Genomic DNA, 72089 nt, shown 5'->3' on the forward strand with positions numbered 1-72089 from the left:
TTTTAAGTGAGTCACGATTACCATTATACTGAGAAGTAGAGAGATATGTATGTTTAGATAGTGAAATTTTATTCTGCAGAGGATATTGCTACCATACGTCAAATTTCTCGTTGCTTGGTGATTCTTTCTGGATAATAACTTTTCTTCTTTAGGCATCTAGATGTCTCTCAACATTTCAAAGATGGGTACTTTCTGTTTGGTGGTATGGGAGACCAGCCCAGACCTAAATTATTTCGTATGAGAGTGGAGGTGTGGGAATGAAAACACAATTCACACAACTATATTAGAAGGGAATTTTCAGTGATCCTTCAAGAAATCATGAATTCACATTCTTAAAATCACCCACATATATTCTGCAAACAGCTTTTATATCAAAACATAAACTGAGGGGGAAGTTCATTAGCATTCTGTTTCCTAGGTAGTGGGGGGAATGACTTAGGTCATGTCTTCCTATCTATACTTGCTCTGTCATGTAGACTGAAAAACATCTCTTTCCCAAGCGACCTCCTAAATTACAGCAGAAGGAGCAGCACAACATTAGCATATCCTGACCATTTGCTTTGGATGGTGTCAGGTTGTCTCACTATCAAAGGCTAGGTAACCACCTTCTGTGTGGAAGGTGCAAATCGTGCCTTACTAGGTCGCTCAGAATTTTGACTGCCATACCATGTAGGAATATGGCCTGTATAATCCTGCCTCTACAATCCACTCTCTCTTATTAATTTTAATAAAAACCTGTGCTTCTGCAACAGGACAGATGATCTCATCTGTCTTGGGCAAAGACTCCTTCACTTACCAAGACTAACCTGTCAAGGGAAACAGGCATTCTTATCGTATGAGTTCCTGTCTTAGGCACCTGGGGAGAAGAAGCTTCAAACCCATCTCTGACTGTCAACCTCTGTGAACAAAAAAGATCAGGGGAGAGAGATACCTGTGGGCTCGGTGTCTCGGAACCATACTTTCTAGTCAGGAGAGATCATAATGTTTTATGAATAATCGTGCTCCTAAAGACTGTAGTCTCCTAGATAAAGGAGAGGAGGATCACCTGAGTTGAAAATGTTTCTTCAGCTGGTCTAGAGCACCTCTTAATAATTTTATACTGTATCAAAATCTAGCATTCTTAACACATACATTAAATCCAAATATGTACAGGGTTTGTCAAACTTTTCTCAACATCTTATAAACAGTTATAAACAGTACCTATTCAATTCCATAATTCTAGACTGGGAATTAACAATAAAGCTACAATTTAACGTATCACAATTTTCTTAAATCCTTATTAATCAAAAGATAAGAAAAGCTTTTCCGAAGGGTGAGAGTCCAATGACATTGCTGCTATCAGATACCAGTTCCAGTCTCTGCACAGCAGTCAAACCCTCAGGCTGCCCCCTCTTAAGTGAAGAGGGGTTTCTGTCATTCCTTACTGAGTCTTTCTTTCCCTGAAGGGAAAGCTTAGGTCTTAGTTCTCAGGTCCAATATTTTAATCAAAATGAGTTCTATGTCCCAAAGGTTTAAACAATCAAATGTTCAGTCTACACTTCAGCTCCAAGACAAACAGGATTCAGACTGCAAGCAGGTTGTTGTCATCATGGTCATCACAGCAGGGCCTCTGTGACTGTGTGTGTGTGTGTGTGTGTGTGTGTGTGTGTGTGCGCGCGCGCGCGCGCGCGCGTGTGTGTGCTGAGTGTCTGGAAGCAGCTCAGTATCCCACAGATCAGGCATTCCTCTCTGGGGGGGCAGGGAAGGCTGGCCATGGACTCTCTCCAACCCTTTATACTTCAAATCCTCTACGGGGGCATTATCATCTGCAGTGTCATCGTGACTGCCACTCCTTTTCTGTGCATGCAGTCATCTCATCCAGCTTTATTTCTTTCTGTTAAAAAAGCACAAACACATCTTTGACCCCCAAATTATTATATGGCTGGGCTCTTCCTATAACTCATTGCAAGGGCTTTTTCACCTTGCTTTTGTGTCACCATGACAGATCTGTCTGCATCTCTTATCCTTTAAAGTCATTTTTCAAGAAGCCATGGCACACTCCACAATTCCTTTTTATTATTAACCATATATGCAGTTCTTCCCTTGGAAGAGCCATTTGTAAAATTTAGCATAACATCCTTTAAGGAATCTCTAGCTATAACATTAGCAAAATATAGTTGTGCGAATAGCAGCAATGATCATCTGGGAAAAGATTATTACTCTGACCTTTAAATTGAGCAAACACAACTGTTCAAGAATCACTGTCTTAAAATTATTAATCTGTTGCTTTAAGGAACATTGACCATAGTCACTTCTCTGCTAAATCATCTCCTAGGTTCATCCTGCTCCTCTGTATTTGACAAGCTACTGCTTCAAATTAAGAGTTTAATATCTTAACTGGAAAAATGGGAAGGTGCAGTCATAAAAAGTGGACTGTTTTTCCATAAAACTGCTGTAGAATAAGTTTTGTAAGCAATATACATACAGTATACGGCTGAATCAAAATTAATATAATATACTTGCTGATTATTGTATAGCATACTCTACCTTTTTGAGTACCTGTTTGGCAGCTTCTGTAAGCTGTCTACTGGAAATTGGCTTATTGCTCCCTTAAAGAATTTTACTCAGTGACTCAAGATCTCCCAATAAGAATATTATAATTAAGGCTTTAATCATTGTTAATTAAAAGTTTGTAAACTATCTTCCTTTTAAGTTGCAAGTCTGCCTAGCTGATAGGAAAATGGAAAAAAGAAAGCATATTCAAGAAATGATGCTAATGCCTCCAGAAGTTCTTTTACCCAGTAGCACAGACAATAAGAGAAACAATGAAAAAATGGGATCTACTGAAACTGAGAAGCTTCTGTAAAGCAAAGGACACTGTCAGTAAGACAAAAAGGCTGCCTTCTGACTGGGAGAAGATCTTCACCGACCCCTCATCAGACAAAGGTCTGATCTCCAAAATATACAAAGAACTCAAGAAACTAGACACTAAAACTCTAATTAACCCAATTAAAAAATGGGGTACTGAACTGAACAGAGAATTCACAACAGATGAACTTCGAATGGTCAGAAGACACTTAAGGTCATGCTCAACCTCCTTAGCGATCAGGGAAATGCAAATCAAAACCACTTTGAGATACCATCTTACACCTGTCAGAATAGCTAAAGTCAAAAACACCAACAATAGCCTATGCTGGAGAGGATGTGGAGTGAGGGGAAAACTCATCCATTGTTGGTGGGAATGCAAACTTGTGCAGCCACTGTGGAAATCAGTGTGGCGGTTTCTCAGGAAACTGGGAGTCAACCTCCCTCAAACCCAGCAGTTCCACTCTTGGGAATATACCCTAGAGATTCCCTAACGTACTACAAAAGCATTTGTTCTATTATGTTCATAGCAGTACTATTTTTAATAGCCAGAACCTGGAAACAGCCTAGGTGCCCCTCAATAGAAGAATGGTTAAAAAAGGTGTGGAACATATACACATTAGAGTTTTACTCAGCAGTAAAAAACAATGACATCTTGAATTTTGCATGCAAATGAATGGAAATAGAAAACGCTTTACTGAGTGAGGTAAGCCAGACCCAAAAAGAGGAACACGGTATGTATTCACTCATAAGTGGATTCTAACCATAATTAAAGGTCTTTGAGCCTATTATTCGTGATCCTAGAGAAGCTAAATAAGAAGATGAGCCTGATGAAGATTATTTAGCTATCCGCCAGGAGGTAGGAAATAGACAAGAGTCCCAGGTAACCTCGGGTGCATGGGGGGGGGCTTGTTTGGAAGGGGAGAGGGTTAGAGAGAAGGGAGTAGGGGAGGAATGGGGAAAGCTCAGTGGCCTGGGATGGGGAGGAGGGAGGAAGGATGAATATGGGATCAGGGAAGACTATATTTCAACTAAAGGAGACATTTTAGGGTTTACAGGAGACTTGAGTATATATGGGATTCCAGGTTCAAGGAGAGATCCCCAGATTGTTCTCTGGACAGAGGAGAGGGTGCCTGAACCGGCCTTGGCCCATAACCATACTGATGAATATTTTGCTTATCACCATAGATCCTTCATTTGGCGAAGGACGGCGATACAGACGGAGAACCACATTGGAGCACCGGACTGAGCCCCCCAAGGTCCAAATGAGGAGCAGAAGGAAAGAGAACGTGAGCAAGGAAGGCAAGATCAGAGGGAACTTTCATCCAACGATGGATGGCGATACAGACGGAGAACCACACTGGAGCACCGGACTGAGACCCCCAATGTCCAAATGAGGAGCAGAAGGAGGAAGAACATGAAAAAGGAAATCAGGACTGCGAGGGATGCTATCACCCACTGATACAAGGGGACGGATCTAATGAGAGTTTACCAAAGCCAGTTGGACTGGGACTGAACGAGGACGTGATCTAACAAGATTCTCGGAATTTGGCCGGATTCTCTGAATGTGGCTGGCCCGAAGTCTTTCTGAAAAGCCATTGACTATGACACTGGGACTTGTTTCCTCTGCATATACTGGATTTTGGGGATCCAGTCTGTTTGGATACTCACCTTCAGGGACCTGGAGGGAGGGGGGAGGAACTTGAACTTCCCACAGGGCAGGAAACCCTGACTGCCCTAAGGGACGAAGAGGGAGGAGGAGAGGGAGTGGGGGGAGTGGGAGGGTGTTGGGAAGAGGGGCGGAAATGGAAACTTTTATAATTTAATAAAATTACTTTCAAAAAAAAAGAAATGATGCCAGCATAACTTGATACCAACATGTAGAAGAATGAAAATAGATCCATATTTATTTCTAAGCATAAAACTCAAGTCAAAATGGATCAAAGGCCTCAACCTAAAACCAACCATACTGAACCTTACAGAAGCAAAAGTTAGAAGCACACTTGAATGTATTAGCACATCTCCAATACAGCCTCAGTGGCACAGATATTGAGAGAAACAATTAACAAATGAGGTCTCCTGAAACTGAGAAGCTTCTATAAAGCAAAGGACACACATAGCCAAAAAAAAAAAAAAAAAATCAGCCTACAGAATGAAAAAAGATCTTTACTAATCTCCAAAACATACAAACTCAAGAAATTGGTCATCAAAAGAACAAACAATCCAATAAAAGTATGTGATACAGACCTAAACTGAAAACTCTCAACAGATGAATCTAAAATGATTAAAAAATACTTTTAAAATGCTCAACATCCTTAGCCGTCAGAAAGATGCAAATCAAAAGAACTCTGAGATTCCATCTTATCCCTGTAAAAATGATCAAGATTAAAAACACTGCTGATAACTTATTCTGAAGAGAATGTGAGGTAAAGAAAAAATTCCTCCATAGCCTGGTGGGAGTACAAACTGGCACAGCCACTTTGGATTCTAGTATGGCATTTCTCAGAAAATTAGGCAGTAATTAAGACCTTAAGACCCAGCAATACCACTTTTGGGCCTATACACAAAGGATGTTCAACCATACGATAAGAACACGTGCTCATCTATGTTCATAGTAGAATTATCTGTTATAGCCAGAATCGGAAAACAGCCTAAATGCACTTCTTTTACACAAATGATAAATGAGAGGCATCATCCTTTACAATAGCCACAAACACTATAAAATGTCTTGGAGTAATTCTAACTAAACAAGTAGGAAAACCTGTATGACAAGAACTTTAAATCTTTGAAGAAAGAAATTGAAACATCAGAAAATGGAAAGATCTCCTATTCTCTTGTGAAGGCAGAACCAACATAGCAAAAATGTCAATCTTACTAAAAGCAATCTACAGATTCAATGCAAATGCCAATTAAAATTACAGCAAAATTCTTCATAGACCTCAGAAGAACAATCCCCAACTTCATAAGGAAAACAAAAACTCAGAAGAGCCTAAATAATCTTAAACAATCCTGTACAATAAAGGAACTTCAAATGCATCACAATCTCTGACTTCAAACTTCACTATAGAGCCACAGTACTGAAAACAGCTTGATATTGGCATAAAAACAGATATGTGGACCAAAAGGAACCAATATCAATCCACACACCTATGAACAGCAGATTTTTGACAAAGAAGCAAAAAAAATGTGAAATGTAGAAAATAAGCATATTTAACCTGCTTATTTATTTTTACAGACCTTTAACTGTCCTGAAACTGTAGTTCTCTCAGTTTACCTTTTTGCAAACTTACCTGTCAGCTTGTAACTGGACAATGAGACCCATTTGCTCCTGGAAGCACCACCAGTCTCCTTAAAGAGGATGATGGGCATTGAAGAGGCTCCTTATGGAGGCAATGAAGAAAACACAAACCGAGAACCGGCTGGATATGGAAAACCTAGGTAAACGAACGGAGACTACAGAATCAAGCATAACCAATAGAATACAAGAGATAGAAGAACGAATCACAGCTTCTGAAGATACCATAGAGAAAATAAATGCTCTGGTCAAAGAAAACGGCAAATCCAACAAATTCTTTTCACAAAACATTCAGGAAATCTGGGACACAATAAAAAAACCAAATTGAGGAATAATAGGGATTGAAGAAGGAGAACTGCAGATCAAAGGCCCAGAAAATATATTCAACAAAATTATAGAAGAAAATTTTCCCAATCTAAAGAACGATATTCTTATGAAGGTTCAAGAAGCATACAGAACACCGAATAGACTGGATCAAAAAAAAAAACATCCCCTCGCCATATAATAATCAAAACACAAAACATACAGATTAAAGAAAGAATATTAAGAGCTGCAAAGGAAAAAGGTCAAGTAACTTATAAACGTAAGCCTATCAGGCTTACACCAGACTTCTCTATGGAAATCATGAAAGCCAGAAGATCCTGGATAGAGGTACTGCAGAAACTAAGAGACCATGGATGCAAACCAAGACTACTATACCCAGCCAAGCTATCGTTCACTATCAACGGAGAAAACAAAATATTCCAGGAACAAAATAAATTTAAACAATTCATAGCCACAAATCCAGCCTTACAGAAAGTAATAGGAAGAAGATCGCAACCCAAGGAATCCAACATTGCCATCACTGCCTACAATAACCCAGACATCTAGCGACCCTTCACAACCACAACTCAAAGAAGAGAAACACACAAACTCTACTAGACACACACAAAAAAAATAATAACCGGAATCAACAACCACTGGTCATTAATATCACTTAATATTAATGGACTCAACTCACCTATAAAAAGGCACAGACTAAGAGATTGGATACGAAAACAGGATCCAACATTCTGCTGTTTACAAGAAACACACCTCAACCACAAAGATAGACATCTACTCAGAGTAAAGGGTTGGGAAAAAAGGTTTTCCAAGCAAACGGACCTAAGAAACAAGCAGGCGTGGCCATTCTCATATCTAACAAAATTGACTTCAAACTAAAATATATCAGAAGAGATGGAGATGGACATTTTATACTCATAACAGGAACAATTAATCAGGAGGAAGTCTCAATCCTGAATATCTATACCCCTAATATAAAGCCTCCTACTTATGTAAAAGAAACACTTCTAGAACTCAAGGCAGTCATCAAACCACAGACACTAATAGTAGGAGACTTCAACACTCCTCTCTCACCAATGGACAGGTCAATCAGACAGAAACCTAACAGAGAAATAAGATAATTATTGGAGGTATTGAATCAAATGGACTTAACAGACATCTATAGAACATTCCACCCAAAAAGGAAAGAATATACCATCTTCTCTGCAGCTCATGGAACCTTCTCAAAAATTGACCACATACTCGGTAACAAAGCAAACTTCCACAGATACAAAAAAAATTAGTAACCACCTGTGTCTTGTCGGATCACCACGGAATAAAGTTAGAATTCAATAACAATTCGAACACCAGAAAGCCTACAAACACGTGGAAGTTGAACAGTCAACTACTGAATCATCCCTGAGTCAAGGAAGAAATAAAGAAAGAAGTTAAAGTTCCTTGAATTTAATGAAAATAAAGACACAACATACTCAAACCTATGGGACACAATGAAAGAAGTGCTAAGGGGAAAGTTCATAGCACTAAGTGCCCAATTAAAGAAAGCAGAGAAAGCATATATTGGAGACTTAACAGCACACCTGAAAGCTCTGGAAAAAAAAAGAAGCAGACTCTCCCAGGAGGTCTAGAAGACTGGAAATAATCAAACTGAGGGCTGAAATCAACAAAATAGAAACACAGAAAACAATCCAAAAAATCAACGAAACAAAAAGTTGGTTCTTGGAGAAAATCAACAAGATTGACAAACCCCTAGCCAAACTAATCAAACGGCAGAGAGAGAACACTCAAATTAATAAGATCAGAAATGAAAAGGGGGACATAACAACAGACACAGAGGAAATTCAGAGAATCATTAGATCTTACTAGGAAAGTTTATATGCCACAAAGTTGGAAAATGTACAAGAAATGGATTGGTTTTTAGATAAATACCATTTACCAAAGTTAAATCAAGACCAGGTGAACAATCTAAATAGACCTGTTAGTCGCAAAGAATTAGAAGCGGTTATCAAAAACCTCCTGACCAAAAAAAGCCCAGGGTCAGATGGTTTCAATGCAGAATTCTACCAGAACTTCCAAGAAGGGCTGATACCTATACTCCTTAAGGTATTTCACAATATAGAAACAGAAGAGTCATTGCCAAACTCTTTTTATGAAGCTACAGTTACCCTGATACCAAAACCACATAAAGACACAACCAAGAAAGAGAATTACAGGCCAATCTCACTCATGAACATCGACACAAAAATTCTCAACAACATCCTGGCAAACCGATTCCAAGAACACATTAGAAAAATTATCCATTATGATCAAGTAGGCTTCATTCCAGAGATGCAGGGCTGGTTAAACATACGCAAATCCATCAATGTAATCCATCATATAAGTAAACTGAAAGAAGAAAACCATATGATCATCTCATTAGATGCTGAAAAAGCATTTGACAAAATCCAACACCCATTTATGATAAAGGTGTTGGAGAGATTGGGAATACAAGGGTCATACCTAAATATAAAAAAAGCTATTTACAGCAAGCCGACAGCTAACATCAAACTGAACGGAGAGAAACTCAAAGCCATTCCATTGAAATCAGGAACAAGACAAGGCTGTCCACTCTCCCCATACCTCTTCAATATAGTGCTAGAAGTTCTAGCAATAGCAATACGACGACATAAGGGGATCAAGGGGATTCGAATTGGAAAGGATGAAGTTAAACTTTCGTTATTTGCTGACGATATGATAGTACACATGACCGATGCCAAAAACTATACCAAAGAACTCCTACAGCTGATAAACACCTTTAGTAATGTGGCAGGATACAAGATCAACTCCAAAAAATCAGTTGCCCTCCTATACACAAAGGATAAAGAAGCAGGGCGGGAAATCAGAGAAACATCACCTTTCACGATAGCCACAAATAGCATAAAATATCTTGGGATAACTCTGACCAAGGAAGTGAAAGACCTATTTGACAAGAACTTTAAGTCTTTGAAGAGAGAAATTGAGGAGGATACCAGAAAATGGAAAGATCTCCCTTGCTCTTGGATTGGGAGGATCAACATAGTAAAAATGGCAATTCTAACAAAAGCAATCTATAGATTCAATGCAATCCCCATCAAACTTCTTCACAGACCTTGAGAGAATAATAATTAATTTTATATGGAAAAACAAAAAAACCCAGGATAGCCAAAACAATCTTATATAATAAAGGAACGTCTGGAGGTATAACCATCCCTGACTTCAAACTCTATTACACAGCGACAGTATTGAAAACAGCTTGGTACTGGCATAAGAACAGAGAAGTCGACCTATGGAATCGAATAGAAGACCCAGATATTAACCCACAAACCTATGAACACTTGATTTTCGACAAGGGGGTTAAAGGTGTGCAATGGAAGAAGGAAAGCATCTTTAACAAATGGTGCTGGCATAACTGGATGTCAACCTGTAGAAGAATGAAAGTAGATCCATATCTATCACCATGAACAAAACTCAGGTCCAAATGGATTAAAGACCTCAACATTAATCTGACCACTTTGAACCAGATAGAAGAGAAAGTAGGAAGTAGTCTACAAGACATAGGAACAGGAGACCACTTCCTAGGTAGAACCCCAGTAGCACAGACAATAAGAGAATCAATGAATAAATGGGACCTCCTGAAACTGAGAAGCTTCTGTAAATCAAAGGACACCATCAGTAAGACAAAAAGGCTACCTTCTGACTGGGAGAAGATCTACACCAACCCCTCATTAGACAAAGGTCTGATCTCCAAAATATACAAAGAACTCAAGAAACTAGACACTAAAACTCTAATTAACCCAATTAAAAAATGGGGTGCTGATCTGAACAGAGAATTCTCAACAGAAGAACTCCGAATGGCCAAAAGACACTTAAGGTCATGCTCAACATCCTTAGCGATCAGGGAAATGCAAATCAAAACAACTATGAGATACTATCTTACACCTGTCAGAATAGCTAAACTTAAAAACACCAATGATAGCCTATGCTGGAGAGGACGTGGAGTGAGGGGAAAACTCATCCATTGTTGGTGGGAATGCAAACTCGTGCAGCCACTGTGGAAATCAGTGTGGCGGTTTCTCAGGAAACTGGGAGTCAACCTCCCTCAGGACCCAGCAGTTCCACTCTTGGGAATATACCCTAGAGATTTCCTAACATACTACAAAAGCATTTGTTCTACTATGTTCATAGCAGCACTATTTGTAATAGCCAGAACCTGGAAACAGCCTAGGTGCCCCTCAATAGAAGAATGGTTAAAAAAGGTGTTGAACATATATACACTAGAGTTTTACTCAGCGGTAAAAAACAATGACATCTTGAATTTTGCATGCAAATGGATGGAAATAGAAAGCGCTTTACTGAGTGAGGTAAGCCAGACCCAAAAAGAGGAACACGGTATGTACTCACTCATAAGTGGATTCTAACCATAATTAAAGGTCTTTGAGCCTATTATTCGTGATCCTAGAGAAGCTAAATAAGAAGATGAACCTGATGAAGATTATTTAGCTATCCGCCAGGAGGTAGGAAATAGACAAGAGTCCCAGGTAACCTCGGGTGCATGGGGGGGGGTGGGAGGGTTGATGGAAGGGGAGAGGGTTAGAGAGAAGGGAGTAGGGGAGGAATGGGGAAAGCTCGGTGGCCTGGGATGGGGGGGGGAGGAAGGATGAATATGGGATCAGGGAAGACTATATTTCAACTAAGGGAGTCATTTTAGGGTTTACAGGAGACTTGATTATATATGGGATCCCAGGTCCAAGGAGAGATCCCCCAGATTGTTCTCTGGACAGAGGAGAGGGTGCCTGAACCGGCCGTGGCCCATAACCATACTGATGAATATTTTGCTTATCACCATAGATCCTTCATCTGGCGAAGGAAGGCGATACAGACGGAGAACCACATTGGAGCACCGGACTGAGCCCCTCAAGGTCCAAACGAGGAGCAGAAGGAGGAAGAACATGAAAAAGGAAATCAGGACTGCGAGGGATGCTATCACCCACTGATACAAGGGAACGGATCTAATGAGAGTTTACCAAGGCCAGTTGGACTGGGACTGAACGAGGACGTGATCTAACAAGATTCTCGGAATTTGGCTGGATTCTCTGAATGTGGCTGGCCCGAAGTCTTTCTGAAAAGCCATTGACTATGACACTGGGACTTGTTTCCTCTGCATATACTGGATTTTGGGGATCCAGTCTGTTTGGATACTCACCTTCCTGGACCTGGAGGGAGGGGGGAGGAACTTGAACTTCCCACAGGGCAGGAAACCCTGACTGCCCTAAGGGATGAAGAGGGAGGAGGAGAGGAAGTGGGGGGAGTGGGAGGGTGTTGGGAAGAAGGGCGGAAATGGAAACTTTTATAATTTAATAAAATTTATTTTCAAAAAAAAAACAACTATGAGATACCATTTTACACCGGTCAGATTAGCTAAAGTCAAAAACACCAATGATAGCCTATGCTGGAGAGGATTTGGAGAGAGGGGAACTCTCCATTGTTGGTGGGAATGCAAACTTGTGCAGCCACTGTGGAAATCAGTGTGGCGGTTTCTCAGGAAACTGGGAGTCAACCTCCCTCAAAACCCAGCAGTTTCACTCTTGGGAATATACCCAAGAGATGCCCTATCATACCACAAAAGCATTTGTTCAACTATGTTCATAGCAGCACTATTTTTAATAGCCAGAACGTGGAAACAACCTAGGTGCCCCTCAATAGAAGAATGGTTAAAAAAGGTGTTGAACATATATACACTAGAGTTTTACTCAGCGGTAAAAAACAATGACATCTTGAATTTTGCATGCAAATGGATGGACATAGAAAACACTTTACTGAGTGAGGTAAGCCAGACCCAAAAAGAGGAATATGGTATGTATTTACTCATAAGTGGATTCTAGCCATAATTAAAGGTCTTTGAGCCTATTATTCGAGATCCTAGAGAAGCTAAATAAGAAGGTGAACCTGAAGAAAATCATATACTTATCGTCCTGGAGATTGGAAATAGACAAGAGTCCCAGGTAACCTTGGGTGCATGGGAGGTGGGAGGGTTGTTGGAAGGGGAGAGGGTTAGAGAGAAGGGAGTAGGGGAGGAACGGGGGAAACTCGGGGGACTGGGATGGGGGGAGGGAGGAAGGATAGATATGGGACAGGGAAGAATATATCTCAACTAAGGGAGTCATTTTAGGGTTTACATGAGACTTGATTATAAATGGGATCCCAGGTCCAAGGAGAGATCCCTAGATTGTTCTCTGGACAGAGGAGAGGGTGCCTGAAACGACCTTGGCCTATAACCATACTGATGAATATTTTGCTTATCACCATAGAACCTTCATCTGGCGATGGATGGAGATAGAGACAGAGACCCACATTGGAACACTGGACTTAACCACATCTTGATTTCCATTCTGAGGTCAATATACTGGCTGATTTAATTCAGAAATTTTTTTCTATTATCAAATGTCTCTCTGAAGCCATTGTTCCTTTCTCATTAGCGTTAAGAAAATTCAAGGTTAATAAAGTATTACACAATCTATTTCTGGGGGGTCGATATCATCCCTTTCTGTTTGTTTGACATATCCTTTATAGTTCAGTTTGATTTTTCTATAACTGCCTGACCTGTAGGATTGTGTGATATACCTCTAACATACTTTATACTATAATAAGCAAACAACTGTTTCATTTTGTTAAAAACATGCTGGATCATTGTCTGTTTTTATTTGTGCAGGTATACCCATGATAGTCATAACTTCTAGTAAAGTGTGATTACTGAATCAACCTTTTCTAAACTCAAAGCAGTTTCCCATTGAAAATTGGAATAGGTATCAATGATGTAGTGTACATATTTTAGTTTTCCATATCCTACAAAATGGAGCATATCCATCTGTCAGATTTCAGTTCCTTGAGTACCCTTTGGGTTACTTCCTACAGATAGTAGTGCTTGATTGTAAAAAGAAAAAAGTAGGCATCTCCTTATAATTTCCTTGGCTTGTTGCCATGTAATGAAAGTCTTTTTAAACATTTGCTATTGATTTCATGCTTTTTATGAAATTCTGAGACCTTTAGCACATCAATAATTAATCAATTTCTGCATTATCTTGTACTAGAGGACCTGGCAGACCCGTATGGGATCAGATGTGTATTATGTGTATAGAATGAAGCCTATTCCTGATTATATCTTGAACCTGAGTAAACAATAAAGTCAATTGTGTATCATCTGGTATAAATTCAGTGGTTTCAATATGTGAAACAGCTTTTTATATATTGTGAATCAGTAACTATGTTGAGAGGTTCTTTAAAATCCCTTAATATCATGAGAATAGCATATAATTCTGACTCTTGGACAGAATTATAATGGCTTTGTTACACTTTACTTAAATTTTCTAATTTGTAACCTTCCCTTCATAATTTATTTGCCTCAGTATAGACTGTATGTACTTCAGTTATTGGTGTGTCCCATACAATGTGAGGAAGAGTCCAATTAGCTCTCTTTATAAGTTGAATTCTCTTGCTTTTGGGATAATTGCTATCAATCTCTCCCCCCAAAAAAATAGTACAAGCTCTTTACCAGGGTACACTGTATTCCCATAATTTGTTAATTTTATCATTATTAAAGGTACTATAATTTCTTCTGGGTCTATTCCTGCTAATTGATGAAGGCTTAATTTTCCTTTTATAATTAATTCAGAGATCTTTTTCCACATAAGATTTTAATTTGTTATTCAGTTTATGTGGTAAAAGATTCATTCTAAGATAAAACCTTTCTTCTACATTAAAATTCCTGTAGGGGAATATTTGGAGAGTAATATGACCAGAATGCAGTTAAGATTTGTATCCATATGATCTACATGTGTATTCTGTAAATTCTCTTTACAGAAAAGTCAATTTTCTCTCAGTTTCAACTGATAATTCTCTGGTTCTATGTAAGTCTTTGTCATCATCTCAGGTTTTGTATAAATTAATTATTTGATCTGGTTTTATTCTAGTAATTGGGCATAGATTGGAAATATCTCCTAAAAACCTCTGAAAGTCATTTAAAAATCTGCAATTGATCTCTCCTAATTTGCACTTTTTGTGTTCTAAATCTCTGTAAACCTATGTTATAACCTAGATAATTGAAAAAATCTGCTCTTTGTATTTTTTCAGAAGAAATTTGCAATCCCCAATGAGGCAAAACTTTCTATACTTCTTCAAACAGTCTTTCTAAAGTATCTACATTTGAATCAGATAGCAAAATGTCATTCATGTAATGGTAAACTATAGATTCAGGAAACTGCTTATGTATCATTCCCAATGGCTGACTTATAAAATATTGGCACAGGATGGGACTATTTAACATTTCCTGTGGGAGAATCTTCCACTGCTATCTTTTAGCAAACTGAGAATTACTATAAGTAGGCACTATGAAGGCAAATTTTTCTCTGTCCTTTTCTTGTAAAGGTTGGGCAATAGGGAAGGCAAAGAAATTCCAGATTGTAGATGGCCCATTGGTTGAATCACCTATTAACAGCTCTTAGATCTGTCACCATTTTCCATTTTCCAGATTTCTTTTTAACAACAAATACAGGAGAATTCCAAAGACTGGTTGATTCTTCAATATGCTAAGCATCTAGTTGCTACTATACCAACTGTTCTAAAACCTGTAGTTTCTCTATTGTTAAATGCCAATACTTATCCCATACAAGTTTTTCTGTTAACCATTTTAAAGGTAGGACCATTGTTATCTCTGAGAGTTTGCCAGTTGTTTCTCTGTGTTTTTGCGCAGCCTGAATGGTCAGTGTCTGTTTTTATAGTACCTTATAATATCCTTCCCAGAAGCATGAGTTGGTTTATGGTCTGCTTCAGAAACTGCAGGAATGTTTATCTGGGTGTTCCATTGTTATAACAGATCATGACCCCATAGATTCACTGCTATTCTAGCCACATATGGCCTTAGCCTTCCTCTCTGTCCTTCTGACCCTATGCATTCAACCCATCTCGTGTCTTGTTTTACCTGAGATAGGATTCCAATTCCTAAGAATTGAGCATCTGCCTCCTGAAGAGGCCAATTTGAATGCTTTGATTCTAGAGTATAGTGGTCACATCTACACCTGTGTCTAATAATCCTTCTATTATAATGTTATTTATTTGTACAGCTTTGGCCTTTGATCATTTATAGAAATCTGCCAAAATATATGTTTTCTATTTTCTGTTGGAATTTTTGATTCATCCTTCATGGCTATTCTGTCATTCAGATCAGTACTTTTTTTAACAAAAGACATTGATTTTCTAATTTTCCTGGGGTGGTGTGTCCTCCACAGTGACTGGAAATGACTGAACCATGTTTGAGCTATGGGCTTGTGAAAGGCCCCTCAAGGAGTTTCCTCATGATAACAGGTTGCCTTGTTTGTCTCTTTTTGCTCTACACTCACTGGTCCAGTGTTGGCCTTTGCAGCATCTTCTTCATAACCCAGAAGGTAGGGGGCATCTATTTGGGTGATTCCCAGAAGAAACATTATTTCTACAAATGCCTTGTTTATAATCCCTTTTCTGATAACCTATTCTACCACAATTGAAGCCTCTTTATACCTTTGGAAGTCACTTCTTCTACCCAAGCCTCAGTGTTATAGTCAAAGGATTCATTATTGACTGTGTGTAGGATCTATTTATCCATTGGTGCTGAAATGATCTTTAATGGCCCAAGTATCTTTTTGTATTCTGTTAGTATTTTTTCTATTTCAAAGTATTTTATTCTTCTTTAAAAAGGATTGTGCATGGCTAACAACCATGACCTCTGACCCCAGCATACAGTGCCAGAACCCCAGGAACATCTTTCTTGAGGCCTCTGTTTCTCAGTCTTCACATGGATGGCCACTCCCAGAACCCAGCTGTACCTTCTACCCACTTCCTAATAATACCCAAAGCAGGAGAGACTGCAGCTGTGCACTCAAGCTATCCAAGCCCCAAATGATTTCAAAAGGTTACACAGTTATGCACATTTAAAATGCATGGAAAAATAATAATTAGGATTTGTACAACTTAGTTTTTTTTATTTTTTATTTTGGACACGTTCAATGCTATACAACTTAGATTTTTACAAAACAAAGTCACTACAAGAAATACATCTTACATCCAAGCACAAAAATGTGGACACAAGCAGATGGCGTGAAAAGACATTTATTTCAGAAAGCCAGGTGGGGAGGCATAGGGTAAACTTGCATTTACTGGACACGCCAGCAGAAGCCTCCAGTCCCTTTTCCAGCTCTGCACAGTTTCTCCAGGGCTCACACAGCTGTTCCTCTCTCCAGGTTCTACTTGATCTCATCTGTGTACTTCCCATAGAACTTCTCCACTCTCTTGTTCAGCTTGGCATTCCTCTCACTGATGTAGACAATGTTGACATCATCATGGTAAGGGCGTCTTTGGCTGTATTTGTCTATCTTTTCAATTTTCTTCTCCAGATCTAAAACCATTCTGTCGATTTCCTCTGAGGAAGGCATATGCATCCCTTGGAGGAGACTGTTGGATGTTGGAGAATAAAACTCCCCCATCCTTTTCTCTCTGTTGCTCATAACTTTCCACGTCAGGTTTGGTCTGCTTGGTCAGCTGGTGGTACTGGTGTAATTGGGCAGCCGCATAATCTGAAAACTCCAAGTCAGGGTTCTTCCTCTTCTCCCTCCTCTCCCATCTCTCAGCATCTTCTGCGCTGATCTCCAGCAACTTCACTTTCTCATGGTCTTCCCCTCTCCACACACTGCTTTTTCTTTTCTTCCTCCTGCAGTTCCCACTCCAAATGCACTTTCTTGCCATCTCTGCAAGCAACTTAAGTCTTTTGTCTTCTTCCACAACTTCCTGGTCATTTAATTTATGAGCTTCATTCTGCTTCAGACGCAGCTTGCAGAACTTGCACAGTCCCTGCTCATGCTTCTGCACTGCCTCGGAGGACCAGTCTTCCACGCTGTCCACGGGCACCTCGACTTGAGTCACAGCTGCCATTGGAGCCTTTTTTCTACTTCTGGCTCTAAGTTAGCATTTTCAAAAGTCATATATTCAATGAGTACTCATCAAGTTTCTGGATCTGATATCCCCATTTGTACAGCTTTAGTTAATCTTTGCAAAAAGTTACTAAATGGTTCTCCTGGGACTTATATAACCTTAATATACAATTCAGTTCTTTTTGCTAGTTCTTGAAACTTGTCCCAAGCATTCAAGGCTGCTGTACACCATAGGAATAATGTATGTTCATTGTATATAGCTTGACTATTTGGATCAGCATAAGGACCCTCCCAAAGAATTTAATCTTGGGAGGCCTCAAAACCTCTGACTCTACCTTGATGCTCAAGGACCTTAGCTTCTTCTCTCCAAAAAACCTTCCACTGAAGCTGTGGACCATGGTCTAGAACAGTAGAGAATAGTAAAAGTCAATCATGTGGAGTAACCTAATTTCTTTTTTTCTTTGTATTCAAACAAGTATAATTCTCAAATTATCACAAAATTTACCACAGAAGTTTACAACCAGCAACATATTTCTTCGTTTTTCATGTAGCATTTTCATACAGTCCAGGGTTTTTACTACTGGGCTACAATAAGACTTCGTTCATCTCTCAAAGGGATGATATAATGCATGCCCCAGAACTAAGACCAGGGATGAATGTGGCTTAGGAGGAAGGAAACCTTGTTCCTCAACCACCCAAGACCCCAGAGTGGCAGGAGAAGTCCAGGCTGTCAGGCACACCCACCCCACCAACCACAGCAGCTCTGAGTTACAGCTCCACTTCCAGAGCCTCTACAGCAGCAATTTCAGGTAGGAAAGAATGCCTCAGGGGACCCCCCTAGAGTTAAAATCATAATGAAGGATTTAAAAAATAACAACAAAGAAAAAGCAATGCTCATATGAGTGGTGTCCATCCTGACCTGAGTCTTGTGTTCCCTGCTGCTGCCCCTTTACAAAGTCATGGGCTTTAGTACCTCCACAGGGACCTGAGTATAAAAATGTCCCCACTGACCCCTGACCGCTCTGCAGCAGGGATCCACCCAATGCATGTGTTGATGTGTGACTTGCATTGAAAAAGTAACCAGTTAACAGCTGGGAAAGTTCCAGTAATATCCATGTTTTCTTGAAAATCCAAACTGTAAGATACTCGTGACAATTCAAGTTTTCTATGTCAAGAGTCTGGTGGTAGGAGACCCAAACCTTAGATCTCAATAATAAACCTTTTTGCATTAGAGAATTAGACATGAGCTCTGCTTGGAAGAACTATCCAGGATGTTTTCCTGGGGTTTAACGGATACTTCCACTCTAAGACAACAGATGGCTTGCTGGGACACAGCACTCACGTCCTACATCCCTTGTCCTAGAAGACTCTTGGTGCAGGAGAATTGTCTGTATTCTGTCAATCGTGTTTTAAATAAACGCTGATTGGCCAGGCAGGAGGTGTAGGCGGGAAAAACAGACAGGAAGTGGAAATGATGCAAGGAGAGCAGGAGAATCTGGGGAGGAGGAAGTTGATTCCTCCCACTCCTGCCCAGATCACCGAAGCAGCAGGATGTGAGCTGCCCCACTGGAAAAGGTACAGAGCCACATGGCTAAAATAGATCAGATAAATGGGTTAATCAAGATGTGAGAGTTAGCCAGTAAGAGGCTAGACCTAATGGGCCAATCAGCTTTACAACTTATGGAGTCCTCTGTGTTATATTTCTTTGGGGGGACTGGGCAGGACAGAAAACCCCCAACAAGCAGGCCCCACATGTTACAGACTCTAGTGCTCTTCAGTTCCTTGTCTCTGAGAGGCAGGAGGTAAAAGCAAAAACATTCACAGCCAAGTCACCCAACACAACTGAAAATAGTTGTCATTCAACTTTCACCTTCAAGTTTCAAAGATACCACAGGGGAAAAAGTTAGACCTTGTGGAGAGCAAACGTGCAATCTTCATGTTCCTTGAACTGAGCTGACCTCAGTGTTGTCTTTGGCATGCGCAGTCTTTGAGTAATAGTTGTTTGGGTTTTGTTTGTTTCTTTTTTTTTTGAGACAGGGTTTCTCTGTAGCTTTGGAGCCTGTCCTGGAACTAGCTCTTGTAGACTAGACTGGCCTCAAACTCACAGAGATTTGCCTGCCTTTGCCTCCCAAGTGTTGGGAATAAAGGTGTGCACCACCACAGCCTGGCTCCAAGCAGCAGTTTCTTATGGCATGCATTCACTATATGTGAGGGAGTTGATAAAACACAGCCTGCAATAAATAAGGTTACGGGCTTAGAGCACAGGCAGCAGTTGACAGATTCTTTTCTTCAGATGGCTGGACTCTGTATCATTTCTAAACATTTCTCATTCTAAAGTCTGTTATCAAATCATTTCTTTAAAGATATAATATGAATTATCAAACTGATAGCACCTCTGGCTAAGAATGCATACATCCCAGGTAGGTCATATACCTCTCCTAAAATCCCATCCATAGTAGAAACAAAAAAGTTATTAATTATTGTATGGGGATATTATCTGCCATTGTCTTAGCAGTAGTGGTTTACAAATTGCAAAAAAATTATAGTTAGCAAAAAAAATAAGACTGACCTCTGTTAAAATCCTGGTTTAGTTGAGACTTTTAAGGTATAACAATATGGGCCAGGAAAACCTGGGGATTTCTAAGCAGAACTCAAAACCAAACTGAACGGAATTTTGTTAAAGAGATGCCAGTCAGCGCAGCCATGCAGTATTTGCACACACATCACAGGAGTCAGGGGAAGCTGAAGTAGCCACATGGGAGCCATGCATGTGGAGTTGGGGGCAAGCTGTGTGACTATCAGAGCCACAGGATGCTGTGGGGGACTCACAGGAAGCCATATGGGTGCCCTGTGGGGTAGCAGCAAGGAGGGCATGGCAGGAGAGAAAGCTAAGCCGGGGCAGATGGAAGCTGGGAGCAGGAGTGCTTCTCCTGAGCCCAGGTGGCTAGGTTTGGGTGTCAATCCCTAGAGCTGCAATTCCAGTCCCAGATCTGGCCTGGAATGGTGGGAAAAAAGGCTCAGGCAATTGGCTTTTTCATAAGTTTATGCTCCCAAAAGATGGGCACTACAGAAATCAGGGTTCAAACTGAAGGTCAAAAAAGCAAAGTTGAGGATCTTACCTCAACCTCACTCCAAAATCCTGCCTTCAGAAACCTCAGAATGAGACTATGTCTGAGAACTGTCTCCTCCCATTTTATAATTCTCTCTAGGACTGGGATTAAAGGCTTGCACCACTGGTATTAAAGGTATGCACCACACAGTTTCTATGGCAACAAGTGAAGCTACTAGGATTAATGGTGTGTGTTACCTGGTCTGTGAGGCTGAGCAGTGGGGTTGTTTTACTCTCTGATCTTCAGAAAAGCTTTCTTTATTAAAATACAAATGAAATGTCACTACAGTGGCATTTCCTTTACTACCTGTTGGGACAATACTTGATAATTCTTATTGTATATACTTATACTATGTTAGGATTAGAAATTTTCCTTCTTAATTAGACAAAAATGGGGAAATGTTACTGGAATTCTATCACTGGTCCACTATCCAACTGAAAAAAGCAATTGCGTCTGAGAGGCAGGGTTTACATTGGGCTTCGACAACACCAGGAAAGAGAGGTGGGCAGGAGGAGCGCCGGCCTCTTCCAGCCGGGAAATGAGTGGCAGCGGTGCTCTCCCCAGTTACTTGGATTCACCTCAGCTTTTCTTTTTTCTTTAATATGTGTGTACAGAATTCATTTAAAATTATTGGTTAAAAATCACGTACAGGGCCAGCCTGGGCTCAGTGAAATTCTGTCTCAAAATGAAAAGAGAAAACAATTTTTGGTTGTAAGCATTTCCTGTGTACAGTTTGTAGTGTTCATGTAATTCAGTTCAGTAGAGATCACGCTGTCGGCAGCAGGTCTCCAGAACACGCCAGCTCTCTAGCATTTGAGAACAACTCCAAGACTGGACTGTAGGGCACTCAGCTCACACACATAAAGCACCAGTTTGAGTCCCAGCACTGTATAAACCGGGTGTCGGGGTGCACACCTACAACCCCAGGACTTAGAGATGGAGGTGGAGGATCAACAGTTCCTGGCTGTCTTCTCTGGCTATGCTGTGAGTTCAAGACCAGCCTGGGCTACAGGAGGCCCCGTTTGAAAACAACAACAATTATAGCTGTGTGTGGTACAAAGCTCTAATGTAGCACCTGAGAGACAAGCAGGGGAACCCCCAAAAACTGAGGCCCTACTTAACTGGGATCTCTCTTCTATAATAACGAATAGGAATCCTCAGGAGCAGTCGTCTAATATTTGCACCACACAGCTGGGATGTGACACCCATATGTCACCAAACACATGGGAAATAGAAAATGTCCAATGACAAGTGGTGACTGTTGAATACTCACTTTAAAAATTCAATTCAAAGTCCAGGCAATGGTGGCGCATGCCTTTAATCCCAGCACTCGGGAGGCAGAGGCAGGCAGATCTCTGTGTATTTGAGGCCTGCCTGGTCTACAGAGTGAGTTCCAGGACAGTCAGGGCTATTACACAGAGCAATCTTGTCTGGAAAAAAATCAATAGTAAATGAACATAATTTTTAATAATTTCTGTCTGTTTAGAAACTAGGTTGACTCTTTTTTCTGAAAATTTGAATATTGACTCTCTTGAATTATTTAGCTCCAATAAACCACTGCTTGACATCCCAAAGAGAATGAACTGGGCAAAATAGGATTTAAGGGGTGTGGGCTCTCTGAATACTAAGTACCTCAGCATATCCTGTCCTGTAACCAGGACCTGAAAACAGCTAGCCGTAATTCTTCCCCATTCCCTACACAAATCACATACCTGTCTTAAGTGTATTGAATCCTAGAATGCTAAATTATTACTGACAAATAAGACTGATGAGCAATGCAATTGAAATATTTTGTTTCTTTTATTATGATTGAAGTTTCAAAAAGACATTTCTTGAACTGGACTTTGTGGCCCACCCCTTTAATCCCAGAACTTGGGAGGCAAAATGAGGCGTGTTTCTGAGTTCCAGGACAAACACACACACACACACACACACACACACACACACACAAGCAAACAAACAAAAAAGTAATTTCTGGAGTCTGGAGAGATGATTCCGTGGGCTAAGCATGGGGACCTGAGTTCAAATCTCTAGCGTGCACGTAAAAGCCAGGCACAGCAACACAGAATAGTAACTGCAGCACTGCGTAACCTGCAGATCCCAGCACTCGCTCTCCATCCACCAGGTACAGAAGCCTTTCTCAAAAAATTAATTTTCACCCTGAGCAAGGAAAGCCTTCAACACAGACATCTGGCCTCCAGCACTCACATACACATGAGCACACACGAAGCACACATCTCTGGGGATCCTAAAGGAACATGATATTATCCCTAGGTCTTGTATCTGAGTTGCCATTTCTTGGTGTTTGCAGCGTCTGACCAGAGTGTCAGTCATTTCAGTCATGGCAGGTTCTACATCTGTCTCCACAAAGCTAAGAGCTTCTCTAACCCCTTTTATTGTTGTGACATTTTCTCTATTAAAAGAAAAAATCCAGCCTGGAGACACGGCTCAGTGGATAAGAGCACAGGTTGCCAGAGGATACAGGTTCAATTCAAACCCCCACTCACAACTGTCTGTAACTCCAGCTCCAGGGGATCTGATGCCCTCTTCAGGCCTCTGCATGCACCAGGCACACAAGTGGTACCAGATACGCATGCAGACAAATACTGATACACATAACAGAATAAAAAAGTATATTCACTCACAAAACCATGTTCATTGTCACATATATGCTAACACAAAATGCTATTACAAGGTCATTGTTTCCTTCCTTTGCAGCCAAGGAGCCAGTCGCTGTGTGAAACAGCACGGTCACCTCTGAACCCCATGTGATGTTGTTGTGCCAAAAAGCAAAACAATCCAACATCCCCTTACTCTGGAGTCTCCGACCGACCCACCTTGATCACTGCACCATTCACAACAGCAGTGTGTCCACAACAGAGTGATGTGTGCAGTGCAGGATTAAGCGGCATCATCAACAAAATCCTCCCATTCTCAGGACCCTGTGTAAGGCAGAATCAGGACCACAAATGACATGCAGGTGTCCTCCCCTGTGTGGAATATAGACGGGAGAAGGGACGTGAAAGTAGAGGACTGAGGGAAGGTGGAAGGACAGAAGACATAAACCTGATCAAGAGACTTGGGATGGGGCTCAGCTGGTAGAGTGCTTGCCTAGCTTGATTCCATCCCCAATGCCTATAAATGGTGACACCAAACAGTGACCAGGGTCTCAGGAAGAGGGGTCAGAGGGATCAGAAGTTCAAGATCATGTTCAGCTATAGAGAGGATTCTGAGCCATCCTGGGACTCTGCCTCGAAAGATTATAAAAGTCTGAAGTACATTACATCATCTTAGGCAAGCTTTGCATCAAAAGTAGTTACTTTAGTCAGGTGGTGGTGGCACATGCCTTTAATCCCAGCACTCAGGAAGCAAAGGCAGGCAAGTCTCTGTGAGTTCAAGACCAGCCTGGTCTACAGAGAAAGTTCCAGGACAGGCTCCAAAAATACAGAAAAACCCTGTCTCTCAAAAAAGAAGAAGAAGAAGAGGAGGAAGAGGAGGAGGAGGAGGAGGAAAGGAAGGAAGGAAGGAAGGAAGAAAGGAAAGAAGGAAGAAAGGAAGGAAGGAAGGAAGGAAGGAAGGAAGGAAGGAAGGAAGAAACTAGTTACTTTGTATATGATTAATATGTAACAATTTATTTTAAAAAAAGAAGAAGAAAAAGAAGTGGGGGCCAGGAAGATGATTCAGCAGGTGAAGCCACTAGTTCACAGCCTGAAATCCTGCGTCTGATTCCTAGGAGAAGTTCACTCCCCACACTGTCCAATCATATACATCTTTACATACGATTGCCAACACATATGCACACAAGATATATTAAAATGTAATAAAAGAACTGACAATTGTGTATAATCTGAGTGGTCATCCGCACAGTACTGACAAGGGTAAACATCTGTTACAGCAGTCGGTGCTGTCACCTGCTTGCTGCTCATGGGTGCAACTAAGAACTTTTGAGAGCGTGCTCACAGCACATATACTAAACTTGGAACGATACAGAGATTAGCATGGCCCCTGCGCAAGGATGACAGGCAAATTCGTGAAGCGTTTATTTTTAAGAAAGAAAAGAAAAAAAAGAAACTTTTGAGGGACAGCAAAAGACCTTCCACCATGCAGCCCTTCAGGATACCATGTGACCCTGCAATTGGCAGATGACCTCAGCAGCAACCGCCACTAACCCCACTGACCGTTGCCCAACACTAACTTTCTACGCATGCGTGCATCATGAAGCGGCCAGTAATTGTCATCTCTGGGGACCAATGAGATGCAGCGATTCTCAAGGTTTATCCAATCAAGTTTGAAAAGAATTCTCAAACGCCAATGCCAATGAGACTTCGAGTGTATTATCTGACCCCAAAGTTGCCTCTTTCAGGGACCCTGAGAGGAGACAGACACGAGACTGGAACGTATCAGGAAGCGCCTTCCAAGCCCGAGATCTGGTGAGGGCATTGTGGAGCCAGAAAGATTCTGCTGCTTAAAAAGGAAAGGAGCAGTGAAGGACCAGAGCTCTGAGACCTGAGGAAAGAAGTCAGTGAGGAAGAGCAGGGGAAAGGAGGGGACAGGGGTCAGCGGCGGGCTTGAGTCTGAGGGAGGAGGCTGGGCCTGGACTCTTGGATCTGAGGGAGGGGGTCTAAATACGTAGGCGTGACTTTGATAAGCAGGGACTGAAGTCTTGGGTCTGAGGGAGAACTGGCTCTGGATTCCGGAATCTGAAGAAAGGGGGCTTTGATTTTAGGAGACTGGGATAGTGCTCTGGTTCTGGATTCTCAAAATCTCAGTTCTGGACTTTGTGTTTAAGAGAAGCAACTGAGGGCTAGACAGACAGCCACGCATGGCTGCAGGAGGAGTCTGTGGTTGCTACTCCTTCATGCAGGGTACTGAGTTCCGTACACTTAGGCCTGAAGTTTGTTGATCAGAATTCTGGGTCCTGTGGGGTGGGAGGAGCACAAACCAGATTCCACATTCCTAGGATAGACAACCCAGGGCCCGTAGAATTCAAGGTCTGGAGAAGCGGTTTGCTGAGAGCTGGGACTCTGAGACCTGGAGAAGCTTCTGCCTGGTACCTGAAATCCTGAAGCTTAAAGCAGAGGGCTCCCAGTCCTGGTATCCTGCTTCTAGGCACTGAAGGAACAGAGCCGCTGGGTTCTTGGTGTAGGGAATCCATGGCTGAGTCTGAGAATTGCAACCAGAGAACATGAGGCCCAGTAAATTGTAACTTCCAAGCAACTCAGGACAGACTGGCTTCACTTTCTTGTGTCCCCTAATGTTGGCATTGGCCAAAAACCAGGGGTTAATGTCTGTCTGAGTGGCTGAATTGTCTCCTGTTCTCCATCAGTTCCCAGGTCCTGATCAGCTCTTTCCAACCTCAGAGAGGCCATGGCAGCCTGCTGCGTCCAGTACTTATTGCTCCACTTCCTGCTGGGCTTCACCCCCTACTCAGGTGAGGATGTAGAGGAAGAGCAATGGGCACACCGTCATTTGAGAGTCTTCACTGAGAATCTCTTAACAGACTGGGGAAGGAGGAAATGATTCAGATGTGGGAGAAGAAGAATGTGTGCAAAGGCCCTGAGGAGGACAATGTGTGAGACACACTTTACTCTACAACACACTTTGCTCACCCAAAACCTGCCTAAATTTTCAGAGAGAAGTCAAAACCTTATGTGTCCCTTGATCCTTTGTCAATAATGGGTGCCACCATAGTGTTCCCCTGCCACCTCCTCCTCGCCTTGGCCCGCGTAGTTCTGTCGCCCTAGAATGTCGTTCACTCTCCATTGTTCCATGACACGGTGTGATGTCCCCTAGCCTGAAGGACTGCATATGTGCCACAGTGACTGAGAGTGGATGGGTACATGAAAAGTAGGAAGGTCAAGTCACATGGGGACCTCTGGGCCATTCTAAGACTTCGGAAGGTTTTAGATGTATTTTCATTATTTTTAGTTATGTATAGGGGTGTACCCATCTCTCTGTCCATCATCCTGTCAGTCTGTCTACCTGCCTACCTGCAGGAGAGTATGTGCTCCTAAGTTCTGGACACCAAGCTCAGTGCTTCAAAGAGCAGCAAGTGCTCTTAACCCTTGAGCCATCTCTAGAACCCTTTAAGAAGTCAGATTTATTCTGGAGGAGATAGGGGCCTACCAGAATTTTCTGTCTTCTCAGGACTTCTTAGAGTTTCTCAGAGCTCTGACATGATTACCTTATCCTTCAAGAGGACTCCAGAGCTGTGTAGTAAATAAGGTAGGGGGAGAAGAGAAGGGGGCTCCAAGAGACCCACAACACTCACGCAATGGCCTTGGCATCTTGCAGGTGGAATTGATGGATGCATTAGGGGCGGCCACAGTGCTCAGGTTCTGCAGTTGTTGTGCAGCACAAGCCACAGGGTTTCCTGGAGAATGCAACTTGGTGCCAGTGGGAGGCCGCCTGGACCACACGGCTAGAGCCTGTCTCAGACACACAAAAATGAGGGTGCGGTGGACTCATCGGTGCAGTCATTTCTGTACCCAGGCACCGAGCAGGGCCAGTGCTCACTCGCTGTTAGCGTAGTGATCTCTTTGGAATCTAGGGCTTCTCAGTCCAGGAACTGCATTAGGCTGGGGAGATGGTTCTGATGGTAAAAGGTCTGCAATCCCAGGGCTGGGGAAGAGCCCTGGTCTTATTGATTAGTGGGGTCCAGCCAAATGAGGGAGCTCTACTTTGAGCAAGAGACCCTGGATCAAACAGGGGGTGAAAAGTGATTAAGGAAAACATCAAACATTGACCTCTGAGCACACACACATACATACATACAGAAAGAGATGGCTTCAGGTCACCTTCTTCATTATTCAGATGAGGACATGAAACCCCATGGGGATTATAGAATGGCTGAAGAGGAGCCCTCAATAGAGAAGCAAGTCTTCCTCAGGAGGCTCTGAGAGGAGCAGGTGCTCAGGGAGGAACAGGGTGAATGGAGCTGCAGGCTTGGGGACTGTGACTTCTGAGTCCCTTCTTAATCCAGACGAGGATGTCACAGCCAGGGCATGGGGAGTATAACTTGGAACATGATGGCTGCCCTTAGCCCAAAAGCTGCAGGAATAGACATGGTGGTTCCCTGACTCTCACTAATCCTGGTGATTTTTCTCTCCACAGGCGCTCTGAAATGTCATGAGGGAATCATGATTGAATATGGCAGTGGCTTCGCTGAGCAACCATTGAAATGGAACACAACTAAGACCAAGATAGCTGGACCTGAACAGATATGTCAAGAGACACTCCTGATAGTAGACGTAGGTGTGTGAGGTGCGACAGAGGGCCACACACCTACACCAGACCAGACCAGCCTTGCCCTGGATTCTGTGTCCTGCAGTTCCTGCTCAGCTCCCTTCGTGCCTGGGCTCCTCTCTGTGTGCCTTGTTTCTGGGCCATGACGGGGTACATAAGGCAGCCATGTGTTCATTAGGAGAAAGCCCTGAACTTCATCCCTACAGCACATGAACTGCATGTGGTGGCAGCTGCCTGTGATGGCAGCATGGAGCTGCGGGTGGAGACAGTCAGCTTCATCTGCAGCTATATAGGGAGTTCCAGAGCAGCCTGGACTAGATGAGACTCAGGGCTGGGGAAGAGTGAGGAAAGGGGGAGGGAAGGAGGGACAGAGGGAGGGAAGGAAGGAGGGGGGAGAGAGGGAGGGAGGGAGGGAGGCAGGGAGGGAGGGAGGGAGGGAGGGAGGAAAAAGGGGAGCAGAGTGACTGACTGTGTGGGGCTCTGCTAAGCCAGTGAGTCCTTCTGCAGCTCTACAGGAAGTGGGGAAAGGAGAGAGAACAGTTTCTGAGAGACAGCTGTGTGTGTGAAAGGCAGAGTGTGGAGAGAAAAACAGCAGGGTAGAAGAGATGGTCAGGTGTAGTGACTTTTCTTTGCATTTTAATAAATAAAGTTTGCTTAAAGATCAGAGAAAATAGTCCCACTGCTCAGTCTTATAAACCAGGCAGTGGTAATACACCCCTTTAATCCCAGTAGCTACACTAGTTGCCATAGAAACCGGGTAGTACATGCCTTTAATCCCAGTGGTACACTCCTTTAATCTCAGCCCTAGAGAAGATTATAAAACAGGAGAATACAGCTGTAGACATAGTCTCATTCTGAGATTCCTGGAGACAGGATGGCCATTTTCGGACTGAGGTTGAGGTAAGAAACAATGGCTGTCTGCTTTGCTTTTCAGATCTTCAAGTTGAGCCCCAATTTCTGTCTCTGAGTTTTTATTAATCATACTTCATTTGGCATCCAATTATAGGGGCATGAATTTATGAGAAAGTTATTTGCCTTTTAGCCACCATCCCAGGCCAGATCTGGGACTGGAATTGCAACTCTAGGGATTGGCACCCAAACCTGCACTCCTGCTCCCAGCTCCCATCTGCCCCGTCTTAGCTTTCTCTCCTGCCATGCCCTCCTTGCTGCCACCCCCACAGGGTACTCACATGGCTTCCTGTGAGTTCCCCCCACAGCATTCTGTGGCTCTGATGGTCACACAGCTTGCCCCCAACTCCACATGCATGGCTCCCATGTGGCTACCTCAGCTTTCCCTGACTCCTGTGATGTGTGTGCAAATACTGCATGGCTGCGCTGACTGGCATCTCTTTAACAAAATTCCGTTCAGTTTGGTTTTGAGTTCTGCTTAGAAAATCCACAGTTTTTTTCTGGCCCATATTTTTATTATACCTTAAAAGTTTCAACTAAACCAGGATTTAACAAAGGTCAGTCATAATTTTTTTTGCTAACTATAATTGTTTTGCAATTTGTTTGGTTTTATTTGGTTTTTGTTTTTTGCTCATGAGAGTTATTTTATTGTGTTTTGTGATCTTCATCAAAGGAAAAAGTGAGTGATCCTACACTGAGATCAGTTGCCTAATAATCACAGTGCTCACCATGTTTAACATACAGAATATTGCCATCTGAGAGAGGATTATTTTCTATGACAAATCTCATATGGGAAATGAAGCAAATTTAACTAGAAAAATATTTCCTGTATCCTCATCATATGTGTATCGCAAGAAGGAAAAACAAAATTCCTTTAGAGTTGTTTTAATTATTCACCATCTCTGACGTGATTTTTGCAGATTACTTTTTATTACTTTATAAATAATACTAATCAAAATTTCTACTTCCTTCCCTCCTACCACTTCCCTCCCACTCCCCTCTCCCCCTCCCACCTCCAATTCTACCAAAGGCAATCTATAGATACAATACAATTTGTAAACCACTCCTAAGATATGGCAGATAATATCCCCATACAATAATTTAATAACCTTTGCATTTCTATTATGGATGGAGTTCTAGGAGAGGTATATGACCTACCTGGGACTTATGCATTCTTAGCCATAGCTGCTATCAGTTTGATAATTCATATTATATCTTTAAAGAAATGGTTTGATAACAGACTCAAGAATGAGAAATGTTTAGAAATGATACAAACTTCACAGACTAGTATGAGAAATTGACTGAAAGGACTCATACCATGGAAAATGATAACCATAATTTGGCAGGCAAAACTCACTCCATGTCAATGGGTTATGAAACCGTACAAAATGGTACTGAGAGATTATCTGAAAAGATTCATACTATTGAAATTGACAATCAAAATCTGTTTGAAAACTTATGACAAACTAGCAGATGGAACATCCCTCCTTGTGAGGCAATCTACATGCCATCCAAATCTCTAAAAATGAAAAGGTATCATTAATAGAAAATTTAAAAACTTAGAATAACATGTGCAGAATGAGAATTAGAAATTGACGGATTTGATGAAATCATTAGAAATTCTCACAGGTCAAGAGATTCAGACTTTACGAAGGGCATTGATAAAAAAGATTGAATTGATTGAGGAACTGATAATCAAGGAGAGGAAGTACAGGCAGAGGACAATAGATTTAGCATCACCAGTATCTCTCAGAGTCAGAGAGGACTTACCAAGAGTTTTAGCTACTTATCCTGCTATTACTCCTGAATTCTATAAATAATCAGAGACCAAAGCTGTACAGACAACATTATGATGGAAGTATTATTAGACACAGGTGCAGATGTGACTATTATTATTCCAGAATCATGGCATCTGAATTGGCCTCTTCAGGAGACAGATGCTCAATTCTTAGGAATTGGAATCCTATCTCAAGTAAAACAAGGCACGAGATGGGTTGAATGCATAGGGCCAGAAAGACAGAGAGGAAGGCTAAGGCCATATGTGGCTAGAATAGCAGTGAATCTATGGGGTTGTGATCTGTTATAACAATAGAATACCCAGATAAACATTCCTGCAGTTTCAGAAGCAGACCATAAACCAACTCATGTTTCTGGGAAAGATATTATAAGGTACTATAAAAAACAGACACTGTACAAAAACACAGAACAACTGGCAAACTCTCAGAGATACCAACGTCCCTCATACCTATTTTCATCTCTATGGTACCTTTCTTTGAATATATGTCTACTGAAATTCAAACTTTCCATTTTGATATAAGTAATGTTTACATTTTCCACAGTGAGCAATAAATTTTCCTACATTAATCTCTGAAGTCTCTAGGAAGAATATGGGGTCCCACAACAATGATTCCACCTGGATCATATGATATCATTCAGCTGATAGCACCACTTAAAGATCAGCTTTGGACTACAAATGTGCAGAACAATTTTGAGTTGGCTAGCTGAGACAACCCAACCTCACAGACTACTCTAGCAAGGACTTGAGACAAGCCCTGCACTTTCCCATTATACATAGACTGAACAAAAATGGGGTACAGCTACCTCTTCTAGGACAATTAGCCCCAAGTTTTCTTTCAGTATCCTTAAAGATACTGTCACCCCCAGAGAGCATGAAGTAAATTTAAGAATATGAAGCTCACTTTCTTGATCATTGGTGGCTGGTGGTTTTTAGTCTTTCAGAGGATTATGGGCATTATAGGTATGGTAGGATAAAAGGGTAGATTATTGAATCTACTCTGAAAAGAAAATGGGAGGAAGGATAGAGATATGATAAGATAAAAAGGTAGATTATTGAATCTACTTTTAAAAAGCAACTAGTAGTTTTAAATGTTTTACATTGGATTGCACTTTTGTATATTGTATACAAATTTTGTATATTGATACAAATTTGAGATTGATTTTGTTAAAACATACTGTACATACATTTCTAATCTTGTTCAAAGTATTGTACCTATATAGTTCATTTAACAATGTAATACAAATCTCTAGTCCTTGAAAACTATTGTTACCAACTGTTTAGGATAATAAGTAAATATAGGTTTGGGATAATAAGTAAATATAAGTTAGTAATCAAACTTGTAGTCACATTAGGTATGTTTTCAAGGTCAAACAAAGATATATTTTAGACAGACAGATCATCTTCAAACACTTCAGAGATCTACACAATGTGGCATTTAAGGTGTTTTAATAACCTAGGTTGTTCTTTTTTATGACAATAAGACATGTCTGCTCCTGACAGCACCAGTGTACTTCAGAGAATACTGGACATTGAAGAAACTCCACATGAAGTTCACTTTTGGTATGTTAAAAGTAAGCCACTGGGCAAGAAAATGCCCTGCCTCGACTGCTGACAGTGTGCTGTCCTAATTAGATAAGCAGGATATAAAAAAAGTGACTGCCAAACATTGTCAAGACAAGGAGGGACAGCCCTTCAAAATATCCTGCTTCCCAGAAAAGTCTCTTGGATATGCTAGGTCTGTAGGCATAAGATGGATGCTCCATTGTTGCAGAGGAACTGTGGGTGACTGTCCAGGCAGCCAGCTCTTTCTGTCATTACATTGTTTTGAAAGTCACTTGCTTGCACTTCCTACTTACTCAGTTAATATTATTTCCTTCTCAGGTCTCTGAGGTAGTTGAAGACAAGATAATTATAGTTTTCCTTGTTAACCTGACTCAGAAAGCAAGTTATGATAGGTAGTAAATTATGTACAAGACTTTAGACTCACCAAGATAGGATAGATATGGAGCATTTTCTCTGAATTTGTCAAATGATAATGGACTAGACATTGTTGATGAATTTATTGCCTGTATATATTGTATATACTTATTTTACTTATTGTATATGGTTTTTCTTATATTAGTTATAGCCTTTTATTTTAAACAAAAAATGGAAATATAATGCATTTCATTTATATTTTAATAAATAAAACATGCCTGAAGATCAGAGAGTAAAACAATCCCACTGGTCAGCCTTATAGACCAGGCAGTAGTAACACACCTTTAATACCAGTAGCCACACTAGTTGCCGTGGAAACTGGGCAGGCCATGCCTTTAATCCCAGCCCTAAAGAGGATTATAAAACGGGAGGAGACAGTTCTCAGACACATTCTCATTCTGAGATTCTTGGAAGCAGGATCACCATTTTTGGACTAAAGTTGAGATAACAGCCAGTGATTGGCTGCTTTGCTTTTCAGATCTTCTGGCTGAACCCCAATATTTTTGAGTTTTTATTAGTCGTGCTTCAGTGAGCAGAGTGAGGTGGAGCCTGTTGGAGGGGCTTGGGGACACTCTGGAGACAGTGTGTAGCAAGATCTGCAAGGTACGGAAGGAGCCAGACTTGAGCTTCAGGCTTTGGCTGACACAGAACATGATCTGTCTGTCCTATTGCCACTGGGGATTGTGTGCTCCCTGTGACTGGGAGCATCAAGGGACCCAAGAACTGGGCTCTTGTCACCCTCCCCATAAAAGCATGGCTTTCACTCTTGCATCCTCTTAGGTGAAAAATCTGTCCTACTGGCGAGCAAAGGTCTCAGCAACCCTGGAACTTACAGGAACGAATTGGTCTTAAAGTATGCCACTGGCCCTGGAATGGTGGCTGCCTCTTACTACAAACTCTGTGGCACTGAGCTGTGCAACCACACCAACAGCAGTCAAATCCTCCTTTGGACCCTCCCTCCTTCAGGTGTGTGATCCAGGGACACAGAGCTTCAGGGAGCTGCCTGTGGCTGCCACAGAGAGCACACTGTAAAACCACCGCCTCCTCTCTCCTCAGCCAACAACAACATAGGAACCATGCAGTGTCCTGTATGCTTGAACTTTCAAGACTCCTGCACCCACGATTCCAATATTACCGTCTGTCCTAAGGGCACTCATTGCTATACTGGTAACATTATGGTTGAAGGAGGTGGGTACAGAGGTCTGCGTCCCCAGGATGAGTGAGAACGAGGCCATTACGCCAGGGACTCAGCTGGAGGGAGGGGGCTGACTCCTGGGTCTGAGAAGAGAACTCAGAGGCCTGGACTGTTGTAGCAGAGGGAGTGTGGCTGAAGTCTAGAACCCAGGGTCTGGGGGAAAAAGTTTAGGACCTGGGCTGGAGCCTGGATTTTTACATTTCCTGAATTATTGTTCCCTTCCCCTTGCCCCTGACTGGATCTTCATCTTCTAGGCGGGATTGAAACCAATATTAGCATTGGAGGATGTCTGGACAAGTCTGCCGAAAGCTTACTAAAAGGCAACAGATCGATTGGGATATTCTCCGTGGTGGAAAAGGTGACATCATCTACTGAAAATTTATTCTTCCATCTGTTTGTCCCTGGCAAATCCCTGGCTTGGGTGTTAGGGCTGGAGCTCTTCATTTTCTTTGTTTGGAGGGCTTTGTCCTCTCTGCTGAACCCATTTTCCTGCAATCCTTAATCCCTGTTGGCCACCCAGTTCTCTGACATCATAACCTAAGACCTTATTCTTGGGATCTTCTATCCATGCTGTCCTGGTGCCAACATCCCTCACCACACAGCTCTGCCTCCTGATATTTATATATGGGAGCCGCTGGTCTCCAGAGCACACATCCACACGTTCAAACACATGTGGAATAATAAAGTTACTGTTTATCTCCAAATACTGGATTTCTCTATGTGAGGAAATGCACAGCACTCATGGGACCCATTGAGAGTCTGCTGCCAAGCCCTGGCCTCCATGGTGCTGTGTGACAAAATGTTCCCTGGGGAGACTCAACATACACATCTACTCAGCCCAGATTTGACACCTTGACAGAACAAGATACAGACACCATCAAAGTCCAACTTGGCAAACCAATGAGTTTTGTATTGGGGCTACTTACACGAATATGTATGAGTCAGGAATTACTTACAGGAGCAGGAATGACTTGGAAAAGGCTCATCGCCAAAGCCCACCCCTGCATGAGTGACAGCTCACAGAGCTGGGAACCTGAGGCACGTGGCACAGCCTGCAGCCTGGAGCGTGTCTTTTCTCGGTGGCTCAGTTGGTCTAAACCTCTTGCAGCCAGCTCATCTGGGTTCTGCTTCTTCCTCTCAGCTGGTCTGATCTGGTCTGAGTCCCCTTTGCAACTTTTACTGCTTGCCCTGACAGGGAGGGGCTTCAGGGACTTCCTGAATTTATTTTGAGTTATTTCGCTTCCTGCTTAAGCAGCTTCCCTGCAGGATGGAGTGTTTCCGTGTCAGAGGAAACTGCTACACAGCATGGGTGACTCCAAGGCTTCTTTCCACCCTGTGCCCCCAGAGTCATCCTGTGATGACTGGGCCTTCCTGTGACCTGGGAGGTCACTGATTACTCTAACCTGTGATCCTCAGCTTCTCTTGTGTGTGCGTGTGTGAACTTGGTTCTCTTCTTCTGCAGTGTGACTTCTATGGCATTGAGCTCAAAACATTTGGCTTGGAAAAGGTGTCATTACCCACAATGAACCATCTCACTGATGGATGTTCTCAGAGTTTCCATTCTGGCCAGAAACTTGCATCCTGCCCAGCAGGGCTCTATGAGAGAGGAGCTGGGGTTCACATTTCAGTATCACTGTCCTTTTGGGCAGGCACAGGCTGAACCAGAGACCAGTAAGGCGGTTCCCATAGACCTGACACACACATTGCTGAGATGAGGAAACTCAGGAAGAGTGAATCTGGAGAGGCAGAAATATCCTCATAAGTCCACACACCCTCTTTGGTGGATTAATTAATTTCGTTCAGGTGATGCAAACCTGAAAGCAAGCTAAATGGAGGGAAGGTTTATTGACGAGATAGTAGCTCATTGTAGAGAGAAGTGTGGAGGTGGGCACGGAACTGGGACCTTCTCATCTCTAAGGATCCAAACACAGGGAGATTGGAAGGATGGTCCAGCCATGGCATGGTACCCTGCCCACAGTCAGGTGGGCCATCCCCACTCCATTCATCCTCTCTGGAAAGACACTCAACAGACACACCCACAACGGTGTGTTATATCAATGCTCTAGCTTTGATATAATCTCTCAATCTCATTCCTTGACAAAAGATATTAGCCATTATACTTATCATCCACCCTTTTTCTTTGTCCAGATGTTGGAGTCTTCCCTACAGAAGGCATACTATCCCATGAGCCATTGCCCCTTCTTGTAATGTTATGTAATAATCACAATGTCCACCTCAGTTCACACCATGAGCAGAAGAAGAGGACAGAGTTTACCCAGAACAGCAGCTCAGGTCTGGGGTGACAGCTGATAATCATCAGAACTGCCTTTGAATACCCACCTCATCTCCCCCAAACCACGCCTCCATATCCCTTCCTGGGCTGATAGTTGTGTGCCACCACACCCAGGTGGTGTGAGGTCAGGGTCCTGGGGAACAGATGCTGCAGGACACAGGAGCAGACCTGGATTTGAAACACATTGTTGGGGCTGGAGAGACAACTGTGCAGTCAGAGATGCACTCTGCTTTTGCAGAGGACACAAGTGTGGTTCCAGCAGCCAGGCTGGGTGGTCACAGCCATCCACTAGTCTAGCTCTAGGGGTTTCCAGCACCCTCGTCTGGACACTGAGGGCACTGCTCACATACACACGCAGACAGTGGCTTAGGCATGTGATTGAAATTAACTTTTTTGTGTGTTTCCAGACAGAGTTTCTGTGTGTAACAGCCCTGGCTATCCTGGAACTCGGTCTGTAACCAGGTTGATCCTGAACTCACAGAGATATACCTCCTCTGCCTCCCTAGTGCTGGGATTAAAAGTGTGTGCCATCGACACCTGGCTATAAACTTTTTTAAGAAGCGCATCGTTAGCCAGGCTGTGGTGGCGCACAGCTTTAATCCCAGCATTTGGGAGGCAGAGGCAGGCAGATATCTGTGAGTTCAGGGCCAGCCTGGTCTACAAGAGCTATTTCCAGGACAGGCTCCAAAGCTACAGAGAAACTCAGTTTCAAAAAAAAAAAAAAGAAAAGAAAAACATATTGTGATAACATGTAAGATAACATGTTAGGGCATAATGGCACACCTCTGAAATCCCAGCCTGTGAGAGGCTTAGGCAGAGGATTTGGAAAATTTAAGGTCAGCCATGCCATGATGACACATGCCTTCAATCCTAGCACTTTGGAGGCAAAGGCGGGTAGATCTCCAAGTTTGAGGGCATTCTGGGCTATGGAGTGAATTTCAGGACCGCCAGGGCTACACAGAGAATCCGAGGTTCAGAAAAAAAATGATTGTTTGAGGCCAAACAGGACTAATAGCAAAGATCTGTGGAGTGAGGAAATACATGTATTAAAGTTAGTTCAGGACCACAGATCTGAGCATAGTGGTTTACCCCTTTAATTCCAACACTTGGAAGGCAGAGGCTGGAGAATCTCTGAGTTCATATCCAGTCTGTAAACGGAGCAAGTTCCAGGACAATCAAGGTTTTCCCTGTCTCAAAAAAAAAAATTCAAGATCACAAAAAGGGGGTGGGGAGAGGTCAGACGTGGTGGCTCACACTTGTTATCCCGAGAGAGGCGAGATAAAGCAGAGGCAAGATCAGCCTGGTCTGCCTATGCAGTTCCACATCAGTCAAAGCTATTACTGTACAGTGAGATCCCGTCTCGAGGAAATTAAATAAAATGTAAGCCTCAGACAACTGAAAACTTGGCTCAGGCAGGTCCAATGTCTGAGGGACTCTGTGAACTTTGTAAATTTGCAAGCTTATATGAAATGATTCTCTATGAGACCAGGAGACAGGTCCCTTCCAGTTAAGCTGACCCCTGAAGGAAGCCACGCTCGCTCTTGTTTGATGTTTGGTGGTTTGAGTAAGGAAGGCCCCCACATTCTCGTCTGCATGAATGCTAAGTCTTCAGGGAGTGGCACTGCTTGAGAAGGATTGGATGTGGCCTTGATGGAGTAGGTGTGGTCTTGTTGAAGGAAGTGTGTCACTGGGGGCGGGCCCTGACGTTTCAAAAGCTCCAGCCAGGCCCAGTGGCTCTCTCTACTCACTGCCTGTGGGTGCAGTTATGGAATTCAGCTACCTTGTCTGCCTGTGTGCAAGCAAACCCCAATTAAATGCTCTCTTTTTAAGAGTTGTCGAGGTCGTGGTGTCTCTTCACACAGCTGAACACAGACCAAAACATACACCAAACTGTGAATAAGTGATTTCCCTGGGAAGAATGGGAAAGCTTGACTTCACTGTCTTCCCATGGTGTGCTTACTGAACCCAATAGGACGCACTGAACAAACACTCTGATGGGCCTCAGGAGTGGCAGGCAGAAGGCTCAGAACTTCAGGGTTATCCTTGATTACTGTCCACTCTGGAGTCAGTCTGGGCTCCGTAAAATTCTGTCTCAGAATGAACAGAGAAAACGATTTTTGGTTGTAAGCATTTCCTGTGTACAGTTCGTAGTGTTCATGTAGTTCAGTTCAGTAGAGATCACGCTGTTGGCAGCAGGTCTCCAGAACACGCCAGCACTCTAGCATTTGAGAACAACTCCAAGGCTGGACTGTAGGGCACTCAGCTCACACGCATAAAGTACCAGTTTGAGTCCCAGCACTGTATAGACCGGGTGTTGGGGTGCACACCTACAACCCCAGGACTTAGAGATGAAGGTGGAGGATCAACAGTTCCTGGCTGTCTTCTCTGGCTATGCTGTGAGTTCAAGACCAGCCTGGGCTACATGAGGCCCCATTTGAAAACAACAACAATTATAGCTGTGTGTGATACAAAGCTCTAATTGTAGCACCTGAGAGGCAGAAGCAGGGGGACCTCCCAAAAATTGAAGCTCTACCTACCTGGGGACACACTGTCATCAATAATTAATAGAAATTCTCAGAAGCAGTCATCTAATATTTGCACCACACAGCTGGGACAAGGATAAGTGACACCAAACACATGGGAAATAGAAAATGTCCAATGACAAGTAGTGTCTTTTGAATACTTACTTTAAAAATTCAACTTAAAAGTTCAGGCGGTGGTGGCACACGCCTTTCATTCCAGCGCTCAGGAGGCAGAGGCAGGTGGATCTCTGTGAGTTCGAGGCCAGCCTGGTCTACAGAGCTGGACAGTCAGGGCTGTTACACAGAGAAACCCTGTCTCTAAAACAAAATCAATAGTAAATGCACATAATTTCTAATAATGTCTATGGGGCTGGATAGATGGCTCAGCCGTAAAGGCTAGGCTCACAACCAAAATAATGTCTATGTTTAGAAACTACGTTGACTCTTTTTTCTGAAATTTTAAACATTCACTGTCTTGAATTATTTAGCTCCAACAAACCACTGACATCTCTTTGATGTCATCCCAAAGAGAATTAACTAGACAGAATAGTAATTAAAGGATGTAGTCACTCTGAATCCTAAAGACTTCAACATATCCTGTCCTGTAACCAGGACCTAAAAACACCTAGCCCTAATTCTTCCCCATTTCCTCCACAAATCACATACCTGTCTTAAGTGTATTGAATCCTAGAATGCTAAATTCTTACTGATGGATAAAACTACTGAGCAATATTTTGTTTCTTTTATTATTATTGAAGTTTCAAAAAGACATTTCTTGGGCTAGACTTTGTTGCCCGCCCCTTTAATCCCAGAACTTGGGAGGCAAAGTGTGGTGCGTCTCTGAGTTTCAGGACACACACACACAAGCAAACAAACAAAAAAGTCACTCCTGAAGAGGTAAGTTCGTGGGTTAAGTTCTTACTATGCAAGCATGGGGACTTGAGTTCAAATCTCTAGCGTGCACGTAAAAGCCAGGCACAGCAACACAGAATAGTAACTGCAGCACTGCGTAACATGCAGATCCCGGCACTCGCTCTCCATCCAGCAGATACAGAAGCCTTTCTCAAAAAATTAATTTGGACCCTGAGAGAGGAAAGCCTTCCACACAGACATCTGGCCTCTGGTACTCACATACATATGAGCACACATCTCTGGGGATCTTAAAGGGACATAAAATTATTCCTAGGTCTTATGTCTGAGTTGCTATTTCTTGGCATATGCAGCATCTGACTGAAGTTTCAGCTGATCTACAAAGTGAGTTTCAGGACAGCCAGGGTTTTAACACAAAGAAACCTTGTCTTGAAAAACAAAAAATAAATAAATAGATAGATACTTGCCAGATAGTGGTTGCACATGGCTTTAATCCCAGCACTCAGGAGGCAGAGGCAGGTGGATCTCTGTGAGTCTGAGGTCAGACTGGTCTACAAGGCAAGTTCCAGATCAGTCAGAGCTGTTACAGAGAGAAACCCTGTCTCAGAAATAAATAAATAAAAATAAAATTCCAGCTTGGAGAGATGGTTCAGTGGTTAAGAGCACCAGCTGCTCTTCCAGAGAACCCAGGTTTAACTCCAGTGACCACAGAGTGACTCACGACTGTCTGTGCTCCAGGGACATGACAGTAGAGGACTGAGGGAAGGTGGAAGGGAACCGAGACTTGGGATGGGGCTCAGCTGGGAGAGTGCTTGCCTAGCTTGCTTCCATCCCCGGTGCCTATAAATGATGACATCTACCAGGTCTCAGGGAGGGGGGTCAGAGGGATCGTAAATTCTAGGTCATTTTCAGCTACACATCCTTGTCTGTGGCCAACCTCAACAGGGTTTGCACCTTACAAAGTAGGGGGATGTGGATTAGAAGAACTAAGTAGGAGGAACAAAGATATGAAAAAAAAATGCCCCAGTGTAGGATAGAACCCGGAGGGCAATCCAGTGAATACTTAATATGCCCACATTTATTTTCCATATGCTTATATACCCCAATCCAAAAGGGAGAAGAAGGCAAAAGATTGCTTTAACACGACGCAAAGGACAACCAGAACAATTACTTGTTTCAATACTTGAGACATCAAGCCACTATATTCTGAGTTCAGCATTCTGTTGTTTGTACAGGACATGTAGCAGCTACACCTTAGACCAAGTATCCTAGGCAGTCACTCCATGGGTCAAACCTCCTGTCATATCCTTAAAGGAGCAGAAATAAGCTTGAATTCTCTGACCTTTAGTCAGGGTGGAATGGATCCACCATCAATACCCAAAATAAGTAACCATGCCTAGGTCAAGATATCTTGTTTGCAGCCACACCTTAAGTCAAGCCTCTTGTCAATAACTTTGAAAGAACAAGAGTAGGCTTAAGTTTTCTGACCTTCAGTCAAGGTGGAGCGGACCCACTTCTGTGGGCCCCCACACATCCTGAACTAGAAGACTCCGCCTCAAAAAAAAATTTGAACAATGTTTATTAAAAAGTTGCAACAAAACTCATTATTTTGTTTTAATTACTTAATAAAAGAAAATAAAAAGAGGAAGGAAGAAGAGGAAGGGAAAGAAGAAGAAGACTCAGGGGGTAAAGGTATCTGCCACCACATCTAACAGCCTTGAGTTTGATCCCCAGGACCCACATGCTGGCAGTTAATAACCTCTGAGCGCCAGACATGTGCCCTGACACAGACATAAAGATCCATACACAGAAGATAAATGAAAATATATTTAAAGAACCTAAATCTGTGCATAACTAGTCTGAAGATTCATCTGTTTCACGGTCCTGATGAGGACAAGTGGATCTGTTCAATGTTCAGGCAACCCGTGCTGTCACGTGGTTGCCACTCAAGCACACAATCTTTGGAGGCATCTTAAGCGACAGGGAAGAGGGCTATCCTCTACTCAGCCCTCCAGTACTGGATTAGACAATGAAGCTTCCATTGCTGGGTGGAGAGGGAAGAAGGGACACATGGGGGCTAGGGTCACTGGGTGGGTGCCAGGGCAGGGGCAGGGCAAGGAATACGGGAGACCCTTCTGGTAGGTGTTTAGTTCTGTGGACAAAGGCCAAGTCCTAGTGAAAGTGGAGGAAGGAAACCTGGCCTGGAGCAAACCCCTTCTACATACACTTCAGGCAGCAACAGCCAGGGGGCGCATGCGTGCCTTCAGAAGCAGCCAAGTAATTGGCTTCTCTGGGGACCAATGAGATGCAGCGATTCTCCAGGCTCGTCCAATAAAATCATGCGATGATTCCTCGCCAACCAATGGGGCTTCGAGTATCCTGGCCGGGTAGCCCCGCCTTCCGTGCCTTCTGGAGCCACACACCAGGAACGCAGCATACTGTACTGGTCGCCATCAAAGCTGGGCGCGCGGAGAACACGCTGAGGTCAGAAAGAACTGTATTGCCTTAAAAAGTAAAGGAAGGGTGAGGGAACCCATATTCCTCAAGCCTGAGGAAAAAATCTCGATGGAATGAGAAAGGAGGGGGCCATGGGCAGGACTCCTGAAGTCTAGTCTAGACAGACTGTGGGAGCCCTCGCCTGAGGGAGGAGACTGGTGCCCAGAATCCTGGATCTGAGGGAGGAGAGCTGGGGGCCTGAACTTCTGGGTCTGAGGGAGGAGGCTAGGGTCAGGCTACAGGGCCTGGGGGAGGAGGGCTCGGGGTCTGGAATTCTGGGTCTGAGGGAGGAACGCTGGGGTCTGGAACGCCATCAGAAGCGGGAAAGCTGACCCTCAGAATCCTGGGTCTGAGGGAGGAGGGCTGGAGCCTGGACCCTGGGTCTGAGGGAGGAGACTACAGTCTGGCTACTGAGCCTTGGGGAGAAGAGCTGGGAATCTGGAGCCCTGGGTCTGAGGGCAGAGGGCTGAGTTGGAGGGAGGAGGACCAGGACCAGCCCTCAGCACCTATTCTAAGGGAGGGGAGGCTGGAGTGGGTCCCCAGTGTCTGAGGAAGGAGAACTGGATTCTCTTTTGCTGGGTCTTTTAGGAGTGCCAGGTTCTGGGCTTTGGGTCTGGAGGAGAAGCTGAAGTCTATACTTCTGTATTGGGGAGTGGAATTCAGCTAGACTCTTAGTCTGAGGGAGTGGGATTCAGTTAGACTCTTAGTCTGAGGGAATAGACTGGCTGCCCAGAATCATGTGTCTGGTGGAGTTCTGGTGGAGCTGGGTCCTAAAGACTGAGATGCTGAGACCTTGAGAGATTTCTGCTGTGACTCTGAACCTCTGAGGCTTAAAGGTAGAGGGCTCCACGGCCCGTTCTCCTGTATGTAGATGCTGAAGAAAGAAAATTGTCAAAAACCTTGTCAACTATTGATGACTGGGTCTTAGAACTATGGAAAGTAGGCACAATAAACCTGTGACCGTGCTATTAACTCCCAAGACACTTCAGGGCACACTTCATGGGCTTGCATACCATAAATCTATCATAAAGTAGACACTTGACAGAAAACTGAGATTTAATCTCTCTGGCTGACTGAATTGTCTCCTGTTTCTCCTTCAGTTCCCAGGTCCTGATCAGCTCTTCCCAGCCTCAGAGAAGCCATGGCAGCCTGCCGCATCCAGTACTTACTGCTCCTCTTCCTGCTGGGAGCTTCCCACTGGACTTGTATGTTTGTGTGACCTTGGGGAAACAACTGTTTCCACAGAGAGTGGATTTATTGTGGGAAGAGGTCACCCCACAGAAAGGGCAATTGATCATCTTTTCTTGCAATTTTTTTTTTGCAAAATTAAAGACCATCTTTATCTCATCTTCCCAGTGGTCCAGAACCTTCGCTGCATAGTGAGTAGAGTCCGGCGTTTAGAGGATGATCCAGGCCGAACCTTTAACTGGACTTCAAAGACTGAGAAGGTTGAGAGTTGCAATTCTGGAGAACTTTGCCAGGAAACTGTGCTGTTGATTAAAGCGGGTAACTGGGGACCGAGTGGTGGGTCTCAGTCACTGATTCCTCAGTGCCGGGTGACAGCAGTCCAGTGTAGGTCCCCAGGCCGAAAGCCATCTGACCTTGCCCATCTTTTCAGCTTCCTCCTTTTCTTTCCCCTCTCATGCTCTGGGTTATGTGTCTGACTGATAGCACAACCCTATGGCAATCTAGATGGAGGCTGGGAAGCTAGCTCAGTAAGGTGCCTGTCTTGAATACACAAGGGTCTCCGTTGAATCCCCAGGGCCCACATAAAAAATGTCAGGCATGGTGGCATGAATTTGCAATCCCATCACTGGGGAGGCAGACACAGGGGGATCCCTGGGCTTGAGGGAGAAGGTAGCCATGTTATTTGCTCTCTCCCTGCTAAGCCCTGGGCCCACCATCCACCTTCTCTACTCCCTTTCTCACAGAAGGAACCAAGACTGCTGTTTTGGCCAGTAAGGGTTGCGCCACTCAAGAAACAGAGTCAGTGACTCTGATCCAGTACACCCCACCCCCTGGCCTGATCGCCCTCTCCTTCAGTAACTACTGCAACAGCACCCTCTGCAACAACAGCAGCAACATATCTGTATTCTGGAAACCACCGGACACCACAGGTACCTGTGCATGTGACTCTTCTCTGTGTTTCTGCTTAGCGTGGGCCTCAGTGGGCCACATGCAGAAGAATCCCTCAGTCTTCACGGTCCTTTTCTAAGTTGAAGTCCTTTGCAGTGCAAGCCCTCCTCAGGGCAGAGGGACGTCGGTGAAGGCTGCAGTAACGACAGGAAGAGGTCTCCATTAGTTTCTGAGCGGGCAGTGGCATTCATTTTCGCAATTGTGGGTTCTTCACTGCCAGGTGTCAACAGTCCAGTCCCCCAACTTGCCCTCCAGGCGTACAGTTGCCCATCTTTTCACCTACAAGTGCCTCTTTCCCCTCTTTTGCGCCTTAGGCTGTGTCTTAGGCTCGTGGTCACACTTCTAACACTGTAGATGGGTCAGCAGGAAAAGTGTAAGCCTGAGGACCTGCCTTCAGTTTCCCAGAACACACAGAAAACTGCCAGGCATGGCATCATGAGCTTGTAATCCCGGCTCTCAGAGGTGGAGGAGATGGGGAGGGTCCTTTGGATTTACTGACCAGCCAGGCTGGCCTAATTGGTGGGCACCAGGGCAGTGAGAGACCCTGATCCTGAGGATGGCACCTGAAGTTGTCCTCTGACCTCCACACACATGCGCCCATGTATGCCCCATACACACACTTAAAAAGTGTTTTTTTTTCCTAGTGTACATGGTACAGGTCATTAAAAAAATGCCAGTGACACACATCCTCCCTGCCTATGCCTACCATCTGAACAGCAACCCTGTCCCATCTCTGTCTCAAGCCCATGTTCACAGCTCAGAACTCTGCCCCTTGAAGATGTTTGCTGAAGCATCGTAGATAGCTGGCGTCCTCTGTTTCCTTAACTATACTTTGAGTGTAGCACTGAGTTGTAATACCACTGACTACCCACAGACCTTTCTGCTCCAGCTGTCCTTTCAGCTCTGTCACGTGTGTAGGCAGGATGTGGAAGTCGTGTGGTCTCTGGGGTTTCTCTCTCTCTCTCTCTCTCTCTCTCTCTCTCTCTCTCTCTCTCTGTGTGTGTGTGTGTGTGTGTGTGTGTGTGTGTGTGTGTGTGTGTATGTGTGTGTGTGTGTATGTGTGTGTGTGTGCTTGCATGTGCAAATGTAGAAGTCAGAAGACAATTTGGAGAGTTGATTTCCCCTTCCACCTCTGTGTGGGTGCCGAGGATTGAACCCAGGTCTCCAGACTTGCACAGTAAGTACCTATACCTGCTGCACCATCTCAGCAGTCAGTGGCTGAGTTTCTGATGAAAAAAAACCAACTGGGGGAGGTTAGGTGGGACTCAGGAGTGGGTTGGTTAGTGTGGCCTCTACAGGACACAGGGCAGGGTAAAAAAGCAGCTGGGACAAGCAGAAGGCAGCCAGGACAAGCTCCTCCGGGTGCTGGACACAACCTTAACTTACCCTCTCTTTATCCCCATCCAGTAACTTCCAGTATGCCAGGAAACCTCCGCTGCCCAACATGTGTGGCTCTGGGGTCCTGTCCCAGTGCCCCCTCTCTGCCCTGTGCCAACAGTACAACTCAGTGCTATCAAGGAAAACTTGAGCTCTCCGGAGGTAAAGACTCCTCAAGGCTCTGGCACTCTGGGTTCCAGAGGTGAGGGAAGGCTGGGCTCCACATTCCCTAAACTTGTGTCTCTGTTGCCCCATCCCCTCTGGCTTACAGGAGGAATGAACTCCATCGTGCATGTTAAAGGCTGCACCACTGCAATTGGCTGCAGACTGATGGCTTCAATGACCTCAGTGGGACCCATGGTGGTGAAGGAGACCTGCAGTTACTACTCTTTCCTCCAGCCCAGAAAGGCAGAAGGAAGAAGTAGGGCCTCCTGGATGCTCAGCTCACTGTGGGTGCTGGAGCTGCTCTTGCCAACACTGCTGGTGGCCCTGATCCACTTACCCTGAGAGGGCGCTGCCAGGGTGGGGGGCTAGGGTTTGGCTAGGAAGGAGCCTTCTGTCTGCTGACCACCAGTTTGAAGAATGGGAGGAGGGAGGTTTGAGGAGCAGAGAAATAGGATGAGTGTGTATTTGACACAAATAATAAACTTTGTGCTTTGTTATTAGGTCGTGTGTGTGGTGAGGGTGACTGGGGAACGAAAGCCCAAGAACGACTTTCAGAAGGGAGTTTTCCCCTTCCACCATGTGAGTCCTGGGATCATGGGGATTGATGGCCGGCATTTTTAATCCCCCGGGCCTTTTCACCTACCCAGATTTGTGATTTACATATGCTTCAAGCCATTCAGTGGAGTTTTGGTGCTCAGGAGGGACCACTAATGTGCCTCTAACACACATTTTCCAGATAAGAAAACAACTTGGATAAATTTGAATTTCTCACATTCACATAACTGTAGGCAAAGCCAGGCAATGTGGCACATGGCTGCTGTAGCCCCGGTGCTCAGGGGGGATCAGGTCAACCTGCTCGACACAGCAAGACCCTGTCTCAGAAAACAGCTGCGTGGTGCTGCACACCTTTAATCTCAGCACTCCAGAGGCAGAGACAGGAGGATCTCTGGGAGTTCCCAGCCTGGTCTACATAGTGAGTTCCAGGCCAACCAGGACTACATAGTGAGACCATATACCAAATATATAGGTAGATGGATAGATAGATGAGTCAGGACATAAACACAGGTATTTGACCAAGAGTCTGATTTCTTTCTTTTACTCTAATATGTTCATTTTTCTGTAGGATTCCCAGCCCAATCTTTGTTGTTGTTGTTGTTGTTGTTGTTGTTATTGTTCAAGACAGGGTTTCTCTGTGTAGCCCTGGATGTCCTAAACTTACTCTATAGACCATGCTGTCCTGGAACTCACAGAGATTCTCCTGCCTCTGCTGTAATTAAAGGAATGCTCTGCCACCTCAAGTCCCGACCCAATCTTAAGGTCAAAGTCAGCTGCTGCTTTGGGATTGACTGTCTGCTATGGCCATGGGTCATGAGGGGAGACTCTCCAGTCCTCCAGCTCTAACAAGCCTATCTCCTGATGTCCTGAGTGTCCCCTCCAACCCCTCCCCTCTGCCCCCACTCTCTATCCTTCCCTTCGCCCTAACTCGCAGTGTTCTGTGGACCACAAGAATGGATGAGTGAGGTCCTATGACATAGATGGTGTGTAGAGGAAAATAGAGGGAGACATAATATTGGCTTTTAATTTTTATTTTACTTTATTGCTCAGTTTTTGTTTTGGTTTTTGAGACCGTCTCACTATGTATCCCTGGCTGGCCTGGAACTCACTGTATAAACCAACCTGAATTCTATTTCACAGATCTCCTCTGTGAGTTAGATTTTAATAGAATATCTTTATTAATTCCTTGAGAATTTCATACATGTATATATTCTCTTGCCATCTTCTCTCCCTAACTCCGTCCAGATCCGTTCCCACCTCCCTGCCCCTTCCCAACTTCATGTCCTGGCTTCTTGTTTAGATAATGAAAGGCTTCCATTTTTGCTGCTTCTATACGCGTGTGGGGGGCCAACCCCTGGACCTACCAGGAGCCACGCCCTTAAAGAAAATTGGCCCCCTGCCTCCCCTGAAAGCCATCTACTGTCCCTCCTTGGCTAAAGGTTGGGGACTTGTGAGCCCTTCCCTGATCCTTGCTACTATGTCGACCATCTTGGCCCTGTGCAGGCAGCCACAGCTGCCGGTCTGCAGCCTGACTGCAATGGTCCTATCGTGTCCAGAAGACAGTTTCTCTCTGCTCCTCCCTGGCCTTTGGGTCTTAGAATCTTTCCACCCTTCTCCCCAACAGTGATCCCTGAGCCTTGAGGTAAGAACATGATACAGATGGTCCATTTGTGACAGAACATGCCACAGACACTTAGTTTCTGCACTTTGAGCTGTTTTGAGTGTTCTGTATTAATGTTCTGGCTAGTTTTTTTTTATCAACTTGACACAAACAAGCTAAAGTTGTCTGAGAGGAAGGAACTTCGATTAAGAAAATGTCTTCACTAGCTGAGCAGTGGTGGTGTATGCCTTTAATCACAGCACTCAGGAGACAGAGGCAGGCAGAGCTCTGTGAGTTCAAGGCCAGCCTGGTCTACAAGAGCTAGTTCCAGGCAGGCACCAAAGCTACAGAGAAACCCTATCTTGAAAAAAAAAAGAAAGAAAGAAAGAAAAAGAAAAGAAAAGAAAATATCTTCACATGATTGATCTACAGACAAGCCTGTGGGGCATTTACTTAATTGACTTAATTAATTTAATTAATTGACAAGGGAGGGCCCCGGTGGGGTCCTCTCTGAGCTGTTGATCCTGGGTTCTATAAGAAAGCAAGCTGAGCAAGCCAGTGAGCAGCATCCTCCACGGCCTCTACATCAGCTCCTGCCTCCAGGTTCCTGCCCTGCTTGAGTTCCTGCCCTAACTTCCTTCAGTGATGGACTGTGATGTGGAAGTGGAAGCCAAATAAACCCTTTCCTCCCCAACCTGCTCTTGGTCAAGGGTTTCATCACAGCAGCAGAAACCCTAACGAAGGGCTAACCACAGTCCACTGCACAGAGGAACTGTGTTGGGGGAAGGGCAGCAGTCAGACTGCTCTCTCTTCCAGAGAACCTGAGTTCAGTTTCTAGCACAAATATAGAACAGCTCACAATCCACTGGAGCTTGTGACCCTAGCTCCAAGGGACCCAATGACTTGTGGCCTTTGAGGATCCTGAGCTCACACACACTTGCAACGAGAATGTAGAGAGAGCGTCTCAGCTGAGACCTAAGAGCTGCACTCCTTCATGGGTGCAGAGACACCTTCCCAATGCTGGGACCACAGCATGTGTGTGCGCCGGAGCCTGGGCTGGAGAGATGGTTCCGCCGTTAAAAGTACTGCCTCCTCTTACAGAGGACCTGAATTGGTCCCCAGCACCCATATCCAACAGGTGACCTCCATTTGTAACTCCAGCTCCAGGAGATCCCTAATGCACACAGATGCATACACATGAGTAATAAAAATATCGATTTTCAAGTTAAATTTTGAACGTTGGGAATAAAATGTACGTCTAATTTATCCTTACTCCTCCCTGCCTGCTTCTTTGTTTGTTTAAACTAGGGTGCCAGATGACCTAGGCTGGCCTGGAATTCTGTGAAGCTAAGAGTGACCTTGAACTCCTCATTCTGCCTCCAATTTCCAAGCGCTGGAATAGCAAGCAAGCATCCTAAACCCTAGTAATTGGGGCACTGGTCGTTTGTGCATGCTGAGCAAGTAAGTGTCTGGCAACTGAGCTGTACCTCAAGCCTCTACATCCGAGGCAGGCTGAGTAGGCCAGGGAAACTGAGAGGTGGCGCTGAGATCCCATCTTCCACCACAGGGTGGCGCTCCTCTCCTCCCTCAGGTCTGTACGGTTAAAACCAGCGTGGGAAACCAGCTGTGCGTAAGGTGACGCTCAGAAGTGGAGGAGTGTTGCGTTCTTGAGTGAGATGCTGCACGAAGACGCAAGCCTCACTTCTGGATGGTGTGGCTAGAATCTCAGCTCTGCCGTTTCCCAGCCATGTGATCCTTAACCTCGATCGACTTTGTCTGTGTGTTGGAAAATCTGACAGCACATTCCTTGCCTGTATGATGGTGGTTGTCATAGCATTCAGTTCATCCTAATAATTAGGATATCACCTGAATATTAGCTTTCCGTTGCTGTGAGAAAACACCTGGGATGATCAGCTTGTAAAGAAGAAAGGGTTGCGTGACTCCTGGGTTCCCAGATTCATGGTTGGTTTTCCCTGCTGCCCTGGACCTGGGCAACACCAGTGCCCCAGGGTGTGAGCACATGGGAGGTCTGATCTCATGGCATCCAGAAAGAAAAACAGAGAGGAAGAGATGAGAGAGTGCCCTAACCTCCTTAAGGGCACATCATCAGTGGGGCTTCCTTTCTCTAGGTCCCATCAACCTCCCAAAGGCACCACAGCCTGGGACCTGAGCTGTTAACACACATCCTTCAGGAGAGACTTTCAAACCAGAGAAACTTGACATGGTAAAAGCTTGAAGTCTTTTCTGAATATATATGAAGAAAGGAAATTTCATCTGGTCCACCTACTTGTGAGGCCCAAGGGAGGAAGATCACATGACATGTTCAAGAGCAGCCTCAATAGCTTCATGAGACTCTCAGAAAGAGAGAAAGAGAGGGGGTAGCTCCGAAGCAGAATACATAGAACGAATGGGTAGTGAACCCGAATTCTAGAACCCCTGCCTAGAATCAGTGAAGGGCTGGGGGCGTGGCCTTCACAGGTCATATGATCCTGGAAAAACTGCTTAATGTCCCTGTGCCCCAGTAATCAGACACGAGTTCCCTGAGCCTGCCCCTTCTCCCACGCCATGGGATTCTGTGAGGATTGAATGAGGGTCCAGCACCTAAGAAGGTTTGGGTTTTATGTTCTGGATTCTCTCTCTCTCTCTCTCTCTCTCTCTCTCTCTCTCTCTCTCTCTCTGTGTGTGTGTGTGTGTGTGTGTGTGTGTGTGTGTGTGTGTATGTGTGTGTGTGTGTGTGCTTATGCATGTTAGAAGAGATGGGTGTATGTTGGTTGTATGTAGTGTATACACACAGGTGACTGGTGCATTCATCTGTGAGAATACACAGAGGCCAAAGGAGGATGACAGATGTGTTCTATGGTTCTGCCCCTTATTCCCGAGCCAAGGTCTCTCCCTGCACCCGGAGCGAGGCTGGTGACCAGCAAGTCCCAGCCCTCCTCCTGTCTCCACCCCATCACAGCACTGGAGTTACACGTATGTGGGACTCTGGCCAGCTTTTTTCCTGGGTTCTGGGGATGTAACTCCAGTTCTAGAGAATCTGATCCCCTCTTCTGGCTTCCACAGACACAGGCATGTGTGCATGCGCACACACATACATACAGGCAAAACACAGGCACATAAATTTAAAAGCAAATAAATATTTTTAAAATAACAAAGTAAATGGTGTGTAATTAAAAACATAAAGTCAGGCATGCCAGCATCCCCTGTCAGCCCAGCACCTGGGAAGCTGAGGCAGGTGGATGGCCAATCTGTATCAAACAAACCAATAATTATGGTTTGAGGGTGAAAGCCCCCACAGATTTGTGTATTTAACACTTGGTCCCCAGCTGGTAATATTATTAGTACAGACTATAGGACCTTCAAAACAAGAGGTCTAATTGATAGGTAGGTCACTTGGGAGTGTGCTTCTGTTTTGTGTGTGTATGTGTATATGCGTGACGGTTTGTGCACATTGGTGCAGGTGCCCTCAGAGACTATAAGAGGGCATCAGATCCCCTGGAGCTGGAGTTACAGATGGTTGCAAGCAGCCCCATATGGGTGCTGGGAACTGAGGACACAGATAGATCTCTCTAAACCCAAGGGAAGCAAGTTCTTAAAAGTTACAGACCAACCCCAATCCTGTCTGAGCTCTCTGAGTCCTGAATGGCACCATGAGAGACACACCACCCCCTACAAGCTCACAATGTCACCTCATCTATTACATCTTCCTCACCATGATGAACGATTTCCTCTGAACAGGTAGCTAAAAACAAATAATAGATAGATAAAAACCATGCTTTCCTTAGGTTGCTTCTCTCATGCATTTGTTACAAGGATGGCAAAAGTGGTTTTCGAAAGGACGAATAGACAAAAAATATAGTTGACTAAGTAGAAGATGATAGATAGATAGATAGATAGATAGATAGATAGATAGATAGATAGATAGATAGATAGGGTGTGGGGGGGGAGATGGTTCTGTTAGTGTTTGCCATACAAACAGAGGGTCTGTGTTCAGTCCCAGCACCCTCATTAAAGCACATAAGCATCTCACCGATGGTGACCCACGCCTGTAATCCTAGCACAGTGGAGACAGAGACTGGAGGACCTGGGGCTCCCTATCCAGCCACCTAGCCTACTGGGTAAGTGTTCTAGTTGGCTTTTTGTTGCCATGATAAACAGTCTTGCCAAAAGCGCTTTAGAGAAGGGATGAGTTTATTATTGACTTGTCCTTCCAGGTCACGGCTCTTCACTGAAGAACTCATGGTGGGAATACCAGAAGAAGGCTGCTTTTCCATCCCCTGGCTCCCTCACAGACAAGCTGAGTAAGCTTCCTTATGCAGCCCAGGATCACCTGTCTAGGGGTGGTTCTCCTCACAGGAGGCTGAGCCCTCACCCTCAGCTAATAATTAAGGCAGGGACTGGAGAGATGGCTCAGCAGTTGATTGTTTTCTGCATTTCCTAGGACCTGAGTTCAGTTCTCCAGCTCCACGTGATCTGACCACACAAAAGCCTTTGCCTCTTCAGGCATTTACACACAGATGCACACACTCACATAGCAACACACACACATACTCATAATTAAGAATAAAATAAGCTTAAAAAAGTAATCAGGTCAACCCCCCATAGGCCGGTCTGATCTGGGCAGTTCCTCAACTGAGGCTTCTCTGCTCAGATGATAGTAGCCCATGTCAAGTTGACAAACTGAAGATTAATGCAAACTAAGAGAGTGAAACCTTGGGGTCTAAGGACAAGGTGAAATGTGGGTAGCACCTGAGGCATTGTTGCAGACCTGGCGGCCAGCTCCCAGGACCGCACCCAGGGCACTGAGGAACTTAGAAAATTTTCTCCTCTATCTTTGGGTCAGACTCTTCTATCTGAGGGTAAATAAAGAAACATACACTTTCTGATGGTAACTCAAGAAAAAGGGAACAAGCACACACTTTCCTGATGGTAACCTCTTTCACTTCAACTTGTACAATCTGTCTTTCTTAACAGTCTCTCTATACAGCCACATCTCTTTTCACATAACTACATAACACACTTCTCTCTCTGTCTCTCTCCTGCTTCTCCTACAGCAGCAAAACCTCTGGACAAATAGAAATCCCATCTTCAGGGTCACACAGAACTCAAGTAAACAATAAGAAACAGAGCCGTACTGATCACACAGTTTCTCTCAGGCTAGGGAGGTCGCGCTGACCAGGCAGTAAGCACATAGCTCTGAGTGGTCAGGGCTCCCAGGCAGAAAGTGACATTGAAATTCAGGACTTAAACATTAAACCGTTAGCTGGCTGAGACTTGGGATTGGGAGTTGCAGAAGTCTGTTGCTGAGAAAGTTACGTCTACTAAAGTTGCTTCATGCTCTGACCTAGAATCAGCAATAAACGCCTGGGAGATTGACCTCATACATTCATCTCCAAGGGCAGCCAGTTTGCTCTGAATTTATTCTGAAAAGTCTAAAATTAGCTGAGTGTATAAAAGACTGTCTTTGTCCTAGATATACAGATTAAGGGGAAATCATCTTCCTGACCATCCACAGCTATATGTGTGCCCAGTAAGTGTTTTCATGCAAGCAGTGGGAAAAATACCCATAGCTGTTTTAGTGGCATATGAGAAAAAATTACAGGCAGAGACAGTCATTTACAGTCAGTGACCTCACAGTCCTTCCAAGTGAGACCCCCCCATCAGAGAGTTATTCATCTGTTAGGTCAGCCTGTTGAGTACTGGTTGCCACCTACTGTAGACTCCCATGACCTCTAACAAGCAATGACGCCAGAGGTTGACCCATGTTCTACACATGTACATGCACAGTAGTGTACATGTGCCTGCATGCAGATTCACACATGATAGACAGATACATACATACACGCAAGCATACATGATAGGTAGGTCGATAGATAGATAGATAGATAGATAGATAGATAGATAGATAGATAGATAATTATTGATATATAGATAGCTCAATAATAAATAGATGATAGATAGATACATAGACATACAGATAGATGACAGGATAGATGCATAGATTGATAGATGATAGATAGATGACAGATTTTTTTAAAATTCCTTACATGCACTTCAAGAAGGCCAAACAACATCACAACATATCTGGCCTGCCCACCAGCAAGTATGAACTCCTTCTGAGCTTGCTCCTTGGACAGCCACACCCCATAGGGAAAGACAAACTCAGGTTCTCTGCCAAGCCACCCTCACTTATCTGGTTCCTCCCACACACACCTTGAACCTGGGGATGTCTTCTGAAGAAGTCCTACATGAGAGCCCTTGGGGTCCTCTGCTAGCACAGCTCCTGACTCTCCCGTCAGTAGCAGAATCTAAGAGTCTGAGTAGACCATGGTAGATCATCCTGTAGGCTCAGCTCTCCACTCCCCTGTGTCTGAGAACCATGTCATTAGCACCCCTTCCTTCTTCCTTCCTTCCTCTTCCTCTCTCTCTCTCTCTCTCTCTCTCTCTCTCTCTCTCTCTCTTTTTCTTTTTTCTCTTTTCTTCCTTCCTTCCCTTCTTCCTCTGTTTCTTTGTTTCTTTCAGTGTTTTAGCTGCACCTGTGTCTGTGAACCTTATGTGTGCCCAGTGCCCTTGGCGGCCAGAAGAGGGCATCAGATGCCCTGGAACTGAAGTTACAGACAGTTGTGAGCCACCATGCGGATGCTGGGAATCAAATCTGAGTCCTCTACAAGAGCAGCCAGCGCTCTCAACCCCTGGAGAGTTATCTCTGGCTTTTGACCTGTAACCTCCTTTCACTAAAAGGCTGAGGTAGAAGAGCCAGTGTCGAGCCTTGGCCTCGATGACGAGGTGTAAACACTATCATGAGAGGACAAGCCCACACAAGCTTCACTGAAGGATGAGAGAGCCCTGGGGAGCTCAGCCAAGCCTGTCCAGCCACAGAAGCCAAGACTAGCCTAGACCCGCTGACAGACAACTCCCAACTCTGAGCAAGCTCAGCTGGATCCAGAAGTGTGGTCATCTGACTAAAGCCAGCTCAGACCATCCACTCACTAGTGTGAGCACGACCAATAGGAATGATTCTGAGTGCGGAAGCAATTGGTTACATTGCATTATTGTATCTAACTGACACAGAAATCCTGAGAGTCTCCCGGGTCACGACTGCTCCTGAAGCTGTGTTTATATGTGTTTTATTTAGATATCCCATTTATTTATTTTTGAGGCAGAATCTCGCGTGACAAGGCTGACCTTGAACTCATTACTTACGTCCAGGATAACTTTGAATTTCAGATTTTCCTACTTCGGTCTTCCAAATGCTAGGATTGCAGGTATGTGTCAACATGCCTAGCTCCTTTTTTTTTTTTTCTTTCCCTATAGGAACAAGGATCAAATCCAAGGCTTTGTGTTAAGAAAGCTAAGCAAACGCTCTAACCCTTAGTTATATCCTCAGCATTTAAAAAAAAATTATTTTGAGCCGGGTGATGGTGGCGCTAGCCTTTAGTTCCAGCATTTGGGAAGCAGAGGCAGGTCAGTCTCGGAGTTTGAAGTCAGCCTGGTCTACAGAGTGAGTTCCAGGACAGCCACAGCTACACAGAGAAACTCTGCCCCCCCCCAAAAAAAAATGTTTAAGACAGGATTTCACTACATTGCCCAGCCTTCCCCACAAGGGGGCAGTGCCAGTTCCTGCCATGAGCCCAGGTTGCCCATGTTCATAGTGAACTTCAGACTGACACTCGTAGACATCATACTTTCTTTTACTTATCTTACTATGTTTTGTGGTGCTGGGGACCTTGTGCACACCTACAAATGCTCTATTGCTGAACCACACCCCCTCGTAACCTGGATGGCCACCTCAGCTATTCTTGAATATCTCTCCCACTTACTCCTTTATTTTGTTTTAGACAGAGTCTCACTATGTAGTCCTGGATGACCTGGAACTCACAGCAATCCTCCTGCCTCTGTCTGGGATTAAAGATGTGCCCTACTGGGTCCAATTTAACTTGTTAGGTTTCTTTTGGGGTAAGGGAGTGTTGGGACAGGGTCTCACTATGTAGCCCTGGCTGTCCTGGATCTCACTTTGTAAATCAGGCTGGCCTCAGACTCACAGGGATCCACCTGCACCTGCCTTCCAAGTGCTGGGGTTAAAGGCATTAGCTCCCAGCAGTTAATTTTGTTTTCTTTTAGATAGATTAGTTTAGAACTCACTCTGTAGCTGAGGATGACTTTGAACTCCTGACCCATCTGTCTCTATTTCCCATGCTTGGCTGAATATAGTTTCTTGAAAGAAAAAAGTCTCCCATCCCCTCTCTCCCATCCTCCACCTACCTCTCATTACTTAAGGCTGACAAGATTGTTCTGTCGCTACATTTGGGGTTCCTAACATTTTATATAATGAAGAAACAAGGAAAATGCTAAAATTCCAGGATCGCAGGAAGCAAAGCGCCCCTGAGCATAGTGAGCGCTGTGCAGGAGAGGGGCTGAAGCAGAGAGAGGGCAGGAGAGCTGACTGGAGATGTCATGGCTCCCACTCAGAGGGGAAGCCATTCACAGGGAGGAAGCTGTGCGGGCTGGAGAAGCTGTCCCCACAGAGACTGGCCGTGACATCTCTACACAAGAAACTGAGGCTGCAGCTGGGCAAGTGGGCCCTTTAGTCCCAGCACTCCTGAGGCAGAGGCCAGCCTGGTCTGCGTAGAGGGTTCAAGGCCAGCCAGGGCTACACTGTGAGACCCTGTCCTGATGATAGATAGATAGATAGATAGATAGATAGATAGATAGATAGATAGATAGATAGATATTTTTATGAGTGAGACGTTACCAAGGGAGTTGAGAGGAGTTAGCGTGAGCAGAGGGTGTTGATTGGATAATGAATATAACCAAATTCTCCACCCTTAGAATTTGTAATTGTGATGATTAGATTAATGTCTGTGTGTGTATGTATATGTCCGTATGTATGTGTATATGTGTTTATACACACACACACACACACACACACACACACACACATGCACGCACGCACGCACGGAAAGAGTTCCGGACAACAATGTGTAGCAGTGACTTCCAAACCAGCCTGGACTCTCAGCATAAGCAATGGGAGGCTCTATTTTTGTGGTGGATGCAGATCAAACTCAACCTGAACATGTCAGGCTAGTTCTGTGAACCACAGGCCACTCCTTGGGTTTTGTTTTTGTGTTTTGCAAAGACAGAAAGTCTCGAAATGTAGCCCAGGATGGCCCTGACCTCACACTACCTATCTACCTCAGCCTCCGGAGCCCTTGGATTACAGGCATGCTCCACCTCATACCTGGTTGATTGTTTTTTCAATTCGTTCTGGCCGCCAGCTTTTACCTTTGAAGTTTATTTATACCAGCCAATGTTACAGGACAAAGTTCCAAGGTTCTTTACCAAACGGTGGTCATCCTTCCCCCACCTCACTTCAGAACTTAGCACATGCTGCTTTTCCCTTAAGGCCCCTGATCCCAACTCGACTTCCTCTAAAAAGTTCCCCTGGAAAGTGGGGCAGAGTCTGGGGTGTCTCTGCAACAAGATTCAGTTTGAGGTCCGACAAAACTGGATAGGAACTGTCGGTTGCAATACTCCTTATGGCCACGAGATGACGCAAGCAGACGCTATCTGGACCGCCCTGCTTAAAGACCCCACAGTAAACCCTGATTGCTCAACAACTATCGACAGTTAAAACTCCCACGGGATTCAGATCCTGGGTGGGCCATTTTTTCATTCTGAAACTTAGAGCTGGTTTCACAACCTCCCCAGGCCTCTGCCCCTACACGGGCTGTCAGACTGATGAATGGCTGCTTCATACAGAACATTTGGGGCAGGTTTGTGTCAGGACTAGCTACCCGCTTAGGAAGCTCAGCAGGAAACAAACGCCAAATTCAAACTGAGTCATTAGGACGAGTTTTAAGAGACAGCAGGCAAGAACAGATGCAATGGGTCAGGAAGCCACAAAGCCTGGTGAGGCACCTAGAACCGGAAAGATGAGAGCATTTTACCACCCAGACCTGAAATGCAGCCATTAAAAGGACCCGGAAGGTTTACAGAGAGGATTTCAACAAAGGAGAAAGAGTTTAGTAAGGAGCTGGGAAAGTAATGCTGTACTTAGCAGGAGAGGCCCTGCCTAGAATTTCCCGTGAGGAGCCAGGGGTGTGGCTCAGTTGTAGAGCACCTGCCTAGAATCCCCCAATGAGGAGCTGGGGTGTGGCTCAGTGGTAGAGCCCCTGCCTAGAATCCCCCAATGAGGAGCTGGGGGCGTGGTTCAGTGGTAGAGTGCTCACCTAACATACCTAAGCTTTATGTTCCATCCTTAGCATCATATGAACCACACGCAGTTATCTCAGTACTTTGGAGGTAGAGGCAAGAAGAATTTCAAGATACCCATAGCCACACAGCCAGTGCAGCCAGCCTGGGCCACACCACACCTTGTCTTCGATCTTTTTGTTCTTTCCACTATAAAGCCAAGCATGCTGGCACATTCCTTATAATCCCAAGGTTTGGGAGGCTGAGGTGAGGAGATGCTATGAATCCCAGGGTAGCTTGGGCTATGCTGCAAGGTCTAAGCCAGGTCGAGGGATAAAACAAGATCCTGCCTGGAAAGGAGAATGGAGCAAGAGGGGAGAGAAAGAAAGAAGAGAATGGAGAGGAAGGAGAAGAAGTGAAAGCCCATTGTGGTGGCCACTGACTACCCTCTCAAGGTGTGACCATGCCGTCGAAGGAAGAGAAGGGAAGGGAAGAGAAGGAAGGGGAGGGGAGGAGAGGGGATAGGAGAGGGAAATGAGGGGAGGGAAAGAGAAGAGGGGGAAACCCATTGTGGTGGTCACTGACCATCCTCTCAAGGTGTGACCATGCCGTCGATGGAAGGGAAGGGGAAGAAAGGGTGGGTAGATGGGCTGGAGAGATGGCTCAGTGGTTAAGAGCATTGCCTGCTCTTCCAAAGGTCCCGAGTTCAATTCCCAGCAACCACATGGTGGCTCACAACCATCTGTAATGAGGTCTGGTGCCCTCTTCTGGCCTTCAGGCAGACATGCAGACAGAGTACTGAGAATACTGTATGCATAATAAATAAATAAATAAATATCTTTTAAAAAAAAAGAAAGGGTGGGTGGAGAGTAGGGCTGAGGAAGAAGTGAAGAGGCTGAAGAGACAGCTGGGGGAGGAGAGCATGCACTGCTCTCGCAAAAGATATGAGTTCAGTTCCCAGCGGCCACATCAGCGACTCACAAACACCTGTGACTCCATTTCCAGGGGCACCCCATGTCTCTGGCCTCCAAAGGGAGTGTCACTATTCGGAGGAGCAGCTTTAATGGAGTAGGTGTGGCCTCGTTGGAGGAAGTGGGCCACTGTGGAGGTGGGCTTTGAGGTCTCATAGATGCTCAAACCATGCCCAGTACCTCAGACCACTTCCTGTTGCCTGCAAACCAAGATGTAGGACTCTCAGCTCCTTCTCCAGCACCATGTCTGCCTGCATGTCCCGCCATGATGATAATGGACTGAACCTCTGAACTGTAGCCCCAATTAGTATTTTTTTTTGTAAGAGTTGCCATGGTCATGATGTCTCTCAACAGCCATAGAAATCCTATGACATTTGGGGAAATGGACAATAAAAATAAAATAATAGATGCTGCAGGGTCCGAGAGATGGCACGGCAGTGAAGGGGACTGTTGCTCCTGCAGATGACCTGGTTCAGCCCCTAACACCCACATCATGGCTCACAGTTACCATATGGAGCCCCAGCTCTGGGTGAGCTGATGCCTCGCCTGGGTTCTTTGGGTTCCTGCATGGTGTGGGAGGTTCTTCTGTCTATGCATTGCTTTTATTGGTTAATGAATAAAGAAACTGGCTTGGCCTATAGCAAGGTAGAACTTAGTTAGGCGGGGAAAATTAAACTGAATGCTGGGAGAAAGGAGGTGGAGTCAGAGAGAATCCATGGAGCCTCCACCAGAGACAGAAACGCTGAAACTTTGCTGGTAGGCCACCACCTCATGATGATGCACAAATTAATAGAGATGGGTTAAATTAAGATGTAAGAGTAGCAAATAAAAAGCTAGAGCTAATGGGCCAAGCAGTGGTTTCGTTAATACAGTTTCTGTGTGATTATTTTGGGTCTGAACTGCTGGGCGGCTGGGAAACAAACAAGTCACCTATTACAACACCTGCACACACATATATGTGTGTATATATTTGGATTTTTGAGACAGGATTTCTCCATGTAGCCCTGTCTGTCCTGGAACTCACTCTGTAGACTAGGCTGGCCTCGAACTTACAGGGATCCACCTGCCTCTGTCTTCTGAGTGCTGGGATTAAAGGTGTGCACTGCCACTGCCAGGCTGTATATTGTTTTTTTAATTTTTAAATAAATGGTGTGAGTTTGATCAGCCAAGGGATTTGGGTTGAGTTAACTGGATAACAGGGTGGGGGATTTCTTTGGGACTTTTCCATAGAAGTCACAGCTACTTGTCTGTGGCATGGACTAGCATCTAGAACAAGATAAACTAGCTATCAAGGCCCTGTTTGGAAGAAAGTCACCCAGAACAAAATCACCAAAGAAAGGAAAGGATGCCCTCACTCCTCAGGAAAGGCTTGATGAACAGAGAGGGCAGCTAGGTATCTGGATTTGTTGATTGTTTGCTTGGCAGACACTTCCCGAAATGCCCTGTGCCCGCCCAACCCTGAGCAGTATAATGTGGACGCCACAGTTCAGCCCTGACCTCAGGGGACACAAAGTCCTGTAGCAGAGATGGGTTCGTGCCCCTAGACAGTAACAATTAGGGGCAGTTCCACCGGAGTCACCTGACCCAGGAATGTACATCATGGAAGGTTGTCTGATGACAGAGATATCTGAACTGAGTCTTGAGAGAGAGAAAAAAGAAGTGTCAGCAAGCAGAGGAAGGAGGATAGGTAGAGCAGAGGGAGCTACATGAGCAAAGGCCTGGAAGCCAGCAGAAGACGGTCAGGATAGTGTAAGAACAGTATGAAGAGAGGCTAACGACAAACGTGACATGGTGGGCAAGGTAAGGAAAGGCGGATTCCAGGCAGCCTCCAGGAGCCTTAACGGGCACTGGGGCTTTAACTCCAACAGCAGTGGGAAGCCACAAAAGCGTTACGGGCAATGGAAGCCTTGATCAGATTCACAAAGGAGTCCGACTGTATGGCAAGCGAAGGGAACAGAGGCTACAGCAGGCAAGAAAGACTGTGCTGTGCTTCTAAGACAAACAGCTCCAGAGTCAGAATCTTAAAAACACTGATGTTTTAAGTGCCTTAAAAACACTAATATTTGGACTGGAGAGACAGCCTAGTTGTTAGCCCTGACTGCTCTTCCAGAGGACCCAAGTTCCATTTTCAGCACCCATATTGGGGGGCTCTCAAACTGCCTGTAACTCCAGCCATAGGGGATCCAACACCCTTTCCTAACTATCGTGAGTCTCACACACACACACACACACACACACACACACACACACACACCTAATGAAAGCTAAATGTTCTTAGCTTTTATGATATGTTTTGTGGTTGGTTAGTTCGTTGGTTGGTTGATTTTTTTAGACAGGGTTTCTCTGTGTAGCCCTAGCTGGCCTCAAACTGCCTGTCTCTGCCTCCCAAGTGCTGAGATGAAAGGCATGTGCCACCGCTTCCCATGAACCCACAGGACTGTTTCATCCTATGCCCAGGACCTCAAACTTCACACACACTAGGTAAATAGACTAACCACTCAGATACCTCCCCCCAAGCTCCAGGTCTCTTTTCTACAGTGTCCTCAACCTTGATCCCCAGCTGACACATTTCCACCTTTGCAAGGTTGCTGTTCAAGACAGCAGGCTTCCGGAGTGGGAAACATTTCATGCAGTTCTCTTTTATAAAGTAAAGGGTAATCAAGCTACAATCCAGACCCAGAGAGGCTCAAAGCGGGTGAGGTGGGCGTGGATCTCTCTGGGAAGGGGAAATAGAATAGATGTCATGGGCCGGCCGAGGGCAGGTGGAGAGGAGAGCAGGAGGGATCCAGCGGGAGGGGTGTAGGAGTGACGGGGGAGAGATGACTGTTGGGAGATGCAGAAGCCCAGTGTAGTGGAAGCTCCCTGGGGTCCACAAGAGTGATTCTACTCAAGTCTCCCAGTTGTGGGGAACACTGAGCCTGCACTGGCCATCTGGTTTTCGTTAAGATTATTTCCTTATTATACATAATAAGTATGCGGTGCTCGGTCTGCATGTACGCCTACACACCAGAAGAGGGCACCAGATCTCATTATAGATGGTAGTGAGTCACCATGTGGTTGCTGGGAATTGAACTCAGGACCTCTGGAAGTGCAGCCAGTGCTCTTAACCACTGAGCCATGGGACAGGGACACCAACCCAGTCACAAAACCTTTGACCTACAATTTGTCTGCCTGCAAGATGTGCGGGGTAACGGCGGTGCAACAGTAGACTGGTCAAACTTGAGGCCCAGCCACGAAAGGGAGCCCATGCCTGACACTGCCTGGAAGGCCAGGACCAGAAGTTGCACAGCCAGAGAACAGGATAGACACAAACATGACTGACAAAAAGAAAAACATTAATAAACTGATTCCCAATGATAGTCTGCTGTTCTCATAGATTGGTACCTAGCTAATTGTCATCACAGAAGCTTCACCCAGCAACTGATGGGAGCAGATGCAGAGACCCACAGCCAAACAGAGCCAGGGGAACCCCAAAGAAGAGGGGAAGGAAGGATTATAGAGGGCAGAGGGGTTGAGGTCCCCAGGAGAAATCACCTACAGAATCAACAAAGCAGGGCTCATAGGGGCTCACAGAGCCTGAAGCTAACAATCATGGATCCTGTGAGACTCTGAACTGGGTCCTCTGCATATGTTACAGCTGTGTAACCTGGTACTCTTGGGAGACTCCCATCAGTCAGAGTGGGGCTGTGTCTGACTCTCTTGACTGTACGTGGGGACCTTTTCTACCTACTGGTTTGCCACTTCCAACCATGATATGAGGGTTTGTGCCCAGTCTTACTGTATCTTTTAGGCTATGTTTGGTGGATATCCTTGGGAGGCCTTTTTATTTTATTTTATTTTATTTTATTTTATTTTATTTTAAGGGAAACAGAGAATGAATAGAGCTGGGGGAAAGAAGAGGTCAGGAGAGGGACTATGAGGAAGGAGTGGAGGAGGGAACTGTGGTAGGGTTTAATGTATCAGAGAAGAATAAAAGTTTAAGAAAAAAGTCATTTTTAAATCTTCAAGATTGTTCCAGATGACTGTATGTAAATGTCGACTTTGTTGTTGATTTTTTGCTTGCTTTAATTTTAGTTTTTGTTTATTTTAGGGGGCACTATTGGGACTTTAGCCTAGGGCCTCAAGCATGCTTTTAGGATGTTCCCATTGCTTAGGGTTAGGGTTTGATTCCCAGCAACCACATGGTGGCTCAAAACCATGCATAACTCCAGTTATAGGGAATTTGATGTCTTCCTCTGACCTCCAAAGACACCAGACAAATCTAAAAAATATTTTAAACCTTTAAAAAAATTGTAGCCATATCTCAGCTTCCCTGTCCCATGCAACTGATTGACAGCCCAGTCCTGATAGGGCTCCACTAGTGTGTGTGTGTGTGTGTGTGTGTGTGTGTGTGTGTGTGTGTATGTGTGTGTGTACTTAAGTGTGCTCATGTGTGTGCATGCATGTGGTGTGTACACGTGTGCTTGTGTATGAGTGCAAGAGTGCGGGAGTGTAAGCATTGTGGGTGTGTTGAATGTTCTACAGCAAGAAGATAGTCATGATTGGTTACATAATTAAAATAAAATAAACCCTTCATTAAAAGCACACACTGGGAGAGAACCAGCAAGGCCAGTTTAAGCAGAGCCACCTGTCCCTTGTCACACCTGCTTTGTCCCCAGTAAGCCCTGCCTGCTGTTAAAATCTGTTCCTCATGCATGGATCTCAAAGCTGAAAGCTTGGGGAAACACAGGGAAGAGTTGTTGTCGGCCTTTCTCTGTGACTAAAGAAAACTCTCCCTCCTTCTGCTTCTATCTCTCAAAAACAATATTTTGAGACAAGATTTCACTACATTGTATAGACAGGGCTTTAAGCTCTTGGCAGAATTCAGGCCTTGATCTCAAAAATTCTGGGACTGCATGCATAAACACTTATGCCTTGTTTACTCAGTAAGTTTGTTGTCTGTTGTGGTGCTGAGAATAAAACCCAAAGTCTTGTGCTAAGCAAGGGCTCTACCACTGAGCCACATCCCAGTCCCTCACTGGGGGATTCTAGGCAGGGGCTCTACCACTGAGCCACACCCCAGCCCCTCACTGGGGGATTCTAGGCAGGGGCTCTACCATTAAACCACACCTTCAGTCTATACTGTAGGCAAGTTCTCTGCCCACTGAGCTACATCCTACCCTGGGAATTTCTGACTCACTAGCTTGACACTCAGATTCTCCTGTGTGCTTCACAGGCAGGCAGTGTGTGCGTTGCCTGGGAGATGTGAACAAAGAAAACAGGAGGTAGAAGCAGAACCAACAGTTGCCATCCACCACTGCACACTCTGCCCACGCTCCTCTCCACAGGACTAGCACTCATACTCATGCGAGCCCTGGGAAGCCCATGTGATTACACAGAGGAGGCAGAGGGCACACAGAAATGAAATCACCACCCAGTCCACCTGGGCAGCAAAAACAGGATGTAAACCACTTGCCCATCTTCCTCCTGATCTAACGCAAGCCTAGGGACAGACATGGATTCCAGCATTAATGCAACTCCCACCCCGCCCACAGGGTAGTTTATCCTGTCATTCGTCAAGGCAATTAGGATTACAGTTCACTGACAACTGAATCTATCCTAATGATAGGGCCTACATGGGTAAGACCTAGGAAAAAAGTAACCTGCCTGTGAGGGCTGAGGAAATGCCCAAAATTGACAAAAAGGAATGATTGAATAGGTGGATCAGTGGTTAAGAGCACATATTACTCTTGCAGAGGATCTGAGGTCAAAACCAGCACCCACATCAGGTGGCTTACAACCACCTATAACTCCAGCTCTATGGAGCTCTAAGACATATACACACACAAATAAAAGTAGATCTTTTTTTGATTAACAGCAATGCTAGCCATGATGGTGCATGCCTTTATTCCCAGCACTCAGGAGGCAGAGGCAGGCAGATCTCTGTGAGTTCACGGCCAGCCTAGTTTACGTAGCAAGTTCCAGGACAGCCACCAAAGCTACAAGGATTGATGTGTGAAACCCGTGCCAGACTCTGTGGAAGTTATAAGACTAACATTTACTGAGTACTGATGCACTCTGAATTGGTTTAGATCATTTCTGAGATCTTATCTTCATACCCATATTATGAGGTATGCAATGGTCTGCAGACAAGGCAACACTGGAAACCAAAAATACCACTTAGCATGCTCCAACTCATTCACCAAGGAAGTGGTGGGGGAGATTGAAACGGGGTATTTGAGAGAAAGAAACGAGGCACAGTGATGGACGCCAGTGTTCCCAGCACTTGGGTGGTGGGAGATAGAGGGTTGGGAGTTCAAGGTCACGCTGTGGGTTCAAGGCCAACTCTGTCTCCCAAAAAAGTACAAAGAATGCATATATGTCTCTCAAAGTGTGGAAGTCTGAGTCAGAAGGATCTTAAGTTCAAGATCAACCTGGGATACTTAGCAAGACTTTCTAAAGCTAAGTTATTATTAGATATCATTCATCAGTTCCCTAGTATTATATTTTTTTATTCTGAATAGTCTGAAAATGATTGACACTAAATATACTTCAGTGTTTGTCTCTTAAATGTACATTATGCGTGCATGGAAATGAATACCTGACCATAAATGAATTCAAGTGTGGATTCTTAAGGGTTTTTAAAGATTTATTTGTTTACTTAATTTGTATGAATGCTTTCATTCCTAGTGCATTGGATCAAAAGAAGGCCTTGGATGCCCTGCAACTGGAGTTATGGATGGTTGTAAGCCACTGTGTGTGTGCTAGGATCAAACCCGGGTCCTCTGCAAGAGCACCCAACACTCTTAACCACTGAGCCATCTCTCCAGCCCCTCTGTGTTATGGAATAATTTTTTGTACAGTGTGAAGATGTGCCTTTTCCAAGGTGCCTTCTGATTCATTTAATAAAAGAGCTGACTGACCGTGGTAGAACATAGATAAGAAAAGGTACCACCACCAGGTAGAGCATAGATAAAAAGTATGGGCTAATTTAAGATGTAAGAGCATTTATAATTAATAATAAGTCTCTGTGTGGTTATTTGGGAACCAACTGGGGGAACAGAGCTGACCATGTAAGATTTTAGACAATTGTGAAGCCATTTCTGACAATTCCAAACCCTCTCAGCCTCTGTGCCTCAGTGTTTCCCCTCCTCCCCTGGGAACCAAGGACCTAACAGCTACACATGCACGTACTCAGTTCCTGAACAATTACCCATACACATATGTTTTGACTCAGTCCCCTGGGAAACGGGGTCAAAATGACCTCTTACCTCATCTGATCTGACAATAGTTTTCCAGTCAATTATTGGTTTTAACCCTTTTCGAATAAGCCAATCATAATGGTCAAGGAACAACCCCTCTTGTTTCTATGGGGCCTTCTCCTTTAAAAGTAGACTGTACCAGCTAGTCGGGGTCTCTCAGCTTCCCAAATGCTGGAGGACCCTGTCATGACAGAATTAATAAAATCCTCATGTTTTTGCATCGGCTGTGGTGTATGAGGTGGTCTCTGGGGGCGACTCCTTCTCGGTTTGGACACTAGAGTCCAACATTTGGTTCCCTGACCGGGAATCGAGTCGCTCCCAGACACACTCTAGACCCAGTTGGAGGTATAAAGAAACGAGCTCATTTTTATGTCTGTCTGTATATGTATTGTGTTTCTGTTTTGTGTAATTATGAATAAGTAATTTAAAAATTGTACTTGCGCAGGGTCTGTATTGAAACGGGGCTAAGGGAGGAGGCAGACGTGTCCTGAGATCCTTTGCCTAGCCCTGAAAGACGTTTCATGAGCATTTACTGGAGGGAAGGGTGACCAGGTTGCCCTTATCTCCAGGGGAGGCATGATCCTCCATCTATATTTTTGGATCTGATGCCACGCGGCTTCTGTTTTTGAGTCTATGTCTGTCTTTTTGTTCTTATGTATCTTCAATTCTGCACCAGAGTGGTGGTGAGAGCACCAGCTTCTGGTTTTGAGTTTGTGTCTGTCTCTTTATATTTTTGTTTTTGTATGTCGGTTTGTCTTTGTTAAATCTACCTGCAGGAATTCAGAACCTGGCAAAGGCCCCCTAGCCCTGCTCTATGTAGATCCAATATGGGGAACCTTCCCCGCACTTGGCTTCCTAAGGTCCCTCATGACCCATCTACTCACAAACCCATTCTGCAGGCGCGGTTGAAGGCTCTCCAGATCTCCAAGCCCAGGCATAGAGACCCCCTGGCCACCCTGACACCGGGAAATCTCGCATTCGTTCCAGAATTGGCGCCTGGGGTGTATCCAGAGGGACATGAAAAAAGCACAGCACCCCACAGCCAGAACAGCAGCCGCCTGCTCATACCTGCAATCCATGTCTCCTCAAGCCCTTGCTTTGATATCCCTGCCCTCACCCCTGATTTCTGTCAACTAGTAGCAGGGCTAGCCTCCTGGGATGTCTGAGATGCATATCCCCCACAGCCGCCCCTGGAGGCTGGCAGAAGATTTTCCCCTGGAGGAAATATTCGGGGGGGGGGGTCCAGAACACAGATGCCACCTGGGAAAGCTTGATTTTTATACTGTGATTCCTGAAAATATAAAATTAGAATGCTCCATATGGAGCACAGGGACATGTGACATCTCCCACACTTGTCTCCCAGGGGGCAGCAATGGGACTGTCTCCATGGATGTTGGGAAGGACTTGGGACATGAGATGATATTTAAAACCAAGTACTATCTGACCAAAGCCTGCTGCTGCCGACCAGATTAGACCCCCCTAAAGGGGCCCTAATTAGTCCTGCTGCTGCCCACTGGACTAAGCTACTCTCCCCACTTCTCTGTCAGAACCTCCCAACGCCAGCCCGGGCACCTGAAAATCTCACACCTGTTCCAGGTTGGCAATTCTGTGTACGTTTGGAGACACCAGTCCCAGAACCTTGAACGTCGCTGGAAGGGACCCTACACCATGCTTCTTAAGACACCTACTGCCCTCAAAAATAGACGGTATTGCAGCCTGGATCCACGCGTCTCACATCAAGCCTGCACCTCCACAGGACGACCCAGGACCTTCCAAATGAAAGCTTCAGCGTGCCCAAAATCCTCTCAAGAAGGCCTGATTCTGCCAGGCTTGCTGATCTTTGCCCTGATGTTTATACCTTAGGACTTAACCTGGACCCTGACTAACTTTGAGACTGGGCAAGCCTTAAGGCTAGCCACTGGAGTTCATCCCCTGAATACCTGGTTCCCCTAGCTAACTTTTGACCTATGTGTTTTAGCAAAAGACTCTTGGGAGGATACTGAGCAAACCCCAGAAACTCTTGTCCTACATGCAAATATTCTAAATGATATATTTGTCTGGGGGAAAAAGCAAACTCTGTAGTACGGGGGGGCCTAAGTATTTTGTTATGCTGTCTGATGATGTAAAACCAATGTCAATGTCTCCTGGTTGGGGTTTAACAAAAAGCACGAAATGGTTAACAGGCAATACTTGGGGTTTACAGTTGTATGATCCAGGAAGAAAGGACATAGGAATTCTGCTCACCCTGCAAATTGTTGTAACACCTCCCATGGCCGTGGTACTAGGGCCCAACCCAGTATTACCTGACTGGGGCCAGGTAGCCCCTGCTGAGGTAGCCCCCTTTGCCAGGGCCCTGGGCCCCACTCCTAGTGCTAAGAACCCTTCTGCAACCCCTGCTTCATTGCTGGCAACCTCTAATACAGGCCAGCGACTGTTTAGTCTGATAATGGAAGCCTTTTCTTTGCTAAATATTACTGACCCCAGCTTGACATAATTTTGCTCGCTATGCCTGTCAGCAGGACATCCCTATTATGAGGAAATAGCCTCATCTGGCAGTTTCAACCATATCAGCTCTTATATGTCCTGCAATTGGGGACAAACCTAACTCTCCCAAATCCCAGGACAACAGGGCCTGGTGCCCTCTATTGATCTATGATGGGCCTACAACACTGGTTTGTTAATTTCTGTGTACAGATCCAGTTAGTCCCCCAAATTTACTAATATCTCAAGATTGAGATATTTGACCAAATAAGAGGAGGGAATGTAAGATTTTAGACAATTCTGAAGCCATTTCTGACAATTCCAAACCCTCTCAGCCTCCGTGCCTCAGTGTTTCCCCTCCTCCCCTGGGAACCAAGGACCTAACAGCTACACATGCACGTACTCAGTTCCTGAACAATTACCCATACACGTATGTTTTGACTCAGTCCCCTGGGAAACGGGGTCAAAATGACCTCTTACCTCATCTGATCTGACAATAGTTCTCCAGTCAATTATTGGTATTAGCCCTTTTCAAATAAGCCAATCATAATGGTCAAGGAACAACCCCTCTTGTTTCTATGGGGTCTTCTCCTTTAAAAGTAGACTGTACCAGCTAGTCGGGGTCTCTCAGCTTCCCGAATGCTGGGGGACCCTGTCATGACAGAATTAATAAAATCCTCACGCTTTTGCATCGGCTGTGGTGTATGAGGTGGTCTCTGGGGGCAACTCCTTCTCGGTTTGGACACTAGAGTCCAACAACCAGCAGTCAGAAACTCTGCCTACAAATGGTACCTCCACTCCTACACCTCTGCTGATATTTTTTAACTGAATTTTATTTATGGTATTATCGTGTGTGTGTGTGTGTGTGTGTGTGTGTGTGTGTGTGTGTGTGTGTGTGAAGCACTGAGTGCAAGCCCCAGCCGTGCCCCTCCCAGCCCCTTCCGCAGAAATATTTTTCAAGTGTTTCAATTGACTCTGCAATACCCATCCCAGCTTGTCTGTTACTTCCGTGCGGTTACAGTCAGGTTCTGCGTGTCTTCTCTACCCAGTTCAACCCGCATGCTATCTGCTTGTCCCATGGCTCCCATGTTCTTCATTATTTGGTTCAGGTAGAGTTGGCCGTGTTCTCCCTCTTACATCACTGTTTCCATCTGTGGTGTTTACAAGCTTCTAGCGTTGGTCTAAATGGAGCCCGTGGGCGTATCCTGTGCCACTGATGGGTGTCTGTTAGCGGTTTCTGATAGAATCAGTGATTGCACTGATGAGGGTTGTTCTGTCGTGTTTTGACTGTACTGTATTTCTTTCAGATTTCTTTCTTTGTTCCCTTAGTGTCCGTTTGTTTGTTGATTGTGTTGTTGTTTTGAGTCAGGGTTTCTCTGTGTAGCCCTGGCTGTCCTGGAACTCACTCTGCCACCACAGAGATCCACCTGCCTCTGACTCCCAAGTGCTGGGATTAAAGGTGTGCACCACCACCACCCAGTTTATTTTTGTTGTTGTTGTTGTTGTTGTTGTTCTTTGAGTTGTTTTGTTTGGCTGGTTGGTTAGTTGGTTGGTTTTGGTCTTTTTTTTTAAGACATTGTCTTAAACAGCCCAAATTGGCCTTGACTGTTTGATCCTTCTGCCTCCACCTCACTGGTTCGTACCACTCCTAGTGTTCTAGCTAGCTTCTCTAGTACCGTGATCAAACACTGACCAGAAGAAACTTGAGGGAGAACGGGGTTTATCTGGCTTATACTTCCGTGTAATCATTGTTTGTCATTGAGGGAAGCCAAGGCAGGAACCTGGAGACAGGTACTGAAGCAGAGACCATGGAGGAGTTCTGCTCACTGGCCTTGCTCTCCGTGGCTGGCAGAGACCATGGAGAGGGCTGCTCACTGGCCCTTACTCTCTGTGGCTTGCTCAGCTATCTTTCTTATATAGCTCATGTCTACCTGCTTAGGGGTGATCCTGCCCACAGTGGGCTGGATCTTCCTATATCAATCAGCAATCAAGAAATTATCCCATAGACATTCTTACAGACCAATCCAAAGGAGGCTACACCTCAACTGAAATAGCATCTTCTCAGATCTACCTAGGTTCACACAAACTACAACAACCAACTTTTTTTTTATTTATTTATTTATAGCAATGTTGACTTGTATTTCCCAATATGGACTCTTATTTCTTTCAATACAAGTTCATGTTTTTTCCATGCGGTTTTGTTTGTTTGTTTGTTTGTTGTCTATTTGGTGGTCAATAGTCCTTCACTCTGGGTATTTAATTTGACCTTCTGCTTGTCCTAGATTTGGTCACAGGGAGCCTGTCTGAGACATTTCCCTTTGTCCTTCAGCACCCACCCCTCCCCATCTTTCTTTGCGTGTTCTCTAATCTTCTCTGTGTGTGTGTGCATGTGCACACCTTCTCTCTCACCCACCCCCCTCAGGCACTGTCCACCTTTGTTATTTAAGACATTCTTAGTAATCATGTGGCCCAATTTCGAACCAGTATATGAGTGCTTGGCCAACGGGTCTCCAGATGAGTCAAAAACCCACAGGGACAGTGTCACACAGCAAGAACCAGTGGACTTTGGGACAGCACAGAATACTACTGGGGCCGCACGGCCTGCATGCTCTCTTCTCTCTCATAATAGTGATGATTCTCTTGGCAATTTTAGTGTCGTTTTATCAATCGTGCATAAGACAGATCTCATCATTTCTGGAAGACCCGTTTTTTTTCTTGACTATCTCCCCCTAAAATCTTTTGGGAGCTGATGCTTCTCAGATTTCTTGCTTGGGGATGCCAGCTGTCACTGCAGACCCTGGGAGCTGTCCTGACTCTGTACTGACAGGATCACAGGCAGAACACCTCCATTCTGTAAATATGGTTTGAACAGGGCTGTTAATCTTGGAGATGTGTTCCTATGACGAGCACCCTTTCGACAGAATGGACCTGGCTTGATATTTGGCAAAGTTAGCAAAATGATAAGTGTTGTTTACAGATGTTTTGATGTAAAAGTTAGGAAAAACATATCTGACATATTTGATTTTGCCAGAGGTTACTGTTGGAGGATGGTTACTGTTGTTTATTAGTATGGAAAACATGCTTGTGTTTTGATGTATAAATAAAATGATTGGAGCTATTCAAGGCCAACCATTTGTGTGGTCAGACAATTCATGTCTTCACCCTGACGTCCCTACTCTGTCTCAGGGCCTGAACCCAGGCTGTGCCCAGACCTCAGCAAGATTTATTTATTTATGTGCATGAGTGTTTGACCTGCACGTGTCTGTGCAGCCTATGAAGGCCAGAGGAAGGCATCAGATCCCCGAGAACTGGTGTTATTGAAGGCTGTGAGCAGCCATGTGGGCACTGAGAACCCAACTGGGTCCTCTGCAAGAGTAGCAAGGGTTGCTTGCCTCTGAGTCATCTCTCTAGCCCCCCACCTTGCTTTTTGAGACAGGATCAGTCATTAGCCTGGAACTCTCAGCTGGCTGGCTCCTCGTCCCAGGAATTCCGCCATTCCATCTCTACTCCTTAGAGCTGGGATGACA

General features: G+C 44.7%; 1 protein-coding gene, 1 long non-coding RNA gene and 3 pseudogenes across 3 annotated transcripts; 3 read left to right on the forward strand and 2 right to left on the reverse strand.

Annotated features, from left to right (window-relative positions):
* Nucleotides 1–16550: 16550 nt before the first annotated feature.
* On the reverse strand, nt 16551–17793 carry LOC125404514 (pre-mRNA-splicing factor SYF2 pseudogene; annotated as a pseudogene).
* A 6699-nt stretch (nt 17794–24492) lies between these two features.
* LOC125404586 (U6 spliceosomal RNA) lies at nt 24493–24587 on the forward strand (annotated as a pseudogene).
* A 327-nt stretch (nt 24588–24914) lies between these two features.
* LOC125404515 (CD177 antigen-like) lies at nt 24915–34317 on the forward strand (annotated as a pseudogene). Its single transcript, XR_015003467.2, has 6 exons — nt 24915–25058; nt 25867–25971; nt 27654–27794; nt 33250–33435; nt 33526–33657; nt 33919–34317. The product of XR_015003467.2 is annotated as a CD177 antigen-like (transcript).
* Nucleotides 34318–40911: 6594 nt separating this feature from the next.
* LOC146896020 (uncharacterized) lies at nt 40912–44112 on the reverse strand. The gene is made up of 2 exons (XR_015003468.1): nt 43967–44112; nt 40912–41853 (listed from the first exon to the last, which is right to left on the reverse strand). It is a non-coding gene; the product is annotated as an uncharacterized LOC146896020 (long non-coding RNA).
* Tex101 (testis expressed 101) lies at nt 41720–46023 on the forward strand. Its single transcript, XM_048440434.3, has 6 exons — nt 41720–41833; nt 42946–43050; nt 43202–43351; nt 43777–43962; nt 45389–45520; nt 45630–46023. Exons 2-6 carry the CDS (start codon nt 42987–42989, stop codon nt 45863–45865), a joined length of 768 nt encoding a protein of 255 aa, XP_048296391.1. The 5' UTR covers nt 41720–41833; nt 42946–42986; the 3' UTR covers nt 45866–46023.
* The last annotated feature ends 26066 nt before the right edge of the window (nt 46024–72089 follow it).

The sequence above is a fragment of the Myodes glareolus genome, chromosome 1 (genome assembly GCF_982192425.1).
Source record: "Myodes glareolus chromosome 1, mMyoGla1.1, whole genome shotgun sequence".
Lineage (NCBI taxonomy): Eukaryota > Metazoa > Chordata > Mammalia > Rodentia > Cricetidae > Myodes > Myodes glareolus.

What these genes read in the sequence shown, in the direction of transcription:
- Tex101 (XM_048440434.3), top strand. Translation starts at nt 42,987, where the DNA reads ATGGCAGCCTGCCGCATCCAGTACTTACTGCTCCTCTTCCTGCTGGGA. An exon ending in GGGAGCTTCCCACTGGACTT is followed by an intron (nt 43,051 to 43,201) that starts GTATGTTTGTGT and finishes TCATCTTCCCAG; the next exon opens with TGGTCCAGAACCTTCGCTGC. An exon ending in TGTGCTGTTGATTAAAGCGG is followed by an intron (nt 43,352 to 43,776) that starts GTAACTGGGGAC and finishes CCTTTCTCACAG; the next exon opens with AAGGAACCAAGACTGCTGTT.